Below are 70,335 nucleotides of genomic sequence, written 5' to 3' on the forward strand. Positions count from 1 at the left end.
CCGCACTTAGACCATCAGCCCCGTGCGGGCAGGGACGTGTCTTGTTCTCACCAGCTCCCTCACCGTCAGCGAGCACACGCGACGTGCTCAAAAATGATCTGTTGAACTGAGCTGAAAACTTTCTCTTGACTCCACACCACTTCACTCTCTAGCTTCCAGACAATCCTCGAAACTTTTCTAATTATCTAAACTTAATTGTCCAAACTTCTGTGAAAGGGGCGTCTTTGCTGACTATCTCTCGCCCTCAGGCCCTGCAGTTGGGGTTCTGCTCTGTCTCACCCCAGAAACTGCTCTCGCCGAGGGCTCCGATAACCTCCTAATTACCAACTGCAGTGGGTGTTTTTCCATCCCTGGCTTATTGGAATTCTCCGCAGGGTTTGATATTGTTGATCACTCTCGCCTTCTTGAAACGCTTGGCTCTCTTGGTTTCCATGACAACACCGTCTCCTTGTTTCTAACCCGTCTCTATGACGACTTAGCCTTCCCAGTCTCATTAATCAGAAGCTCTGACTCAACCACCCTTGAAATGTTAGGGTCCTGAAGACTCGATATTGCTGAAGATGTCAATTCTCTCTAAATTAATGGACAAATTCAATGCCTTCCGAATCAAAATCCCACCGGGATTTTTAAGTGGAATTTAATAAGCTGATTCTAAAGGTCATATGGAAGAGGAGATGGGCAAGAACAGCCAAGATAATTTTGAGAAAGAAAAACAAGCGGTGGGAGCATAGTAGGAGTCAAAGGACTGGATTTGCCCTACTAGGTAGCATCTGACGAAGCAACAATGATTCAATAGCATGGTCAGGAATAGACACACTGACCTGCACAACTCAGAGTTCAGGATCAAATCTATGTCCAAAGGGAACCTGCCATATTCTAGGAAGGGCATTTCAAATGAAGAGCATCGGTCGCCAGGAGCACGAAGGGCCCCATATCTCAGTCCTTTGAAAGGGGCCCGCTGGGGCAGCCTTCCCGAGGCTGGACCATTTTCTTTCCTTGCCAGCCCATCCCCTACCCTACCTTCAAAACTTGCCCAATGCAGGTACCAGTCTCTTAAAACCTGCCTCTTTTTTCTTGCTTTTCCTACTATGAAAGTAATACATGATCTTGGTTGGCGAGGATATTGTGTACTGTTCATTATACTATTCCGGTTCTCCTGTGTTCTTTTGAAATATGCTCCCATAACACAGTGATATACCTGAACATTACAGAAAATTTGGATCATAACTAAAGAATGAGGAACAAAAAGTCTTGACAAGAATCCAAGCACCCACCACCGTGCTATGTGAAAATGCACGTGAAGAGTGCATTTCTTTGTAGTCTTTTTTTTAATGCATTTGTTTACGGTAAATACTTCTTTTATATATATAATTTTGTGCCGCCCCTTTACGTTGATTATATGCTAAGCATTTCCCCGTGTTAGTCAACATTCTTTGTAATTATTACATTTAATGGCTGTCTAATAATCCACCTAAATGAATGAAACATAATTTGGTGAGCCATTCTCCTAGGGCTGGAGATTCTGAGAGTTTCTTCTCTTTTCTTTTTCTCTTCTTTGCTTTTATAAACTAAACCACAGTGCACATCTTTCTGCACCAGTCTTGGGGGATTGTTTTATATCATTTCCTTGGGACAAGCTTCCTAGAAATGGAATTCCCAAGTCAAACAGCGTGAGGCTTTCGAGGCTCTTCACGCATCTTAAGCAAATTGCCTTCCAGAAAGGTTTTGCTACTTCCCAGGCCTACCAGCTGTGTAGGAGAGGTGCGCCGCCAGGACAGAGCCAGCACTGCAGGACTCGTTCTGTAGTGCTCCTTCAATGGGCCTGGAGTGCTGCTAGCTCTCCACCCGAATTTACATTATTTACATTTATTGTATTATGACTAAGTTCAACATTTGCAACTGAATTTGCCTTTTGAACTTCATCTTTTATAAATGGACTCTTACCGGGCGCCTGAGTGGCTCAGTCGTTAAGCGTCTGCCTTCGGCTCAGGTCATGATCCCAGGGTCCTGGGATCGAGTCCCACATCGGGCTCCTTGCTCGGCAGGAAGCCTGCTTCTCCCTCTCCCACTCCCCCTGCTTGTGTTCCTGCTCTCCCTATCTCTCTGTCTGTCAAATAAATAAATAAAAAAATCTTAAAAAAAAAAAAATAAATAAATGGACTCTTACCGCCTTTGATTGCCCCAACATTTCACTGGGAAAATTCTTACTGCCTCTGTGAATGTTTAATTTATGAGAACTTTCAACCCAGAAAAGCTTTACATTTCCTATAGTCAATTATGTTTGTATTTTCCATCATAATTCTCTCTATTGCTGTGAAGGCCACAATGGCCTCCCTTAATCACACTTTGAATAATGAATCATTTCCATTTTTTTTTCTAGCTAGTAATACTTTTTTTTTTTTTACATTTAACTCTTTAAATCACCTGGCATTGATTTTGGTGTTCGTATAAAGGGAGATAAAAATTGCTTTTTGTTTCCCAGGTAAAAATCATTTTCTAGCCCCACTTAATGAAATCAATCCTTAATAAAATCCTTCCACTCCCCATTAGTTCATGATGTCTCTGCTCTCAGAAGCCACAGTGGGAGATATCCAGGGATCTGCATCTGGGCTTTCTATTCTATTCCATTGAGATGTCTTTCTTTAAAAACAAAGACAAAAACCTGTTATTTTGTTTATATTATGCTGCAATATCTGTCAGGGTTAGAGCCCTGGGCAGCTCTCCTTCACATCAGCTCGGTTGCCCAAACGTCTGACGCCCACATCGAACTTCCTTGTGGGCATCTCACCTTGGGTTTCCCATGGCCCCACTTTTTCACACATGTACCCATTTTTCTAGCAGGGCTCTTTTAGGGGAGAGCTCTTCAAAACAGAGGAAAAAAGACAACTCCAAAGAACTTATGGCAGGGGCCCCGAGGGAAAAGAACAGAATGTTGAGGAAGGGATGGGCTGGGGCGCTGCTCTGGACAAGGGGCTGGGGAGGGCCTCTCTGAGGGGACATGTAAGCTCAAAAGGCTGAGAGGAGGGAGTTGGGCGAGAGCCTTCCTGGGATGAGGAACAAGAGAAGCCAAGGCTCTAGGAGAGGAACAAGCTGGTGCATCTGAGGAACTGAAAGAATTGGCTGGCGACCAGAGGCCAGTGGTTGGAGCATGTCAGGGGGCCTGACAGATGGCCAGGCAGACCAGGTGGACTGTGAGAAAGAGACAGGATTTTGTTCTAAGGACCATGGGAAAGCACGGAAGGCTGCTGGGATACACGATACTGACGTGATCCTACTTGGGTTGTAAGAAGTCTGCTTTTCCTGCTGTGTGACAAGCAAAGGGCTGAGAGGGGGAGAATCCTGCCAGGCCACTGCCAAAAGAAGATGGAAGGCGGCTGGAACCAGGTGATGGCAGTGGCTGTGGGAAGGATCAGACTGGGGACGACTCTGGAGACTGAGCTGCCAGGATTCGCTGGGACTGGGCAGGAGGGGAGGGCGGGGAAGTGTCAAGGACAACTCTCAAAGGCCAGGTTTGGGAAACCCGTTGGAGGTTGGACTTTTGTAGAAAAGCGGAAGACAAGGGAGGAGAGAAGTTCTGGGGAGAAGTGAGCATTCTGATTGGCTGTGGCAAATTTGGGGTGTTGTCCTGAAAGTCTTCCTGGTAGAGCTGTTGGCTGGGTGGTTAGGCGTGCCAGTCCAGAGAGGCAGGCGGGGCACAAAATTGGAGTCATTAGTGACCTCCCAGGGAGAGAACATAGAGGGAGATGGAAAGCGCCCACGCATGAGTGTTGAGGGAACCCAACACTTAGATGGTGGGGGGAGGAGGCTGAGGAGGAGTGGCCAGTGAGGGCAGACGTTAACTGGGAGATCCCGTGTCACCGTAGTGTCATGGAGGCAAGGAGAGGCGAGGTCAGGAGGGAGTGTCAGCTGTCTTAGAGGCTGCCGTGAGGCTGAGTGAGTTCGAGAAGGGTGTCTTCCAGGTTGGGCGATGGCGGTCACTGAAAAGGATGGTGGTGGTGGATGGGGGGACCGAGGCCCCGCCAGTGGGCTGTGTTGCCTCCTGTGAAGAGCTGGACCCCCGTTGGAAGGAGTCCTAACCCTTCCTCCTGCGCCGCCCTCCGAGCACATCTCCTGGTCCCTGGCCATTGAACTCACCTGGTGACTCTTTAATACCCTAGCCTTCCATCCCACCTACCCCCAACAGCCCCTTTTACCTGTAACCTCACACCGTCAGAGTTCCCATGTCTTTGTGCTAAAAAGAACATTTTCTGAACCTCCATTTCACACATTTGATTTCAAGCAGAAAATAATTATTCTGCCTCTACCTCGCTCGCTGCCTGTTGCTAGGTGCCAAAAGGTACAAAACCCAAGGAAGACATGGCCCCAGACACGAGGCATAACGAAACCACTGCTAATTAGAGCTGTAGTCGGTACCCAGAGGGCAGAGCAAAAGCCTCCAGAAGAACATGGAGATCAGCTTACCTCGTAAAATGTACATGATTTAATTTTGCCCCTTTCCACCAACACGGCTAATCCTTTCACCTCTACACTTAATCCCACCGCTCAGGGGCCCCTTGCATGACCTGTCGCTGCTCTTCAAACTCGGCTCCCATAGCCCTCCTCCCTCCAAATGTTAGCGGCTAAGACACAGCACCTTCCTGGGCCCTACTGTCCCCCCCAGCTCCCCCTTTTGCTTTCTCAGCCAGACTCCGGATCATCCCCCACCTGGGTGGGCTTCTGGTCCCTCCCCCAAAGTTTCTGTGGCAAATGTCCCCAAGACCAGGTCCGGGGGATGTCCTCACCTCCCCTAACCTCTGTGCATCTGGCCCACCAGTGGCCACCCTGACCTGTGGGCTTCTGAGATCCCCTCTTTCCTTGCCTTCCCCTCTTTTTCAGGTCTCTGGACTTCTCTTTCACTGTGCACCTTTCCCCTCAATTTCTTGCATCCCTAAAGCTATACCTGCCTCCTGGGGCTAATTCCCCAAACTTGGACAGTCCAGTCCAAGCCGCCTTTGAGCTCTAGACCAACATGCCTGTCTTTCTCCTTAATGACTGCTCTATCATTTACAGTCCTGAACTCTACTCCGAGCTCCAGAGCCCGATGGCCAACCGTCTACCAATATCTGATATCTCAACAACATGACCCAAATGAAACTCCTGGTCTGTTTTCTTCTTGATTATCTCTCTTTATTAAAATGCTTATTCTTTCTTCCCCAAATTTGTCCTCATCTGGTGTTTCCTATTTTGAGGAGGTGATACCACCGCTCTGGTGGGAGACACTTGACAGTCACCCTAGAATCTCCTCTTCACCCACCACATCCCATCGTAAGGCTTAATGCCTCCATTCGCAGCAGCAAATGCTCAGTCCAAGCCACCACCTCTCGCTGCCCTTATCTGCTGACTGGTCTCTCCAAATCTACTCTTCCCTCCAGTCATCCAACTCCCACTGAGCAGCCCAAGTGGCCGTTCCACAATACAAATCTTTTTTTATGCCCACCTCCTATTAACACCACTCAATGGTCTTAAAGAAAGATCAACTTGGATTTCTCCAGCCTCTTGACACACCATGCCCTCCTCCCCCCGACAGTCATTCTCCTTGGTTCTTGCTAACAGAAGCCACTCTCCATGTGACATAGATTGATCTATGTTAATCACAATGTCTACTTCTCTCAACAGTGACTGGTTTATGAGTGGGTATTTGTTGCAAAGCTGACCAAGGAGAGGTGGTGGTGATGGGGTCTTCTGGGAAAAGTTTCTTAGTCTTTAAAAAGAAGCATAAGGAAGAACCATTTTCTTTCATCCTTCTATGGACATCAGTATGATGAACACAATGTCTGGAGTGGCTGCAACTATCTCGTGACCATGGGAATAGAAATGCACGTACTGGGAGATGGACAGAACCTGGGTCCTTGATTTCATTAGAGCTGCCTCCCTTGGAACTTCTCATTATGCATGGCAATAAATCTCTTATTGTTGGGGCACCTGGGTGGCTCAGCTGTTAAGTGTCTGCCTTCGGCTCAGGTCGTGATCTCAGGGTCCTGGGATCGAGCTCCACATCGGGCTCCCTGCTCGGTGGGAAGCCTGCTTCTCCCGTTCCCACTCCCCCTGCTTGTGTTCCTTCTCTCGCTGTGTCTCTGTCAAATAAATAAATAAAATCTTAAAAAAAAAAAAAAGAAAAGAAAAGAAATAGGTCACCGGATTCAGAAAGAATTAGCTTAGTCATTTAAAAAAAAAAAAATCTCTTATTGTTTAAATGTTTTTCAGTTGAGTTTCCTTTCACTTGTTTCAAAATCATTCTTTCTAATAAGCACCACAGCCATGATGGTCTTCTGGTTTCTGGAATGCACCACCCTCCCACCATGGAGCTTAGCGCATGCTGTTTCCTTATGTGCAATGCTCTCCTCATTCCTAATGAACTTCCATTCCTCGGATCAAATGTTACTTCTCTGATCTAGGAAGATTTCTCCATGGCACCTATCAGAGTTTGAAATTATGGAGATCTTTATATGCCTGATTAATATCTGGCTCCCTCGAGGGATTGGCAGCATATGCAGGCCGAGACCAGCTCTGTCCTTACTCAGCATTGTGCACCCTCCTACATGTGTGTCCCAGCACTTAGACTGATCAAATTCACCAAATCATTCAGGGCCCTGGTAGGAGAGAGAGTGGTGTGCTCAAAAGGATTTAACTGAAACTAGTATAGTGAGAGGATTATTCACAGAGCAGGGCTCAGTGTTCCAGCGATGATAAAGAACCCACAGAGGAGCAACAGTTGGAAACCATCACCACTTCTAGGCCTGAAGAGATGAGAAGAGGGTGTGGGTTTTCAGAACACATAGAGAAAGCAGTGACTTTAAGAAAGGGACCCTACCTGTGACTATAAGTAAAGGAAGGCAGTCACTGCCAACCCACAGCCCATAGGAAGTCAGCCAGGGCAAACTTCCCCCCTCCCTCCACTCTCCCTAATCGTTCTTCCATTGGCCAAAATCAAGGAGAAGCCAGAGGGAGCAAGGAGCCTGGGGGGGAGGGGTGCGGTATAGAGGTCAGCCACCCCAAGCACAGAACAAGATGGAGAAAGAGAAAGGCTTGAAGAGCCAATGAGGAATATCCAGAACAGTCACCAAGTGACCTCCTAGCTACTTCAATGCAACTTTTCCCTTTCTTATCAGTCTCAAGCACCCTGCAGAACTTGCCAGTGTAGACCACCTTCCCTCCAAGTTTTCAGGATTGGGAAGGGCATACAAGGGAGTCTTTCCAGGTCTTGCCCTCTTCTCTTGAGACATTTCCAATCATACCCACTTGTTTCCTTTCAGCAGGGCTCAGAGGATGGATCCCAGCTCACAAATCATTCCTCTTTTCATCGTTTCCTCTTCGCTGGCATCCTCTTTCAGGACGAGAAAATTCTAGGGTCTCTTGTTTTGAAAAATCCTCCTGTGATCACCCACAGTCTTCTTGTTGCCACCCAACTCCTGCCCTAGCCATCCAGCCTTCTCTAAGGGCAGCGGGGGTGGGGGTGTCTGTATGTCCTCTACCCATTCCCTCCATTGCCCCCTGTAAACTAGCTGTTACCCCTCACTCTTCCTGCCAAGGTTCACAATAGCCTCCACCTGCTAAATGCAAGGGAGTTTGCTTCTTGTTTTTCTGAGACTTGGGCCATATAGCAGGTTGATTAGTTTCTCCCCGAAACTCTTTACTACCTTGGGTGCCATGGCAACCCCTCTCTTAGTTGTTGCATCTCCCAGGTCCTTCCTTCTCTTTCTCCTTTGTTGCCCACCCACACCTCTGGGGCCCCTCAAATGTTACTATAGCTCACAATTCTGCCCCTGCTCCCTCACTTATTCTCTCCCTACCCTCTTTCCCTGGCAATCTCATGGGTTCCTGAGGTTCCCATTACCCTCTGTCCCTGGGTTGGCCCTTCCAGTTGAATTTCTTCTTGAGCCTCAGATTTTGGGATCCAGCTGCCTGATGGGCCCCACCTGGCTGTGCCCCCAGCCCTCAGCCCTGAGACTGAACCCATTGTTACCCCCCTCAAACTGGCCCACATATCATGTTCCCCATTCCAAGAACCTTTCTACAATCACCCCCTAAGACACATAGAAGTCACCCTTCACTCTACCCTTGCTCTCACCCCTATAGCCAACAATCATCCTGCATTTCTGACTTTATTTTCTAAAGGTTTCTGGGTTCCATCCACCCCCCACCACCACTGTCATGGTTCCAGGTCAAGCCTCATCTTATCTGGACCATGACCACAGTCTCTTAATTCGTCTCCCTACCTAGAGACTGTCACTTTCCAAATCTAGGCTTCACGCTGGCTACCACAGTGATTGTCCCAAACCACAAATCTGAAATGTCACTGGTATAAAGACATTCAGTGGTACCCACTGACTGCAGGATGATGTCCAGACTCCTTGATGTGGGGGGCACCCAAGGCCCTGCAGGGCCTGATCTCTGTCCACTTCCTGTCTCACTCTTCCCATCCCCTCCTGATCTCATATCCCAGGAATACCAGATGCCCAGCTAGATGCCATGCGAGATCCCTTCTCACTTGCGGGGCTTTGCTTGTGCTGCTTCCTTTGCTTGGAATGTCCTTCCTGTCCCTTCTACCTTGCTCATCTTTAAGAAGTCGGACCAGTGGTCACCTCCACTGGAAAGCTCTGTGTATATCTATGTTCCATTATTGCACTTACCATACTGTATTATAATGGTCCGTTTAAGTGTTGTGTAGTAGGATAATCTTTTATATACTCTTCAATGTGCTTCCCTCCCATTTCCTTGCCTGTCACTGTTTTGCATAAGAAATGACCCCAAACTCTAGTGGCTCAGAAAATACAATTTATTATTTCTCATGGTTCTGGGAGTTGACAGGGCTCAGCTGGGTGGTTCTTGCTTGAAGTCTCCCCACAGGTGCAGTCGGATGGCAGCCAGACTTGAGTCATCAAGGCTCAGTGGCGCTTGCTTGTTCACACAGCTGGCTACCCATGGGGAGTACAGCTGAGGCTGCTGACCGGAGTGTCCCCACGTGGATTCACCACATGGGCTGGACTTCTCACAGTGTGGCAGTTGGGTGGCAAAAAGAAGTGTCTCAAGACCAAGTATTTCAAGAGTCCTGTGCAGAAGCTACACAGTTTCTGATGACCTGGTCTCACAAGTCTCAGAACATCCCTTCTGCTACATTCCATTGGCCAACAAAGCCAGCTAAAGCCAGCCCAAGTTCACGGGCAGGAAAAGTGGACTCCATCTCTTGATGTGAGGAATAGTATGTGTATATAGGGAAGGCGGGAAATGATGGTGGCAATGGTCACTTTCTCCTGATACAGTCGGAGCTTTGAGGGAGGACTGGGGTTGTTATGGCATGAATGCAACAAGACAGTCAAGGGCTTCAGATATCTCTTGAAACCTACCGCAGAGACAGGGCATTTGGTTGAGGCTGCTGACTTTTTGTAAAGAGAAAAGAACCCGAGGGACTCAGAACTTGAAATTGATGTCATGAACAGCAAATAGGGAAGAATGCAGAAGCTGTCTTTCTGCCTGAAAAGAAAAAAGTTTGGCCAGCTAGTGAGGAGAGGAATCATATGGAAACATCACTATTAGTAGATACTAGATCTCCCAAAAGAAGTAAAAGAGTAGAAGGGCTTGTTGCCTGGATCTTCATGATGTTGCCCAGAAGACCACCCCCTCCCCCACAGCTTGGGCTGGAGAAGTTGAGAGTCCTGAGGGTGTCCCCCTGGGTCCCGTGTGTCCCCATTAGCAAGGTATGGATGGTGGTAAGTGGGAGAGTGGAACTGGCAGACTGGGACATGCTTTGTGGTCAGGACAAGGACTCAGGGGGATGTCTTGGCTCAGTGAATGGCAGTGGATAGATCCTGGTCATCCAGGATCAGATGTATCCCCTGGTGCCAGGGCAAAATAGGAGACCCCCGAACAAAGACTACCCTCAGGGAGAAAGGAAGGAGTCATGGGAAGCAGAAAAGCTGGAAGTAGACCAAGAATTTTTTTAAGAGAGACTTAGGCCAAGCCCAGAAGTGATCGCATTTACCTTGAACTAAGTTTAAGTTTTTGCTGCTGATCAGAAAGGGGCGGGGGTGGTAGAGCGAACTTGAGTCCTGGAGAAATAAAGCTATGCTTTGGCCAGGCTCTGTTTGTGGCGGTTTCTGGGTCAGCAACCTGGGGCCCCCTTCAACCTCTCATTCTCTCTCATCTCTCATGCTTGGTTGGCACCATGCTCCCTAGTTCTACCTCCACATCCTCTCTTGAATCCACCTGCTCTCCAGCCACACGTTAGCTCAGGCCTGCAACATTTCTCAGGGACAACTGTGATGGCCTCTTAGGTACCCTCCCTCCCTCTAGGCTTATGGGGCCTTGTCTGCAGACAGCGGAGGGATAACAGGATACATCCATTGTTTTCTTTACCTAGACCAGCACCATCTCTCCTGGTTAGTCACTCTGTACTCCAACCTTTTTTTTTTTAATTTAATTTTATTATGTTATGTTAGTCACCATACATTACATCATTAGTTTTTGATGTAGTGTTCCATGATTCATTGTTTGCGTAGAACACCCAGTGCTCCTTGTAATACGTGCCCTCCTTAATACCCATCACCGGCTCACCCATCCCCCCACCTCCCTCCCCTCTAGAACCCTCAGTTTGTTTCTCAGAGTCCATAGTCTCTCATGGTTCGTCTCCCCCTCCGATTTCCCCCCCTTTATTTTCCCCTTCCTACTTTTTTTTTTTTTAAATCATATAATGTATTGTTTCAGAGGTACAGGTCTGTGATTCATCAGTCTTACACAATTCACAGCGCTCACCATAGCACATACCCTCCCCAGTGTCCATCACCCAGCCACCCCATCCCTCCCACACCTCTCCACTCCAGCAACCCTCAGTTTGTTTCCTGAGATTAAGAGTCTCTTATGGTTTGTCTCCCTCTCTGGTTTCATCTTGTTTCATTTTTTCCTCCCTTCCCCAGTGATCCTCTGTCTTGTTTCTCAAATTCCTTTTATCAGTGAGATCATATGATACTTGTCTTTCTCTGATTGACTTATTTTGCTTAGCATAATACCCTGTAGTTCCATCCACGTCGTTGCAAATGGCAAGATTTCATTTTTTTTGATGGCTGCATAATATTCCATTGTATATATATACCACATCTTCTTTATCCATTCATCTGTTGATGGACATCTTGGCTCTTTCCATAGTTCCAACCTATTTTGAATGGGATTCACCTTATTGGCCATCACTGATTAGCCAGGGGTGATTGAACCGCTGACTTAGGCTGGGCCAATCTGAGCCTGTCCCCAGATTTTTTAACTTGGGAACAGAGAGTTCCTAACACTTATGGAGCACTCACTCCATGCCAGGCCCCAGTGAAGCCCTTCACAGACACCATCTCCTTTGAGGTCCAAGCAGGACCCTCATAACACTCTGGTGTTAATAAGGCTGGTGCTGTTATTATGAATGTGGGTGTCCGCAGACGAGGGTGCTGAGGACAGAGCAACTGGACAAAAGAATGAGTAGCCAGAAGCACTGACTCAAGCGAGGCCTCTTTTTTTTTTTTTTAAGATTTTATTTATTTATCTGACAGAGAGCAACACAGCAAGAGAGGGAACACAAGCAGGGGCAGAGGGAGAGGGAGGAGCAGGCTTCCCGCAGAGCAGGGAGCCCGATGCGGGACTCGATCCCTGGATTCTGGGATCAGGACCTGAGCCAAAGGCAGACGCTTAATGACTGAGCCACCCAGGCGCCCTCAAGTGCGGTCTCTCTCTCTTTTTTTTTTTTTTTTAAGATTTTATTTATTTGCGAGAGAGAGAATGAGAGACAGAGAGCATGAGAGGGAGGAGGGTCAGAGGGAGAAGCAGACTCCCTGCTGAGCAGGGAGCCCGATGCAGGACTCGATTCCAGGACTCCAGGATCATGACCTGAGCCGAAGGCAGTTGCTTAACCAACTGAGCCACCCAGGCGCCCTCAAGTGTGGTCTCTTAACCAAACTCCTGCCCTTCCCCCTGAGTCTTTTTGGTCACGACCTGAAGGAAGTGAGACGTGCGTAGCCATGAGTGCCAGTATGTGGAAGAAGCAGGCCCAAGAGAGGGAGGCTGGTAGGCCATGAGATGGGGTGGCCCGGAGACAAGAGGGAGGGTCTGATGGCCAAGTCCCTGGCTCCAGGGGACCTAGAGGCCCAGCCTGGCCTGTGGTTTGGTTATAAAAGTCAACTGAGTTCTCATTCTGCCTGAGCGGGTTTGAGCTGAGCTTCCCTGCCTGGCACAGAAGAAACATGACTACATGAGAATGGGCTCACACCCATCTCTCTGCGTCAGCGTGTCCCTGGTTCCTCATTACCCTTTGGATGAAAGCTCAAACTCCTCAGCATGACGCCCTGTGTGTGCTGGCCGGCCTGACGTGTCACTGCTCTCCTGCGCCACATGTGCCCCGGGCCTGTAGCAGTCCTTGCAGGGCCAGGTGAGAGGTCTTTGTCTAGGATTTCATCTCCGAGCTCCTTCCTTTCCCTGCCTCAAAATTCACCTCTCTCATGTGCCGTCTCTTAAAAACCTGGGTCTTGGACTTTTTTTTAACTACAGAAATAATTTGAGGACATCTTAGAAAGTTGCTACATACCTAAGGTAACCAGAGGGAACCACTAGTTACATTTTAACATACTTATCAGACTTGTTCAAAAAAATCATTTTTTATTTCTTTCCATGTAATACATACACATAGTTAAAAAAAAAATCCGAGAGAATGGCAGGACTTTGATGAAGAGCAGCCTTCTCCACCTTCTCCCCACCCCTAAACTCCCATCCCAGAGTATGTGATCTGCTCCTTGAGGTCATTTCCCCAACTCTAAAGAGCTCTTAGATCTCTTGTAATAGGAAGGACGCTTTCATCGGCATCTAACAGAACACCTAAAAGTGGCTTAAAGAGTAAGAACATTTATTTATTTCAGAGAATGAAAAGCCCAGACAGAAATCAGTGGTTCTAGGACCAGTCTCTGAGTCAGGAGACAGCTGCATCTCCTGGCCTTCCCCTCCTGGTCACATGATGACTGCCAGAGCTCCACACATCATATTTTCTTTCTTTCTCTTTTTCTTTCTCTTTTTCTTTCTTTCTTTCTTTCTTTCTTTCTTTCTTTCTTTCTTTCTTTCTTTCTTTCTTTCTTTCTTTCTTTCTCTTTCTTTCTTTCTCTTTTTCTTTCTTTTTCTTTTTCTTTCTTCTTCCTTCCTTTCTTTTCTTTCTCTCTCTCTCTTTCCTTTCTTTCTTCTTTCTTTCTCTCTCTTTCTTTCAAGACGGGGAGGAGGGAGGGAGAGAAAGAGAGAGAGAGGAGGAGCAGAGGGAGAGAGAAAAATCTCAAGCAGGCCCCCCACCCAGCATGGAGCCCGATGTGGGGCTCAACCTCACGACCCTGAGATCATGACCTGAGCTGAAATCAAGAGTTGGATGTTCAAGTGACTGAGCCACCCAGGTGCCCCTCCATGCATCACATTTTCACCCAACATCTCCTAGGCAGAAAGGAAGGGGCAGAGCCAAGAAAGTTCTCCAGGTGCATCACCTTAATCAGAAAACAAAGTACTTCCTTGAAGCTGCCTGAAGATGTTTCCTTATAAGACCCTAGACAAACCTGGGTTACAAGAGTTCTCTGAACAGCATCTGCTACCTCCTATTTCTAGTTCATGAGATCCACTGATGTCCCACATGGCACAGTAGGCTTTAGGACACTTGGAAAGTACTCCCTTCCATCCCTGCTTCTCCCAACACAGTTTTAAAGTACCTCTACTGGTTATCTTTTCAATTTTTAAGAAATCCACTTGCCCCTCACGCTTTGTTCCATTGCAAGCCCACAGAAGCTCTTGCCTCCCCCCATCACCCCGTCAGCCCCACTCACTGCCCCCCTCCCAGTGCTTTCTCCCGACTTCTATATCTTTCCTTTCACATTGTGACAGGTGATAACACTGACATTTTATTCTGTAACCATAATAAAATCCAGGTCAATACAAAAATTGAGTATCAATGAAAACTGGAAGGGAAAAGACAAAATTCTCATTATTTGAGACAACTCTAACATATATTTCCTGTGCGTACCTATCTATGAATTTAGAAGTTTTCAGAAAGTCTAGCAAAGTGCACAGTGAACCCATTACAGCGATTACCTCTGGGGAGGAGAGAGGAAATGGGAAGGCAGTGGGTGACCAAAAGGGACTTCAGCATCATCTGCAATGTTCTATTTTTCAAAAAGGGGAATGTATTCATGTTTCGCTTGTGTCATTAAACTTTAATTTGAAAAAATTCCCATTCATTTTCAGCCAATTATGCCGGCTCTGTGTGTTTGGCAGTGGCCGCGTGTTTGTGTCCAGGGAGGAAGAACGTTTACTTTGTGTGTGTCTGTGAATGAAGTACAGTGATTAGGAAGTAGATTTTTTAAAAATGTAGCAAGCAAAAGCAAAACAAAAAAGGGAGTGCAGAGAGAACTCGTTCACAACAATAAAAATACAGGAATAAACCCATTAGGAAATGGGTAGGTTCTTGATGGAGAAAAGTATTTAACTGAAGAGACACAAGGCGATCAGAATAAATGTACTCCCAGATGAAAAGGCTCAGTATTGTATTGATGTCAATTTTCACCAAATTAATCTTGAAATTCACAGAACTTGACAAGCAGTTTTAAAAATTCGTGTGGGGGAGTTAATGTGCAGTAATAGTTCGCTTAGATAATTGAAAAGGAAGCACAATGCAATGGAGCATTTTACTTAAGAGATATCAAAAGGTAGCATAAAGCTCTAGCAGATAAAATAGTCTGGTACAGACAGGAATATACAGACCAGTGGAACAGAACAGGGGCCTCACACCAGCCTAGACACCATAACTCAGGGTGTGAGGGAGCTTTACTTCGGATCAGCGGAGAAAGGATGAGCTCGTCCGTCTCCTGCATGGCAATAGTCAGTGGTACGTTCAGGGAGAGGTTAGATCGTACCTCATTTCAACCATAAAAATGTATTGCAGATGTATGAAAGACCCAAATAAAGGCAAATTTATTAGAAAAGAGTACACAATATATTTAAATGTAGGAGTGAGAAAGGCATAAATGTGATGTATACATAAAAGGAATAAAGGAGGGCGCCTGGGGGGCTCAGTTGGTTAAGCAACTGCCTTCGGCTCAGGTCATGATCCTGGAGTCCCAGGATCGAGTCCCGCATCGGGCTCCCTGCTCAGCAGGGTGTCTGCTTCTCTCTCTGACCCTCCTCCCTCTCATGCTCTCTCTCTCTCTCTCTCAATAAATAAATTTTAAAAAAATCTTAAAAAAAAGGAATAAAGGAAAAGACTGATACATTTGATTAGGTCAAAATTGATAACTTCTGTCTAAAAGAGCCTGCAAAGAGTTAAAGGCAACAGACGAGCTGGAAGAAAATATTCGCCATGTATATACAAGAGATTAATATCTGGATTATATTAGGAAATTCCACAAATCAATATGATAAAGAGAAACCATCTAATTTTTTTAATGAGCAAAAATAAACAGATAATTCAGAAAAGGGAAAATATAAACAGCAGTGCCCAGGAAAATCTCACTTGCAAACAGGTATACAGAAATATAAAAAATGCTTCCATTTTTTGCCCATTAGATTGGCAAATATTTAAAACAGCTGCTTATGGTATGGGATTTGAGTCCTCTCCTATCCTCTTACTGCAAGTTTAAATGGTACAGAAATTATGGAGGACACTTTGGTAGTATCAGTTAAAACTAAAAATGTGGACACCTTGAGACCCCAAATTCCATTCTCAATCCTAGAGAAAAATTACAGAGCTAGCATGTGCAAGGCTGTTTTCTGCAGCGCTGCTTATGATGGAGGAAAGAAAAGAAAGCAACCACATTTGTTCCCAGATCTTAGAGGAGAGAGAATGTGGTATAATCAGAGGAATGAATACAATACAGCTATTAAAAGGAACCGGCAAGAGCCATTGCATCAATTTGAGTATATCCTAAAAATATATGATTGAGTGAAAAAATGCAGCTTACAGTAAAATCCTTATAAAGTGGGATGATTCATTCAAAATATCTACATCAGTACTATGTATTTCTATGAAAGGAGACCCATAAAGTTGTGGAGGGGGTAGGAAACTAGGCTTTCAGAGGGTGACCAAAGGAAACTTTAGCTGTATTCATATTCTACTTTTAAGAAGAATGTATTCATGCTTTGCATGTTTAATTAAAGTATAATTTGAAAAGATTCTCACTTGTTTTTAGCCAATTATGCCAGCTCTGTGTGTTTTGCTATGTTCATATGTTTGTGCCCAGGGAGGAAGAACGTTTACTGTGTGTGTGTGTCTGCAAACCAAGCACAGTGATTAGTAGATGGGTTGAAATGGAATAAGGAGAAACAGGGCCAAACAAATAAAGGGAGAGGAGATTCCATTCTCAGGTGACCGCCAAACCTAAACTAAATCCAAGAATCAATTTATCAAGAACTATGCGAGACTTCGACCAGAGGAAAATGTAAAACTTCCCCGGAAGACCTAAGAGATGACCAGAGCTGAGAGAGGTGCATGTAGCCCCGTGCACTGGTAGGAAGACTCAGCATGCCCAAGATGCCAGATTTCTTCTAACTTATCCAGAAACTCATAATCCCAATTCAATTTTTCCTGAAGCTTGGCAGGTTTTAACCTTCATGTTGTGGTACCTTGGTTTTAACATTCATGTGGTGGGACCAATATGCAAGGATGACCAAGGCAATTTTGCAAAAACAACAAAGAGGGTGGGATTTGTCCCGCCAGTTGGCAAAGCATATTATCAAGCTTGGGAGTAGACAAATAGATTAGTGGACCAGAAAGAGCTCCGACATAGACCCATACTGGAATCTAGTGTCAGATGAAGGTAGCATTTTTTTTTTTAAAGATTTTATTTATTCATAAGAGACAGAGAGAGAGAGAGGCAGAGGGAGAAGCAGGCTCCCCGCTGAGCAGAAAGCCTGATGTGGGACTCGATCCCAGGACCCTGGGATCATGACCTGAGCCGAAGGCAGACGCTTAACCATCTGAGCCACCCAGGCACCCTGAAGGTAGCAATTTTAAATCAGTGGAGGAATGACAGATTTTCCAGTAAATGGACTGAAAAACACTGGTTATCAGGTTTGAAATTTATTAAAGTTAAACACCAATATCACACTAAAAATAAACTTCATATACAACAAAGACTTAAATGTGAAAATTGCAAAATAATGTAAAATATACATGCAAGAGAGAAAACTATAAAAGCTTTAGAAAAAAAGAGGAAAAATGGTTGTGATCTTAGTGTAAAGAGGGTCTTCTTAAGGCAAGATTATAAATTTGACATAGCAATAAAAAGTTGTGTAATAAGAGATACACTGCAGTTAAAAGACAAAGGTCAGAATGGTAGAGAATTCTACATAATGCATATGGCAGACAGGGAAGTACTATCAAGAGTACATAAGAATCCCCATAAATCAGTATGAAAAGGACACCCAGAAGAAAGATGGACAAGTGGGGGGGCACGTACAATACCTCCAACGTGATACAACATAAACGGCCAGGAGAGCCATGAGGAGACTACAGCAGGACCAGTTACTCAGGAAAACACAAATTAAACCAAGAAGAAACCATTTTTTCACCCATTAGATCTGGAAACTTTACAAGCTGGCAATGGTCTGGAGAAACAAGGATTTACATTCACTGGTGGAGGGAGTTTAAGTTGTCATAGCCACTCCAGAAGCCAACTTGGGCCATGTCTATTAAAACTATAACAGTGGACACCATAGAGGCCAGAGTTCCACTCTCAGTACCTACTCTACAGAAACATTTCGGGATGAAGCAAGTATCAAGATGTTCCCAACAGCATTCTTTTTTTTTTTTTTTTAAGATTTTATTTATTTATTTGAGAGAGAGACTGCACTCAAGAGAGCACAAGCGGGGGTGGAGGGGAGGCAGGCCGAGGGAGAAGCAGGCTCCCCGCTGAGCAGGGAGCCCGACGTGGGGCTCAATCCCAGGACCCTGGGCTCATGATCCGAGCAGAAGGAAGTTAACCAACTGAGCCGCCCAGGCGCCCCTCCCATCAGTATTCTTCATAATAGGGGGGAAAGCCTGTCAGGGTCTTGGACGCTAGAATAGGGGAAACATGGTCCAGTCATGTGAAGGAGTATCACGTAGCTGTGAAAAGGACGAACAAGAGCTGGTATGTCAACAACATGGGTAGATCTCAATAATGTAATACTGTAACGAAATGAATGTAATGAAAAAGGAAATGTATGAAATGAAGGTAATGAAAAATGCAGGATACAGTATAATCCCTACGATGTGGTATAATTAATTCAAAATGCCTCCATTAATACTACATATTTACTATGGAAGGCAACATATAAAACTGGGAACAGTAGTCACTTCCATGGAGGGGGGAGGGACCAGGATATCAGGTGGCCAAAGGAAACGTTAGCTGTATTCGTATTGTTCTACTTTTAAAAAGGAGACTGTATTCATGCTTTGCGTGTTTAATTAAAGTATAATTTGAAAAGATTCTCACTTGTTTTCAGCCAATTATGCCAGCTCTGTGTGTTTGGCTATGTTCATATTTGTGCCCAGGGAGGAAGAACATTTACTTTGTGTGTGTGTCTGCAAACCAAGCACAGTGATTAGTAGATGGGTTGAAATGGAATAAGGAGAAACAGGAGCCAAACAAATAAAGGGAGAGGAGATTCCATTCTCAGGTGACCGCCAAACCTAAACTAAATCCAAGAATCAATTTATCAAGAACTATGTGAGACTTTGACCAGAGGAAAATGTAAAACTTCCTCGGAAGATCTAAGAGATGACCAGAGCCGAGAGAGGTGCACGTAGCCCCGTGTACTGGTAGGAAGACTCAGCATGCCCGAGATGCCAGTTTTCTTCTAACTTATCCAGAAACTCCAAGTAATCCCAATTCAATTTTTCCTGAAACTTGGCAGGCTGGTTTAAAATTCATGTGGTGGGACCAATATGCAAGGATGACCAAGGCAATTTTGCAAAAACAACAAAGAGGGTGGGATTTGTCCTGCCAGTCGGCAAAGCATATTATCAAGCTTGGGAGTAGACAAATAGATTAGTGGACCAGAAAGAGCTCTGACATAGACCCACATTGGAATTTAGTGTCAGGTAAGGTACCAATTTTAAATCAGTGGAGAAATGATATATTATTACAAGTGGTATGGGGACAATTACCTGTCTATTTGGGGATGGGTGATTTAAAATCAGATCCTAAGATTCATGCACATGGAATTTATTTCTTGTATAAAGGCTTAAATATATATGTATATGTAAACTATAGATTTTAGAGAAGGAAATGCTTATGACCTTCATATAGCAAAGGTTTTCATAAATAAGACTGTAAAAAAGATGTAACAGATTGATAAATTTGATTATTATATCAAATTTAAAATTTCTCTAGGACAAAAGATACCATATAATTAAATGACAAGAATCACAATGCAGAAAACACTTGCAATATACATAACAAAGTATAAGTATTCAAAATACATAAAGAACTCCTAAAAATCAATAGCAAAAAGACAAAACAAAAAACAACCTTAAAAAATAGGCAAAGGATATGGACAAGCAATCCAGAGGAGGAAATATAAATGGACAGTAAACACATGAAGACTTCAGTCTTGTAGGTAATTCAGAAAAATTCAAACTAAAACAAAATACTATTTTTCACTCATCAGACTGGTTAAAAATGTAAAACTTGGAAATGGTCTGGGGAAATGGATGCTTATACGCTGCTGGCAGGAGATTACATTAGTAAGGCACTTTGGAGAACATTTTAGCAGTTTCTATTAGAATTAAAGATGTATATACCCTGTGACCCATCAATTCCATTTTTGACTATCTGTCCCAGAGAAACACTTGTACATGTGTAAAACGGGCAATGTACAAGGATGCTGTTGGAGGTGCGTCTCAATGGAATGGCACTGGAAACATTCTAGCAGTCAGTGAATGGGAAACAAGGAAATCACACGGGGTGTAATGGGTTATGGCCACCAGTCTCGAGCTGCAACAAGCTACACCAGGAGTCTTGTAGGGTACACTAAGCTGAGAGCAACACCTCCAGTGTGTACACACCATGTCTGTGCAGACAAACACACACAAAAAGAGAACAGAAGATGTGTTTCAATGGGCATAAGAAAACATTTTAAACAAACAGCAAAAAGCCAAAGAGCAGCAGCTACCCTACCTCTAAAGGAGGGGAGGGGCCTGAGGCAGAGATGGGGCGGGGCGGGGGAATCCAGCAGAGACTTTATCTGTAACACTCTAATTTTATTTAAAGGAAAATGTGTTCATGTATTACTTGTATAATTAAAATTTAATTCAAAAATTCTAATTCGTTTCTAGCCAATTAGCTCTGCTTTACATGTGTGCTGTGTTCTCATTTATGTGCCCAGGGACAAAGCACATTTACTCGGAGTGTGTCTGTGAATGAAGCATGGTGATTAGTAAATTGACTAAAATTTGGAAAGCCAAAAGAGAAAAGGAAAACTTCTTCCACTTGCAAAAGCAACAAAACTGATAAGGTACTCAGGAATAAACCTATTAAGATATGTGAAAAACCTTTATGGCAAAAGTGGCTGAGTTTTATTAAAAGGCATTAAAAATCAAACCCAAGAGATAAGGCCCTGATTAAATGGAGACAGATACCATGTTCACAGATGAGAAGAACTGGTAACCTAGAGGTGTTCCTCTTCCCTTCAATGCAATCCCACTCAAAACTCCAATAAAATTTTTTTCATGGAACTTTGATAAGCTGATTCTAAAATGTATATGAAAAAGTAAATGGGCAATATGACCAAAGTAATTTTTAAAAAGAACAAAAGGCCAGGGAGGGAGGGGTACTTACCTTATCAGGCAATAAGAGAAAGCTCTGCTCATTAAAGTCTGGTATTGGCTCAGAAGTAGACAAATAGATCAACAGATCTGAATAGAGTCTAGACATAGGGAACTGGGAGAAAAGATGGTGTTGGGACAATAAATGGTGCTTAGCAAGCTGGTTATCCATCTGGAAAAAGATCAGATCAGATCTCTGGGTCACACCATGCGCAAAAAATACATTTCAGATGGGTTAAAGACTTAAATTTTTTAAAATACAGAAGTTTGAGACGCAAATAGAGAATGTACATATCATTCATGCGGTGGGGAGGCTCAAACAAGAGCACCACCCGCTCTCGTGTGGTAGCACCCGAGATTTCATCGCTGCGGCTGGATTTGGTGCTTTAATATCCGGGAGGTCCGGAGTTGGACTGCGCCTCCACCCTTCTGCGCATGCCCGCGGAGCATCTCCTCCTCCACCTCCCGGACCCCCTCTCTTTCTCTTTCTCCAGCTCAGCCTGGTCCTGGGAAGGACTGTTAGACTAGATGCACTGAGGTCTGAACCTAGCTCCCGCCACTTGTGCTCTGCGTCAGCAAGGCTCTTCCTCCTCTGGCTTCTGTTTCCTCCTCGATGACACTGGGTCACGCTTTATCTCGTGGGGGGGACGTGAAGTTCACTTGGGATGATGAATGTGAACATGCACAAATGGTATGGAGCTTACAAGGATGAGGGGAGCTGGCTCCTCCACTCACCCAAACCCCTCCCACTCGTGACTTAATAATGCCCCAGTTCTTTCCTGCATTGTAACTTCTGGAGAATTGTCATAGATTCTTTTTGGTCAGAAAGTTCGAGTGTTGATTTCAGATATTTGATTCCAAGGCAGAAAATACCGATTCAGCACCCAAAGAGCTTACCGCCTGTCAGCTAGGTGCTGAGAAACACAAAAAATAAGACACAATCCTGGCCACGAGACAGGATAAAACTGATCTAATTAGCACTGAAGTCAGTACACAGGTCAGATAAAAGCTCCCCAAAGAACATGGAGATCGAGTCACTCCCTAAAAGGTAAATAATTTAATTTTGCCCCATTCAGTCCGATACACATTATTGCCCCAAATGAATTTATCCACCTCTACACTTGATCCCAGTCCCTTTGGGAGCTCATTTCACACTAATTGTCTCCACCCTTAATCGCTTCATCACTCAGGCTTGCTTCCCTCAGAATATTCATATGCCAGCATTGCTCTTTCCTTTAATATTAAAATGAAAAGGCCTTAGACTTTGCTTCCTCTTCCTTAATTGACCTCCACCCAAGCTGCCTCACTCAAGGTCCCCAAAAGGTCTCAGAGCACAGGCCCTGGTGGGTGCCAATCAGCAGGGCCACCATGGTGATTGAGCAGTTGCACACCGGAGGGGTCCGTGGATCAGCCCCGTCCTCTCTGACATCTCTGCACATACTCACTGCTAACCACGTCATCTTTCTGCTGAAAGACTCTCTGGCCCTTTCTCTTCAGTGCCCTAGGAGGATTCTTCTTTCCTTTTAGGCTCCCAAGTGTTGGTACTTCTCGGGCTCTGTTTCAGGCCTCCTCTTCCTCAGCCACCCTTCATAGCCTCAGAATGTTCCAGAACCCAGACACTACTCTAATTCACATTTCGGATCCCTCAGGAGCTCTGAGTTCATCTCTGTAATTTCTCACTCTGTGCTCTGGGTATATATGTATTCAGCCACTTCCTCCCCATCTCCACTTGGATGTCTCAGCTGTGTAGCACCAGACTTCGGGTCTGCCTCATAGACCCCGTCCCTTTCTAGGACTTTCCAGTTCTGAGAACGGCACTGCCACCTCACCAGTAAGGCAAGCCAGAAATGCAGGGGTCATTCAGAATCCCTCCTCCTCTCCCTGCCCTACTTCATTCCATCAGCACCAAGACTAACCAGACTATGTTGACTGTGTCCAAATCTTGTCTACCATGACCACAAACACTTCTTAACTGGTCTCCCTAAGTCTCCCTGTGCTTCTTCTGATTTCTCCATAGCACAGCCAGTCTCAGATGAGAGTGACATATCAGAGCAGATCTCAGCCCTGCTCCCCTTGCTCCAGGATGTGCACTGGAGCTCAGCCCTGGCCTCCAAGGGCCCGCTCAGCCAGCATTGCCTGCCTTTCTGGTCTCACCTCCTCTCCTTTTGCACAGGCTGTTCCCTCTGCCCGGAATGCTTTTGCCCAATTTTCTCTGTCCAATTAACTCCTTCCCCTTCTTAACAACTTTGTTCAAGTGTCGCCTCCACAGGGAAGCCTCCTGGAGTCAGCCTAGGACAGGCCCCCTTGTTGGACACCCTCTAGCACTTAGTTTCTCTCCTTCGGAGTGCCTATCCATGTTGTATATTGGTGCGTGCCATTATTTCATTTCCTGTCTTTCTCTCTCCTACCTTGCAAGCTCCATGGGAACAGGGATTCTGCCTATTTCAATTAATTTACCCAAGTATCCATGCTGCTAGGCACACTGCCAGGCACATAATAGGCACTAAATTAGAACATGTAGAATGAATAAATTTTGTCACTCAACAATGCTTATTGCATTTGGAAGCTGATGTCTGCCTATAAACCTGCTCACATCTTTCCTATGTTCAAACTCCCCACCCCTAATCCTTCACCTCTCCAAGTCTTCCTTCCAGACTCCTCAAAGGACTCCTAGTGACAGATTCACCTCCCTGGTGAATCTCACATCTGAATGTTAGTTCAGTTTATGCCCCATTACTCCCCCAAAATGCTCTTATTAAGGTCACCAAAAACTTACTAATCATGAAATCCAAAGAATTCTGTCTTTATTGGAATTCTCTGCTGCATTTGACAATGTTGATTACTTTCTCCTTGGAATGCCTCACTACTTTGGTTGCCCTGGCAACCCCTCTCCTAGTTGTTTGTCCACATCTCTGAGGTCCTTCCTTCTCTTTCCTTTGTCACCTGCTCACACCTTGACTGGTTCCTCACATGTCACTGTAACTCGTGATTCTATCCTAGGCCCTGTCCCATTCTCTCTCTGGCCATCTCACTCATTCTCAGGCTTCCCATTACTCTCTGAGTGGCCATGGCCCTGGGCCAGTACTTCCAGTCCAATCTCTTCCTGAGCCCCAGACCCTGGATCCAAGTGCCTGCTGGGCTCCACCTGGCTATGACCCTGACCCCTTGGCTGTATCTGAGTCCACCATCCGGCTCCTCACACTGGCCCCCATGCTGTGTTCCTCATATACAGGGGCCTTCCTCCCACCTACCCAGGGCCCACCCAGACACATACGAATCACCCTCATCTTCACCCTCTCTTACCTGATAGTGAATCATACACCAATTATTTCTGGGTTTTAGCTACTACAAGTTTCTGATCTATTTCTGTCCATTTCCACTGGTCTAGTTCAGGCCCCTCCTTCCCTCATCTGGACCATGGCTTCCTATCAGATCTCTCTGCTTCTGGGCTGGTTACTTCTTGTACTGGATGTCTAGGGGTTTGGGCTTTCTAGCGTCCCTCATTCTTCCTAATGCCCCTTGTTACCTGTATGGAAATGTCCTGTTCTCTATTTTATGTGGCTGTGGTGGGACCTGGGCTGCTCTTGCACACAAAAGCCACAGATGTGCCTCCTCCAGCCCCTGCTTTTCACCACCTGGGTCCTGTCAGGGTGGCACTAGGCCCGAGCTCAGCCAGTTAGACCAAGGCTCTCTCTTGATTTTGACTTCTGTTCAAATATGGAAGAAAGAGAATTATTCCATGTCTATGAGATACCACCACTATGTGCTGGTGGGCTGTGAACGTAGCATTCAAGATGGTGCCCAGTTTCCATCCACTTCACTGCCCTTCACTCTCTCCTTCCAGCCTGTCCTGACTTCCTAAGTGAAATGGGGCTAATGGTAGCTGTGTGTCTCACCAGGGGCAGGAGGATGGGGTTGTGATGACCAAAGGAGACAAATGTAATGATCCACCATGTAAACTATGAAGAGCTGTGCCCACAGAGGAGTACAGCTTGCATTTCCTGGGAGGCAGACAGCCTCACATCCACAACAGCCTCAACCTTGAATTGTATTTCCTTGTTCACTGATTCGCTGGGAATGGTCACAAAATCTTTGTGATAAAACAGAATTCTGAACCTCCATTTCACACATTTGATTTCAAGCAGAAAATAATTATTCTGCCTCTACCTCGCTCGCTGCCTGTTGCCAGGTGCCGAAAGGTACAAAACCCAAGGAAGACATGGTCCCAGACACGAGGCACGACAAAACCACTGCTAATTAGAGCTGTAGTCGGTACCCAGAGGGCAGAGCAAAAGCCTCCAGAAGAACATGGAGATCAGCTTACCTCGTAAAATGTACATGATTTAATTTTGCCCCTTTCCACCAACACGGCTAATCCTTTCACCTCTACACTTAATCCCACCGCTCAGGGGCCCCTTGCATGACCTGTCGCTGCTCTTCAAACTCGGCTCCCATAGCCCTCCTCCCTCCAAATGTCAGCAGCTAAGACACAGCACCTTCCTGGGCCCTGCTGTCCCCCCCAGCTCCCCCTTTTGCTTTCTCAGCCAGACTCCGGATCATCCCCCACCTGGGTGGGCTTCTAGTCCCTCCCCCAAAGTTGCTGTGGCAAATGTCCCCAAGACCAGGTCCGGGGGATGTCCTCACCTCCCCTGACCTCTGTGCATCTGGCCCACCAGTGGCCACCCTGACCTGTGGAAACTCTCACCTCCCTGGGCTTCTGGGACCCCCACTTTTCTGGTCTTCTCCTCTAGCCCCTCCTGCTCAGTCTCCTTGGCAGATCCTCTGCCTGCATCCATTCCTAAAGTGTCAGCCACAGCTCAGTATCTGGCCCTGCTCTGTGAACTCTGCACCTTCTCCTTAAGCTCATCCCTAGTTCTCCATCTATCCCTGTCAGGACATGCCCACACTTCCTCTGTGGGTTCCCAACTGGCATATATACTTTCCTACTTGACAGTAGCTCTAGTCAAGGTCACCAATGGACCTTTTTCCTCCCTACTGACCTTGTCCTTTGATCTCACCTCTGATTTCTACAGACAGGAGGCACATTAGGTGACAGCCCTTTCAACCTCTCTTCTGTCTTATCTACCCTTATTTCCTCTCAGCCCAGCGCTGAGATTCTCCTTGACCCAAATCATAACTCTAGCACTTCTCCCCAGTATCCCAGACTCCTCAGGACAGGTGGCCATGCTGTTGGCTTTTCCTTCCCCTTTCATTTTATTCATTTTATTCCGCTCTCCTTGCGGGGCTTCTGCTGCATTTCTCACAGGAAACTGCTCCGGTGAGGATCTAGGGGCCCCCAGTCCCTCCATGCAGTGAGGCCTCAGTCCTTTTCTACCTAGCTTTTCTCCTTTTTCTGCTGAGTGTTCCCTCCTGGAAATACCCCACATCCCTGGGTTGGCATGCCAACACAGGCCCCAGGTGCTTCTTCCACCTTTTTCTGACTTTTTGCCTTTGTGGGTTCTTCTTTCTCTCTGCCCACCCCTTACATGGGGAAGATGTTCTCTGCCTGGATTCTTTTCTTAGCTGCCATTTCTCCAAGGGCCAGCTCACCAAAGCCCATGGCTACAATCGCAATCAGTTATAAACCAAATCTTTCGTTCAAATCTCCTTCTGGATCCAAACCCTCTGCCTAGCTCCTTATAGGCCACCTCCACCTGGACGCCCACCTTGCACTCAACCTGTCCAAAATTGAGCTTAACAATCCTCCTCCAGCCCCTGAGTCTGTCCTTTCTCTTAGGTATTCTCCCATCCACACAGTCACCCAAGACAGAAACAGGGAAGGCATCCTTGACTCTTTCTTTAACCCAGCCATCAGTCAGTCAGCAGGTTTTTCTAATTTTCCCTTCTCTCCATCCTCTTGGCCCCTGCCCTAATTCAGGACTTGCCCTCTCTACTTGGACCAAGGCGATCATCTCATTAGCCCTTGCCCCTCCAAATGTCTCCAAGTAACCAGAATAATCACCCTAAAATACAAATCTTACCACAGCACCTGCCTGCTCAAAATGCTTCAAAGGCCCCCTCTTGTCAAGAGGAAAAAGACCCAACTCTTGAATTAGACAGACATGGCACTATGTGATCTGGTCCCACCTTCTGCATCCCCTGCTTCTTACTTCATGCTCTGGCAACCCTGAACTGTCTACAAGCTCATCCATGATGCTAACTTCTGTCTCTGCCCTCTGCCTGAGTAACTCCCGCTCATCCAGGCAGCTCTTCTAGGAACCCCCCAGATACTCCCATAAAGCCTTACACTTGTACCACCCATCCCAGCTGCTCCATGCTTTGTCCATGTCCCAAGCACATCTCTGGCCTTCTTACTACACATCATTTTAGTATCTGTGTGTCTTACTTCTTTGACCATATGCCCAAGATATGCCATAGCTTATTCATCTTCATATTTTAACACCTAGCACCATGCCTGACACAAAGAAGACAATAAATGTATAAATACATAGGCCACTTGCCCTTTCTTGAAACTTTCAGTTCTCTCTTCTCTTTGACTATCATACTACTTTTCAAAAAGTTTATGCCAATTCACAGTCCCCTTAGTGCTGAATAATAGTGCATGGCCCACTGTATCCTCATCAGCATCGGGTATTCTTAAACTCCCCCCCCTTAATTTGTTGGGGGGAAAACTTGTATTTCTTTTTTTTTTTTTTTGTCTTTTGAGAGAGAGAGAGCATGTGAGCAAGGGAGTGGGAGAGGGAGGGAGAATCTTAAGCAGGCTCTGCACGCAGCACGAAGCCTGAAGCAGGGCTCAATTCCATGATCCTGAGATCATAACCTGAGCCAAAACCAAGAGTTGGAGGCTTAACCAACTGAACCACCTAGGTGCCCCTCCTCATGTTTTTTATTGGTGATCTTCAGTTATTAGTGGATTATTTTTTCAAAAAATTTTTAGTCAGTTCTATTTCCTCTTCTGTAAAGTCGGTTTAGGTGAATTATACACTTCTCTGTTGCATTTTTACCGTTAAGGTTTTGCTTGTGTTCTTATTACACATTATGGATCTGCAAATAGTTTACCCATTGCTTTTTGGTTCTGTTTGTGATATTGTTTGATTCTGGAAATACTTAGTTTTGATGTAGTCAGATTGGTTGGTCTTTGCCTTCTTGATGTCATTTTGTTGCTTTTTACCTTAGTGGGGTTCCCCATTCAGACGCTTGTTAATTATCCAATTCCTTTCTTCCCTGGTTTTTTTGTTGTTGTTGTTTTTTTAAGATTTTATTTATTTATTTGAGACAGAGAGAATGAGAGACAGAGAGCATGAGAGGGAGGAGGGTCAGAGGGAGAAGCAGACTCCCTGCCGAGCAGGGAGCCCAATGTGGGACTCGATCCCGGGACTCCAGGATCATGACCTGAGCCGAAGGCAGTCGCTTAACCAACTGAGCCACCCAGGCGCCCCTCTTCCCTGGTTTTTAATGGGCTTGTATCTCCTTTCTGACCTTTTAAAATAGGATTTGAACTTGGATGTGTGCTCTGAGGTGACACTGGAAATGGATTAATATTTTTCTTTCAATGGTCAGAGCCCCAATTTTGGATAAGTCTTCCTGTCATGGCTCTGGCTCTGGGATAAGCCATTCCTGGCTGGTTATGGCGTCAGAGCCACAATGTTCTCACAGAACATGGATGGGGGGCTGGAAAGCTATGGGAAGGTATGGGAAGGTAGGTATCCAGGCACAGACAATGAAATACAGAGACGACTTCAAGGAATGAGAGCAGAAAACCTTTCTGGAAGCCCCGCCAGGACAGTGTGTGAAAAGACGTTTCAACTGTTTTGCCAATATGAATGGCTGAATCTAGCTGGCACCCACCAGTCATGGAGGCTTCTGATCCTGCAAACAACCATTACTCAGGGATCACAAGAGAAGGGAGAGCCCAACCCTGCCCCTCACCTGCATCAACCTACCTGCACAGACTCTGCCAGGACATGTCACCAGCAGCGGAAAAATCTCCCAGCCAGTTCTGCCAGGCTCATCTTCTGGGGGCTGCAGCCATCACCACGATTCTTTCATGCTCCAAGATATGGACTTGACAGCGGATCCTGGAGTCACCATGCCCCCTCTCCAGTGACTGCCCTAGGCACCAGGGCATCTGAGGGCGATGCTAGAGCTGGAAAGAACTTGAGATCATCTAGTCCAACTGCCTCATTTTACAAATGGGGAAACTGAGGCTCAGGGAAGACAGGTGACTCATAGCCACCTGTTGCCAGAGGGAGGATGCCAGACTGTGGAACCTTTTATAAGGTTCTTCTCACACATCTGAGAAATAGTAGTCTCTGTGATATCTGTGTGTGAAATATTAGTCTGGAGGCTGGAAAATATTGTCACTTCAGAGTTGCTAAGAAGAGATTGGGAGGCAAACTGAATTTTCTTACTTGTAGGAAGGACTGGGTCACCTAAGTCCTTAGGAAGTCCAAGAGATTGACTGAGTAGGGCCATCCCTCCATCCATCCCCCTGGCCAGCCAATCCACAGGTTCCCTGCCAGGTCTGGTTAGGCCTGTGCCTGGCCAAGGGACAAAGACCGAGCACCCACGCTCAAGGGTTACACAGGGCGTTGATGGCCAAGCTAAGAAGTTGGGAGCACAGGCAACAGGGAGCCACTGCCGGGCTTTGTCTGTCTTCCTCCCTCAAAGACCTTCCCGAGTGTGCCCTGACTCTAAGATTCTGCACCCAATAGATTTGAAGTTTATTCTTTAATGCAAAAAATCCTTTCATTAAACACTTGCTTATTGTAACATACTTTCTTTCACTCTCTAAGAAGTAACAAGGGTAATGAAATAACAAGGGTGAAGTTAACCCTTGGCTTTGGAAATGTTAAAGACTTCCAGTCCAGTCCCCTCCCGGGCATCCCCATGGGGAAACAGAGGCCTGGAAAAGAGTGAGCAGAGGACAGCAAAGTCATATGGGAAATGAGGTGGGTGGGGATCAGGCCCCCTTAGAGGGCTGCAACCACCAGTGTGGGGCAGGGAATTGCCTGAGGGTTTAGCTTTGGAAGAAGTGGTGAGCCGGCCAAGTGTAGATTCCCAGCTGCCCAGGAAAAGAGGTGAGAGGCCAGATATGGCACTGTAATGGGACTCCCGGGGTGCCGCCCTCTCACTGAGCTGAGCTCAAGGATGGCATGGTCTGGTTCTGCATCAGCTTCTCAGAGCTTGGCACAGGGCCTGGCAAATGCTCCTGGCATGAACGAATGAGCAGGAGAGTTGGATGATCAGATCGCATCCCTAAGAGGCTTGAGCCCAGGGGCTGGAGGCGGAGGGCCACAGAAGAGAGGGAATATTTGTGAAGACTCTATCTTGAGCCAGGCTACGGTGGATATTATAATATCCATTTTCTAGGTGAGGAAACAGGCTCTGGGAGGTATGGTCACAAAGGCGGGGGCATAGGACCCAGGGCTCCCTGAAGCCTCTCCTCTCAAGGTTTGTTGGTCCTACACTGTTCCCCAAGTCAACTCCCACCGTTTGAGTCCCAGTACCCCAAAGGAGACCAAGGACTTCTGTACAAAGCCTTCAGCTGTTTCTTGGCCAGGTTTCTCCCTTCCCCAAACCCACTGTATAATCAGTTTTTCTCAAGCTACTGACTTCTCTCTCTGAAGCTTGGCAGACCAAACTGCCCCTCTTCTGGCTTTTGGGAAGACACTGGGGAGGCAGGTGCTGGGCGGAGGTTGGACCAGCCCCTCTGAGTTAGGATCACCTTCCACCACTTGCTGAGGAGAGCACTTCTTAGTTCTTCCCTCTTTTCAGAGTGGTGACCCTTTCACTCATTATGGGGTGGGTGGGGGGTGAGGGGCAAGTTTTGCACTGGCTGTGGGGGATTGGGATTGGACACTGGTGACAACCCTTCTCTGGCCTCCTTTTCTGCAGCGGTTCAATGGGAGGCAGCCTTCCTTCCATCACCTTTCTCCATCCTCCAGCCTCCCCAGCTCCTGCCCTCCCCTCCCCACCCACTGGTATGCCTGAGATCTCCTTCTCCCCGTTCCCAGGGAGCTGGACAGGGCAATGGCCTTCTTGACAGCCCTGTAGCTTTCACTGCTCACATGCTAGCTGCCCCATTCCTTGCTGAAAGAATCCCACCTTAAAAATGCTGTTCTGATTGGGTTATCCCCTATTCCCACCAGATCCTCGTTTGTGATGGTTCCAGTCAGCTGGAAACTGAAGAGTTCTCAGGATTGTTTTGGGGCCCACCACCAGGATGTCAGCCTTGGGCCCCTCAGTATCTCCCAGCAGAGTCCTCAAAGCTTTGAACAGCCTGACCTCTATTGCCAAAAGCCGTCTGGGCTGATTCTAAGACAGCCAGATACTGGTGGCCCTTCATTTTACTTTCAGTCCCATTTCTTTATCTTCAAGAACAGAGATGCTTGATGAGATGCTGAGAAATAACATCTCATGTATTATTTCACTGCTCAAACATTTATATTTGTCCTCAGGTCTCAGCCTGAACACCAATCCTCCCCCGGCCTGCATCAGATCCCCTTTTAGACTCCTATTATAGCATCTGCCACAATTCATAGTTTCATACATATCGGTGGGACTGTCTGCCCAAGGTCATGCCCTTTCCCACTAGCCTGGATGACTCCCTAATGGCAGGGATATCCACCTCGTGTGGCCCCCAGGCCTAGCCCCTACACAGATTCTGGTAAGTACCCCCTGACTGAATAACAGTGCCGGTTCCCTTGAGGGGTGGGAGGAACCCAGTCACTATGAAGAGGAAGGGACGAAGTTCAGGAAGGCTTCCTGACAGAGGCATATCTGGGTTCACACGGTACACTGACTAAAGCAGAAAGCATTAGCAGAAAGCAGCCTGCAGAAAGCAGGCTGTCCTGCAGGGGCACTGCCACCTTCCCAGAGCTCAGTCACCTTCCTCAAGTGTATCCAGGAGCACCTGAAGATCCCAGGAAGGACTCCCAGTATTTAGAGCTAGGAACTGTTTGCTCCAAAGACCACATTTTACCTATAAGGAAACAGGTCCAGAGCAGGGTACAGACCAGTTCTGACAGAAGCCCAGCCCAAGGCTTCATGGGGTCTTGGGGTTAGCAGGTACCCCATGAGCAACCGTCTCATACTGGGAGCCACAGGATCCAGAGGGATTGCAGAGCGTGATTTTCTAAGGCCCGGTGCCCCTGCTCTTTTCCAGAAGAGGTATCTACTTTTCATTTTCCTGAAAGGCGTTTCAGGAAGAGGAGGCAGGGTCAAGGTGGAAAGCCGCACCGCACTGCGGGGCAGACAGAATGCTGATTTGGCAGTCACCTTGGAGTGGGCTGGGGGCTCCCTGCTGGAAAGGGCCACACATCTTTCAGAAGGAGGCCTGTTTGTAACACTTAAGCAGGCTTGATCTACGACAGAAAGCTGCTTTCTGAGGGAGAGCAAAATAATAATCTTGGCTTCATTTATCATCCAGGTGCCTCCACAGGAGAGTGGGGCCACAAAAGCCTTTTTTGTTTGCTTGTTTTTGGAATTTGCAATTGTCTATTTTCTTAAGTCTTCCCCACTAGGCTAGAATCATGCGCTCCTGGAGGGTCAGGCCTGGGTCTTGCCCCTGAAATCCCCAGCAAGCCTCGTACAGGGGCTCAATGTTTGCTGAATAAACGCTCCTTTCCACGGGTAGGACTTTTCAGCTTGTCAAGACTTTGCTGAACCACGAAATATATCTAGAAACCCAGAAAAGAAGAATTCAGAGGTAAAAGCACAAAAGGATCAGGCAGAAAATACTCAGCAGATATAATCAATACAAGTTCAGTTCTTTGAAAATACCTTTAAAATGGATAACTCTTTGGCAAGTTTTGGTCAAGGAAAGAGAAAGCATGGACAAGCAACAATGCTAGGAATGAGAAAAGGGACAAACTGACAATGGGGAGATTTAAAAGGGGCAGGAGAAAATAACACAAAACTTTACAGCAGTAAGTTAAAAATCTAGATAAGACATGTGACCTTCTATGAAATCACCAAAGCCCTTTTGCAACTGTTATGTCCAGAAACCCTTATAACAGCACTGTGCTTTGGACAGCAGTGTTCCAGTTAGGTTTTCTGGAAGGAAAAGAGAGTGAGAGGTGGACACCCAGCCCAGGTCCCTGACAAGCTACCTGCTTTGTCTCAAAGGTCACAGCCACAGGAGCACGTGCCCGTCAATGACAGGGACCCGCCACACTCTCACACTTCCAGCCATCACCTTAAGACCCCTGGTTGGAGGCCAGTCTTATTTATTTTTCCACTTGAAATGCCATAAGGGGTTTCACTTTATTTTTACTTCAAAAGCAGCACCATAAAAATCCTTGATGATTAGAGCTCCAGCTGTCCCAAGTTGTTTGTCAAGGGATCGGTTACTCAACTCTCCTATGGAGGGAAACAGTTTCAGGCGAGAGGCCATGGGAGCTGAGAAACACAAATGTCTCATCTCTAAAAACTTTCAGACTCCCTCCTGTTCACCGCCTGGCCTGCCCCCTCCTCCCCTCCCCCAACCCCACCATCTGCTCTCCAGAGAGCAGATCAAATTTTCAGGCTAAGGTACTCTGGCGCCAAGGACTCAGCCCCTCCATGCTACCCCCTGCCCCCCACCAACTCAGAAATCCAACACCACAACCCAAATGGACTGCAGCCACATAAAACCACAAAGTAAAGTTTATAAAGCTTTATTAAACATTTCAAACAGCTGTGCAACGAACACACCGAAAATAAAAGCTCCAGAATAGCAGTCCAAATGTTCCACAAGTGTGGCCTCACGGTCCCATTCCCTAGATGGACTGCCTCCAGTTCTGTCCTCTGCCTGGCCCACCGCCCTTCCCACTCAGGCAAGAGAAAGATGGATGACTGAGACTGGACGGACAACCATGCTGGTCCCCAGTGGGCAGGGGCCAGGAGAAAGTCTCATTTGCCAACACTTGTTACTGAAGCGCAGAAAAAGCAAAAAGCAAGTGACAGTCACAAAGTCTTCCTGTGTATTCTTCATAATGTACAGTCTATATGCGCAGGACTGAAGGAACTCCTGGCACAAGGACGATGGCCACCGCTCCCCTCTGTCTTGTCTGAACCACCACGGAGTCCAGTGTGCTGGTCACCCTGCAATCCCCATGCTAAATAAAAACTGTAGCAGCACCTACTATAGCTAGCTATTGCTAAACCTCAAAATCAGAACACGTTCGATAAAGCTTCTTTAAAAGGAATATACACATATATTTGTATACACACACACACACACACACTCACGGCACACCAAAAATATCCAAACACCTATCAAGGGGATCATGGCTGTTATGAAACACACGAGTACTCTTCCATTCACTCTGGGGACTGCTACATCTACATGAACACACCACACCTCAATCCTGCAGAGCATGCACGGGAGACACAGTGAGGCCCCCCTCCTGGGGACAATTGAGAAAGGCAGGAGGAAGGGCAAAGAAAGTGAGGCTGGGCTGGTAAGCATGAGCCCAGACACTCAGGTGAAAGAGCAACAGATATCTGTTACTTCTTTCTTAAAAATGAAGTGGAAAAAATACTGCAGATTTGTGGACAACAAACAGTCAAGACACGTTTCTGTCTGGGCTGCTGACCAGGGAAAGAAGGATGAAAAAGCGAGGCTCTCGGGCGTCAGCAATCTCTTTAAATTCGAGATAAGTGCAAAAATGAGCCCTGTCTTAGACAGGTGCTCCCCCAAAAAGGAAAGGGGTAGGAGAGAACTAAAGGGAAACCAGGACAGGGACGGAGGGGATGGTAACATTCTGGGATGGGAAGAGACCCTGACAAGGAAGGGTCACAGAGGTGACAAGACTGGCATTTCATCTGCCCAGGTCATGCTGGGACGGTGGACTAGGATGGGCGCAGACTCCTCGCAGGAATGAGGCGAGGGGAGTGACCATCCTGCCAGCCTGTGGGGGGGGGGGGACCGAGATGGGGACAGAACACACACAATCACAAGACCACCCACAACTACAGGACTCTACAATAAAAGCACCGGTCAGTGCCATTATTCACATTATAAGGATAAAACATCACAGGCCAAGAAAGGCGCCGTCAGGAATGTGGCACCCGCGGGGCTGCGGGATTTGAAACTCCAATGCTTTATGACCTATGTCAATGCCTCCCCTCCCATCTTCTGCTTCCTTGGAAAGCTAACTGGGCAGGCCGTTAGGTGCCCACAACGCCGGGGTCGTGCGCCGATTCCGGAAGCGGGGAATCAGAGCAGTGGTACAGGAAACAGTTTCCCCAGCAGCTATAGCAGATGAGGAACAGGGCTGCCAGGAAAACCAAGGCACAGATTGTGCAAGGCTTCCGCTCCAGGAGGAAGCTGAGCAGGTAGAAGCCCATGAACATGGAGTGGCTGAACCACAGGGCGGGGTTGAGGGGCTTGGGGATGAGGAGGACGGGCAGCAGCCACTGGAGGCAATACATGATCTCTGCTGGGCAGGGCCTTCACCAAGGCCACCGGGCACCGCTGCAGGAACCGACCTAATGGGAGCCAGGGGGCGCAGGCAGCTGCCCTCCGCTTTCTTCAACCCTCACTCTCCAGGAGCTGAGCCGCTGTGCTCTCTGGCTGTCAGCCCGGGATCACCAAGGCAGCACGGATCCTGAAGAGAAAAGTCAACACAACAGACAAACAGACAAAAAACAGACAGACAGACAAAAAACAAAAAAAAAAACAGGAACAGAATGTATACTTATTTGGGAAAATGGATCATGGTTAACAACAGCAAATGTGAATGCCCTTTCCTCCCTGCCCACCCATGGAAGTCTACTCCTTTCCACATCACCATTTCAGGAAGCTCTTGGGGTATCTCCCCGGGGCTTATCAGGGAATTGAGCCAGAGGGCTCTTCGGGCAGGTCTGGCACAGTGGACTGGCTTTGCCTGGGCCCTGCCCAGCAGAGATCATGTATCGCCTCCTGGGGCTGCAGCCCGTCCTCAAGGGGCCCAGACCTCACAATACCGCCCTGTGGTTGCTCCCGGATGGCCATGGGCTCCGTGCTGTGCCCCCACAAAATAAGAACAGGGTTTGGTTCTGTATCTAGTATCTGTCACAGCAGGTGCTCAGGGGAGAGTTAATGCACCTCACTGCCAACTGGAGCTCGCAGGCAGTGGGTCCTTGCACGCTCTGCGGGGCGGCGGTGGCAGCACTACCAAATATTTTCTTTTAAGATGGCAGCCCAGCATCATTTTGCCAAAACCAGCCAACTTCTTCAAAAGTCAATGTAGAAAAAAAAAATCACCATGCTACTTCATCCAAACTGGCCTCACTTGGATCACTTACACTTTCCATCTGCTGCTGGCGCTGTACAGAACCTGACCTCTGTGAGCTTTTAATCAAAATTAATTTCTATCCACATAGGGGCAAATGCCATTTGGCCCCTGTGCTAGGAAGCTTGCTGGAGAGGTGCTCTCCAGTGGCGGGCCACCAGTGCGCTGGGGCTGAGCTCGCAGACCGCGCTCCGGTCTTTCCCGCTGTGCCTGGAAATGGACCTGCGGCAGCCACAACCCTCTGGTGGCGGTAGCAAAACCCCATTCCAAGCTCCAGCTGCCCAGTGCAACGGGCACAAAGAACCTCGCTGGCTGCATTAAGACCTACCAGGGCCTGGGGGGAGGGGAGCAGGAGAGAGAGGTTGAAAAGACCTGTCCAGCAGAAATGATCCTGGAGCATTTTTCGACCACTTCTCGGAAAGCTCATCCCATCCTTTCCACGCACACAAAGGCGCCAATCCCTCCCGCATTCCTCCCACAGGGTAGATACCCGGTGACTACCACTTTTGCGCCTAGAGCTCAGTGCCCTGGCTCTGTTCCTTTCAATCGTCACCGTGGTAGTAACCGTAAGAAGCGGGATGCAAAGAATCAGAGAAAAGTTCCGTGCTCAGGGACTCTCGGGAAGCAGAGGACACGGGCTTACAGCACATCAAATACCAGAGTAAGAGTACTGACCAGGGGCCTATGAAGCCAAGGCTCCGGGAAGGGACACTTTTTTTTTTTTTTGCTCTGCGGGGCAGATGATCCCTAAGTTGGTTTTCCTGGTTTTCCACCCGTGCCCAAGGTGGGGGCCTGGTGTGCCACTGGACACTGGGCTTGGATTTGCAGGCCACAGCTCCGAGGAGTTCCGTGCCAAAAGGCGTGCACCCCCTACTCCAGCCCTTTGCTCTACTCAAGAGTTGCAGTTCCCCTCCATTTTACACTAAAATTCAAAAGCGGGCACAGCGGAATCTTCTGGAAAGGGGCTAAGATGGAACTCAGGAGGCGGGGGTCGGTGTGGAAAGAGCAGATTGATTATTTTTTCCTCTGCTGGCGAATAAGGAGCGCCCCCGGCCACCCCTCCTCAATGGACACCCCCAAACGCGCATGCGCACTTGGGTGGCGGGCGGATACTTAAGGCGCGGCCACCGCGGCTGCGGCAGTGCGCCCAACAGCGGACTCCGAGAGATCGGCGGACTTTGCCGAACCACGCTCGCTCTCAACCACTCAACCACCGCTCTTGGAACCATGGCGGCAGTGGCGGCAGCCTCAGCTGAGCTGCTCATCATCGGCTGGTACATTTTCCGCGTGCTGCTGCAGGTAAGTGTGCCCAGGGTCCGGGTGGGCGAGGGGTCCCAATGCGCGCCCCCTTAACCGGCAGGCCCACGTCGCAATTGTCGCCTCCCGGCCCCTTCCTATCCTATTGCCGCGATCCCTGCTTGCCTGAGTGCCGCGGTCGGCACCGCGTGCCCCCGCGCGTTCCCTGCGCCCTCCTCCTCGCGCAGACCCTTCCCAGTGCGCCCGCGCCCGGCCGGGAACAAAGAGTTGGGGCGCGGCGGGCGCCAGCCGCTGACGATCGCCGAGGCTCTTAGCGACCAACGCGGTAAGAAAAACCCGCTACACCCCAGGCTCTACCCCAGGAGGGAGGCGGGGCACTTCTGTTTTGCGAAGAGACTTTACGCTCGCATAGCAAAATTTTCTGCCTTAAAAAATTGCGCATTGCGGGGAAATTTCTTTAAAACAATATATATATAGCGCTTGCGAAGGTGGAACCAAAAATAAGTTAGAAAAAGACACTTCTCAGGAAAAAAAAAAAGCACTTCATAAAAACCCACAACGAATTAGAGAAAAGTAATTTGCGGGGAAAAAATGAATTAGAGAAAATGCGCATTGCAGGAAAAATAAATCAGGCAAAAGCACTTGGCAGAAAAAAATGCATTAGATAAAAGGCGCATTGCAGAAAAAATTAGACAAAGGAGCTAACAGAAAAAAAATGAATCGGATAAAAAGCGCTTTGAAGCAAACAATTAGAAAAGGTTCTTTGCAGGAAAAATGGGAGAAAAAAAGCGCTTCCAATTTTGACAATTCGCTTTGTTAAAAAAAAAAAATCAAATAGAGGCAGAGTGCTTTGTAAAAATAAATCAGAAGAAAGCACTTTGCCCATGAGATCATTTACCCTAAAAGCACCCCTTGCAGGAAGACTTCCCTGCTAAAGGAATCCTTTGCCAAAGGAATCGCATATTTCCTTCAAGGTGTTCCTGGAATGCTGCATTTACTGGGTAGGATTCGCTTTTCGAAATCCTCCAGGGACACAGCCCATTGCGAGAAGTGAGGTATACCTAAGTTGTGGGTCCAATCAGCTTGCTGCCATGCAGCCTTCAGCACAGTTGGAAAAGCTCCAGCTGCCCTGACTCGTGGACAAGCTGCGCCCGCGCCTGCCTCTCTTAAGTCCGACCGGCAGGCGGGGCAGGGGGTGGGGTGGGGGCGGGCACGGCAGCGCTGCAGACTGGCTGCGGGTGCCTGCCTCTAAGGGCAGGTCCCGGGTCTCTCGCTGCAGGTGTTCAGGTACTCCCTGCAGAAGCTGGCGTACACGGTGTCGAGGACCGGGCGGCAGGTGCTGGGAGAGCGCCGGCAGCGAGCCCCCAACTGAGGCCCCAGCCCCCAGCCCTGGGCGGCCTTGTCACCAGGTGCTCCTGTGCTTCTCGGCCAGCATGGGAGCCAGTGCCGCGCAGGAATGGGGGGTCCCCTGTGCTCTCTCGCCAGAGGAGCATTTGCCAAGGTCAGTGAGGGGCCGGTAGGCCCCGGGAGAAGCAGCACCGACAATGATGACAATACCAGATCCCTTCCAAACCCCTTTGCACCCCTCCGACTGTTGGGCGGGGTAGAGGGAAGAGGGGGGGTGGGGGGAGCATACCCCCGAGATCTGGGCACAGGCAATGCATTCTGATCTGGAACAAGTCGGGACAGTGCCATCCCAGCCCCGCAGCCACGGCCATGCCAACAGGCCCCACCACAGAGATCCAGACAACCGCACCAGCCAGCAGAATGGACATTCCAGCATCACCAGCCGAAGCCCTGAACCCCGATGCAGCAGACAAGGCGCCAGCTGCGTGCCTCTGTGGCGGGACTTGAGGGCGAGAGTGAGGGAGGAGGGGTAAGAAACAGAGTGGGGCCCGCTCACTGTCCCTCGCCAACACGTGCATTCCAGCCTTGCTGCCTTTGCTCCCTCAATCCCCTTCCCCCCACCACTGCCTCCTGAGTCAACCCAAAGAAATGTGTCACTCAATTTGGACCTATTCAACCAGTAAATGATCCCATCTTCACTAAAACACCTTCTCCAAGCCCCCAGCCCCTCACTGATCTTGCTTTCCCTGGTCTCACGCAGTTGTGGTCAATATTGTGGTAATCGCTAATTGTACTGATTGTATAAGTGTGCATTAGTTGTGTCTCCCCAGCTAGATTGTAAGCTCCTGGAGGACAGGGACCACCTCTACAAAAAAAATAAAAAAACCAGTACCTCCCCCATCTCGCACCGTGTCCCAGGACCCTGCGGGGTGGTGGAGGTGCACCAAAAAGCTGTCTCTTGTGACTTCTTTCACGGCTTCAACACATACTCCTTAAGACTGGGCTGCTGCACCGTTGTTGGGGCAGGGGAACAAAGGGGAAATAAGCTGGGACGCTCACACACCCAGTTCCATCTTCACTTAGCACTATTCTGAGAGATAAAGGAACACTTCCCCACCCCAAAAAGAAACGTCTACATCTTTTGTGGTCTCAGAATAAAGGACCCCTTACCCTCCCCAGAGGGGTGGATGCCTTCACTTGTCCTGGAATAAGGGACCTTGGCAGGAAAGATGAGAGAAGGCAAGAAAGGTGGGAATAACCCTCAAGATGGGGTACTAGAGACCAAGGAAGTGATTCAGGGCTTCAGAACACAAAGCTTTAGCTCCATCTAGGAACCCCAAGGAAATGAGCACTGGGCAGGGTGGGCACTGGCTGATAATGAGTATCGGATAAGAGGTGTGGTGTGGTGCCTCCTCTGCCCAGCTTATCCCTCCAGGCCCTATAACCCCTACCAGGACCACTACAAGGGCATTCTGCCCTGCCTTAGTACTCTCCAGGTCTCCTCCCCGACACCTGGGAACCTCTCTCTAGCTCTCCCCATTAGTGGGTTCTCCACTTCTGGCATTAGCCTCAATATTCTTAGGGGTGCTTACCAGGTCCCTGGCCCTGGGCTCTCTCCTGCCATGTCAGGGTAGGTGGGCGGGTGGGCTGGCTGTTCAGCTCCTGACTTCTTTCTCCCCTCTTTCACTCTTGAGTCAGGACTCCTTTCACATGGTTAGCTGACTGCCTCACCAAATGGCCCTGCCGCCTGTTCAGCCTCGTCTCTGGCGTAATGTGTCCCTGTCACTACACACCTGTTCCTGGGTCAACACCAAGGGAGGATTTGGAGGGCCATAAATCTCTCTGCCACTTCCTCAAATCCCTTAGTCACAGTTGCTGCAAACACTTCTGGAGCACAAAGCACCTTGCCCCCTGAGCCTGATATTTCCCCTCCTCTAAGCAACCCCTGAAGTTTCTAAACCCCACTGCCGGCACCTCCAGAGGTACCTATATCTTTAGCACGGCATCAGAGAATTATGGGGGGAGAGGGTACAGACCTCAGTTCTGGTACTGGGCTTTGTCATCAATCAGCCCAGGGAAACTGGCTAGGTCATCTCCTACCCCCCACCTTCAGTTCCCCTCTATAAAAGCGCTGCTAAGATCCCAGTGAACTCCAGGATACTAGAAACATTCTGCCATCAAAGTGGCCATCAGGACCCATGGGAACTGGGGTGAGGATGTGTAATCAGAGACTCCCATCTTCCTTAGGCTGGGTGGCTCCAGCTTCTACTTTAGCCTGAAGGTGAGGTGGGTCTCCTCTTGCCCCAGGGTGACTCATCAGCAGGCAATGCCCACACCTCCCTTCTGAAGCCATTTCTTGGCAGGCCTCAAGACTGGGAGTTGCTGTGGTTTTCCACACTAAGCCCACAGAACCGTGAACGTTTCAACATGTGTTCTCAATGAAGACTGCCTCACCTCAGAGCCTTCAAGGGGTATGCCCACAGTCCCACTGTCCCACATGCTCTAACCTCAGCCCAGTTATAAGGTAGCTGAGTTCAGATAGACAGGTATGGAAGGGTCTGGCTGTTCTGGACAGAGCATGCTCCCCTTAGCCTCCTGTACCCCCTTTAAAAGGCAGGAGGCTGCTGGCAGCCCCAGGGCTTTCCAGATAATCTTGGCAAAGCCCATCTGCGGGGCTTCTCCATCCATCCATCCATCCAAGTGGCATGGTGAGATGACAGACTTCCAGGCAAGGGCTGTCCTGGTGGCCTGCATCCACATGGGTGGGTTTGAGTGTGCAGTGTCCACTCCCCCACTTTCATCCCTCATCCCCAAACCCTCATGTTCTGGCAGCAAACAACCCACTGGAGAAGGCAGAAGGAATGCGTCCACTTTCTATTCCTGTGTGGTGCCTAGAAGTCTGGTCCAAACACACCTTGTTTATAAAAATTTTTCCAGAAGCAGTGCCATTAAAACATTTTATTCTGATAGAGAGCAATGGCAGAAGTTAAAAATGACTAGAATTTTATTGCAGGCCCTTAGTCCACAAGCCTCCCTTTTTCCTAAACTGTCTCTACCACCCCCAAAAGGCTTTGCCCCTGTAAAACCAAGGATATAGCAGATGAGTTGTGCGGGGATTGGAATGGCCTTGGAAAGGCAAGACTTTTGGCACTAATGCTCCAAGAAGGAGGTCAGTGTCTCAGCCTAACCAGTTAAGCTCCAAGGGGGGGTGGGGGGGTAGGTACCATGACTTTCAGAGGTGTGGGGTGCCATGTGACACTGCTATCTCTATCTGTGGAGTATTTGGATTGTGACTGAAGGAAGAGGTGGGGGGCCAAGCTTCTTAAGCTTCAGCTGCAGGACAGCAACAGCTTATTACACCTGCATTGGATGAGGGAGCAGGTTTGCTGTGAGCCATGTGCTACATATCTATTTTCAAACTTGTATCTACTCAGGAGCCAGCACCCTAAAGTGAGATTCTGAATTTGCAGTTAGTTTTACCCCCAGAGATTTAAAAGTGCACAAACCGCACACAACACACAAAACATTAGTCTAACAACAGTCTCGTTTTCCCTGGTGATCTCTGACTTCCTCTATATGCCCCAGAGACATGTCACCATCTTCTCTGGGAATGATCCTGTTCACCCTCCCCTCCACCCCTTCTCCCTCCCAACAGGGCCCATACCCCAGCAGGATCCAGATTCCTGAGCATTCCCAGAACAGGAAGTCAAAAAGGCAGGCAACACATGGTCCTTGGTATAGCACACAGTGACAGGCTTGAAATGGAATGCATATGTTTCAAAGATAAGAGAACAACAAAAAAAGACAGCCAAACCCAGACTTCCAGATTCCTCTTTGAAACAACATATTACAGATAAAAGGTTAAACTGTTTTTGGCAGCAATTCTAACAAGACCAATTACAGATCCGGAATTGATCTGGTCACAGGAAACTGACCAGGGCTCTGAATCTTTTAACAGATTTGCTTGAGGTTAGTCTCTGATTTAAAACAAACAAATAAACAAGATCTAACACTTGGCATTAGCACTTAAGCTGGAACTTTTTTTTTTTTTTTTGTCCTGGCTTTGGTGTTGCTGTCCAGAAGGCTGAGGGGATGGTTGGACCATGTCAGGCAGGGCAAACAGAAGCTGTTCCCAACACACCAGCTCCCTGAAAGGGATAAAACACGATCCGAACCTATAAACAGAAAGATCATTTCCTCCCTAGGACAGACCCCAGTCTGTCCCAACATTTAGCGTTGAAAAGGGACACGGAGGCCTGGAAGGAACATACAGAAGGTTTGGAAGGGGTAAGGATAAAGAACTGTTCCCCATCCCCCATTCTTCTTTCTAGGCCATTGGTGTGCCAGGCATTCCGTTCCTTCAGCTGGCCTTGAAGGCCACTCCCCATATATACTGGAGGGAAGGAAACGGGTGTCCAGACTTGATGTAAAGTTACGAGAGAGTAAGAAACACTCGCGACTCAAAGCAGAGCGTCAACCTATGACCCCATCACCTTAGACACCAAAGCGGGTGCCTGGGGCGGGAGACCCCCTTTCGCCCCTCTCACCCACGCCCCTTCTGATTTTAAAAAATGCGACTGAAGTAGCGGGGACAGAGTAACAGGACTCTCAGAAGCTGGGCCCCCTGCCATGGGCCCCTGGGCCGAAGAGGTGGCAGTCGCGCCCCTCAGCCCCGCGCTCCCCGACTCAGCCTGTCCCGGCCCGGGAACAGACAGGCGAGCACTGACCTTGGAGGCCAGAACGAGACCCAGGGGTCCGGTGACTCGCCCTCGGGCCGCGGAAGGGCCCCCAAGGCCCAGGCTGGGGCCACACAGGGCAATCACGTGACACCGGACAGGGGTGGCCCCCTGGGTGCGCGGAAGGAAAACCCCAGAAAGGGACCGGGCACGCCTTAAGGTGACCCCGAAGGGACAACATGGCGGCGCCGCCACACTGAGGGCCTCTCATCCCGTCCCCAGGGGGCCGACGCCACGGTACCTGCGAGCCCTGCCATGGCGCCGCCGCCACTGTCGCCTTCGCTGCCGCAGCCTGCCTCCACCTCAGCTCGCCACCGACGCCGCAGGAAGCCGGGGAGACGCCCCCTTCGTCTTCTAGGGGAGCAGACCGAGGACCCCTCCTGGCATTGGGCTGCCCCCAGAAGACGCCTGATCATAAACCCCAGATTAGGGTCGTCTTTGCCAGATATCCCCTCAATGTTCGCCTCAGATGCGCCCTCGAAAATTTTCTATGTGTCTGTGAGGAACTGAGGGGGCTCTCAAGTCCTCAAGCCCGAAGAATTTTTAATCAGGCGCATATCGGGTAGTCCCGAATCACGGCCTCATGGTCCCCTCATGCATATGCAGCAGATTGTGATCCTTACTCATGGAGCGCCGAGGGGGCGTACCTTAGTCTTCGTAGGTGAGCTCTTGATTCCGGTTCCCTGCGTGGATCCCCTGTGTCATCCGTGGCAAACCTCGTGGCTCAAAGTCCACCCTCTCCCTGGCCCTTTCACAAAGGGGCCAAAGTTCAGGAGCGGAGAAATCGGGTTCAGAACTTAGGACCTGACTCCTCCCCTTTCCCTGTACCTTGGGCAACTTGCCCACCCCGACTCTCAGCTTCCCTAGGTCTGATGAAATGCTTACCTCATAGAGTTGTTATGGGGATTGAACGAGTCAGGAATCGTTTATTAGCCCATTAAGCGCATTCCTTGAGCGCTTACTACCTGTAAGTGCAGCGCTAAAGGCAGGAGGGTGGAGTGGAGGGTGGCAAGCCTCTGCCAGTCTAGTGGGGGGAAAGCGAAGGGGCGGAGGAACGAGAGTCAGCAAATAATGACTGTTAATATTAATCAAATCAATATATAATTATGCAGCATGGGAAGTGTAGTGGGAGAACGTAAGGAGGGTTATGAAAAATGAATGGGGTCCTAACATGGGGTAAGGGGTGAGGGTGGATACTCCTTGAGAAGCTGACATTTAGATTGAGAAACTAAGGACAATTAGGAGTTGTGCAGGGCAAGAGTGAGTGGGGAAATGTTATAGCAGAAAGAACCACTTGTCCCAGATGAGGTGGGAAGGAGCAGGGTGGGGGTGAGCAAGGAGTAGTGCAGGTAGCGCTACCAAATGAATTTGGATTTTATCTTGAGAGTAATAAGCCATTTTCATCAGAGGAATGATAACAAATTTGGATTTCTGAAAGGCTACCCTGGTTGCATGGCTTGGAGGACACTTGGGAACAGGTGTGGGGGGACCAGTTAGAAGGTTATTGCAGCTTTCTAGCTACAAAGTGATGATGACTCGGGGTGGTGGTTTGGGGAGGTGGAGAAATAAAGGATGAAAGAGTGGATGTGGATGTGTGCTAAGGTAATGGCAAGAACATCTAGGTTTTTGTCTTGAGCCCTTCACTAAAGTGGTAAAGCTTGAAGAAGGATCAAATTGAGGGGGAAGATACAGAGTTTGGCTTTGAGAAGGCAAGTTTGAAATGCCTGGGCAAAGTCTAGGTGGAGAGGGTCAATAGGCATTTTTATATCAGACAAGCTCAGAAGAGAGGTCTGGGCCGGAGATTCGTGTCTGGGTAGCATCGGCACACAGTGATGGATGAAATCATGGTGCTGGATGAGATCCCAAGGGAGGGAAGGTAGATTTAAAAGAAATGTAGACAGAGGAGGAGCTAAGAAAGGAGGCTGAGAAGCAGGGAACAGAGGGATAGGAGGAAGACCAGGTGAGCATGGGATCCCAGAGAGAAGGTTTCAAGAAGGAGAAAGTGCTTAGTGGAGCTGACTGCTGTAGAGGACAGAAATGGCACCCCTGGGTTTGGTTACAAGGGGGGGCTTATGGACTGTATCCTTTGTGTTGTAAGTCCACAAAACCCACAAAAACTCCCAAATCAATTAGCTTAAAAAATAAGTAGGCTGCCACCCAATGGCAGATTAATCGAGTGGCTTGACAGTGTCATCAGGCACATTCTATCTCCCAGGTTTATTTCATCTCTGCTCTGCTGTCCTTATGATGGTTTCACGCTCATGGTCATAAGATGGCCACCCCAGTTCCTAGAGTCACAGTCATGTCAAGATGGCCATTCCTCCCCCAGCTAAGAAACAAGCTGGATGTGGCCTCTCTCCGTCTTGCTGCTTGTGGGCTGAGGGGTCAATGCATCCATGCCAGATACACCCGATATCTAACACTGGAAGAAAAGAGGAGTCTCAGAGTGGAGGCAAGGACATGAAGCAACTGAAATTCTTGCATATAGCTGATGAGAGTGGGAATTGGTACAGCCATTTCTGAAAACCTGCAGTTTCTTCTAAACTGAACAAACACCTAAGCTGTGACCTAGAATTTCCACTGCTAGGTATTCATTCCAAGAGAAATGAGTGCCTATGTCTACAAAAATACTCATGCAAGAATTTTCATAGCAGATTTATTTATAGCTTAAACTGCAAATAGCTCAATGTCCATTAATAAGAACTGATAGGGGTGCCTGAGTGGCTCAGTCAGTTAAGCGTCTGCCTTCGGCTCAGGTCATGATCCAGGGTCCTGGGATCGAGCCCCGCATTGAGCTCCTTGCTCAGTGGGGGTCTGCTTCTCCCTCTCCTTTTGTGCTCTCTCCATTAAATAAATTTTTAAAAACCCAGAGAACTGATAAATTATGGCACATTCATCCGACAGAATACTATGTTATAGATCTAAAAGTATAATATACTGACATGTGATATATGGATTAATGTCACGTACAGTATGTGGACTAAAAGAATCCAGAAAAAAATTAGTATATTATATGATTCCATTCATATATAAAGTTCAAGGGCAGGCAACACTGATCTGTGGTGATAGAAATCAGAATAGTAGTTACTTGGGTTGGTGGGAGGGGACTAGAGATGGGAAAGGAGCAAGAGGGACTTTTTTGGGATGCTGGAAAAGGTCTATATCTTAATTTGCTTGGTGATTACACTGGCACAAATTCATCGAGCTATACCTTAAGATTAGGGGACTTTACCTTATGTATGTTATACCCCAAGAAAAATAAGATATAATAGAGGAAGGTGTCCTGACAGTCCATGGTATGTGATTTGTGCTGCTGAGCAAGAATCAGAAGGTACTTTTTAGAGAGATTCTGCCTTTCAGTAGCCTTCATGCCAGGTCTGGGCATTGATAAAGACCTCTGCGGCCGACCCTCTTCCCCTTGGGGCCCCAGAAAACTGGAGAAGGTGAGGCAGGGCTTCTCACTCACATGGGGCTGGCTCCTGCCCAGCTGGCTTGCTTCCTCTGTACCCACAGGACAGCTCTCCCTCCAAACTCAGTTCCAGATGGTAGAAATGACACCAAAACTGGGCTCTAACTTGAGGGACCTGGAAGGTCTTTCTGCCCTAAAATTTTGCTCAATAGACCTCAACTTCCTGCCAACACCTCTCCAACTTGCCCTGCTCCACTAGACACCTGAACTCACCCATGACTCCTGCTCTCTCCTGCTTCACACTCCCCAAGCCTTGTCCATCCTTTTTGAATCCTTCTATCAGGACTTTTCTGTCTCTACCTCCAAAGCCTTGGTCCAGACCATCATCCACTCACCCCTGGACCCTGAACCAGCCTCTCACTAGTCTCCCTGCCCCACATCTCACTCAAAGCCATCATCCTCCACACAGAAGCCAGGATGATCTTCTGAAATGACCCTGGTGGCTCAGTCGTTAGGCGTCTGCCTTTGGCTCAGGTCATGATCCCAGGGTCCTGGGATCGAGCCCCGCGTCGGGCTCTCTGATCAACAGGAAGCCTGCTTCTTCCTCTCCAACTCCCCCTGCTTGTATTCCAGCTCTTGCTATCTCTCTCTCTGTCAAAGAAATAAGTAAAATCTTAAAATAAAATAAAATGACCCTGTCATTCTTCCTCTTTGAGAGGGTGTCCCCTCTCCTCTGTTTTCACCTGTCAAGTGCCCGAGATCAAATGCTGCCTCCCCCATGAAGGCTACATTCATCTGGCAAACACTTATCGAGTACCTAACATGTGCTAGGCACTATGCTAGGAATGGAGGACAGAGGAGGAAGTAGACAAAAGCCATCTGTAGAAAGTCTTGGGAGATGGTCAGTAAAGCAGAGCCAGTGTGTGCATACTTCCTGTCTTTTAACTCTCACTAGACTGTGAGCTCCTTGAGGGCAGGGCTAATTGGGGGGAGTCATTTCTTAGCTTCAGAGCCTAGTACAGGGCTGGACAGGGAGGAGGAGGCAGGCACTGTGGAATGAATGAGTGGGTGGACCAGGTGGGATCCAGGTCCATGGAAATCTGTTGGCACTGGATAGCAAACTTGGGGTTAAATGATAAAGAATCAGCAAAAGGTTATGTTTTATAGAGCAATGTTTTGTGAAACCACAGTACCTACTTTCCTATGTCATCACTCCATTTAACAATTAGTTTTTCCAAAAATCAACATTATTTCTTTATGAAGTCTTAGATTCCAGAAATGTAACCTGCAATGGAACAACAGTGATTTGCTTTTGTTTTTGTTTTTTTTTTTAAGATTTTATTTATTTAGGTGGCGCCTGGGTGGCTCAGTCGTTAAGCGTCTGCTTTCGGCTCCGGTCATGATCCCAGGGTCCTGGGATCGAGCCCCGCATCGGGCCCCCTGCTCTGCGGGAAGCCTGCTTCTCCCTCTCCTACTCTCCCCTGCTTGTGTTCCCTCTCTCGCTGTGTATCTCTCTCTGTCAAATAAATAAAATCTTAAAAAAAAAAAGATTTTATTTATTTATATGACAGAGAGAGACACAGCGACCGGAGCCGAAAGCAGACGCTTAACGCTTAACGACTGAGCCACCCAGGAGCCCCCAACAGTGATTTGTTAACTCATCAAAGAAGCTATGTGGTATCAAAAGATTGAAAATGTAATAAGACACATTATCACCAAGATGACCAAAGAAGTAAGCTCTGGGATGGCACAGACTGCAGCCAGACTGCCAGGTTTTTTTTGTTTTGTTTTAAAGATTTTATTTATTTATTTGAGAGAGAGAGCGCTCATGAGAGGAGAGGGGGGAGGGTCAGAGGGAGAAGCAGACTCCCCGCGGAGCAGGGAGCCCGACGCGGGCAGACTGCCAGGTTTTTAATCCCACTGCGTTTTCTAGCTGTGTGTCCTTGAGCAACTTACTTACCCTCCCTGTGCCTCAGTTTTCCCACCCATAAAATGAGGAAAACATTAGAATCTACCCCTTATGGTTGTTTCTGCCAATTCAGTGAGTTCTTGTTGTAAAATGCTTACAATGCTGCCTGTCAAATAATTAACACTCATGGTTACCTATTAGTTCAAGTGGTTAATACCGGCTGGGGTCAGGATGAACTGTGGGAACCTTGGTGGGAAGTTTGCCATCCTTAAGGGGGCAGGACCAGTGGATTCAAATCCTGGACCTGCTTTCATGACCTTAAGCGGTCCCTGCTGCTTTTGTCCCAGTTTCTCCAACTCTAAGGTCTTTTTGTTCCAGACTTAGGGCTTCTACACTTGGGAAACTAGTGCTGTTATTTTAGCCAGGTCTGTGGCGACATCTAGTGGTAATTTGGGGGAAATGCCCAATGTTCTTGCTTTCAACCCATTAACGATAGGAACAATAACGGTGTATTAACCTCTTCCTATGTGCCAGAAACTGAGTGTTACATGAACTTAATCTTCAGTGTAATTCTATAAAGAACAGATTGTATTATATTTATTTTAAAGATGAGAAGAAGATTCAGGGAGATGAAATCAATTGCCTAAGGCTACACAGTTATGGGTGACAGAGCTAGATTTGATTCCAGGCCACAGGGACCTGGAGGCTGCATTTTTAAACGCTCTGTGTCAGGCCCGTGGATGAATCCTGGGAAAATATGAAAAATTCATATTCCTGCCTCTATAGAATATAACTATAATCCATAAATATTTTAGGGGGAATAAATGAGGCTTAAGCGCTGGTGCTTGGATAAGCTATAAAATGTCTCCCTAGTATCCCTTGGAGAATTCAGAACCTAAAGAGCTTTTCCTTCTCAAGAGACCAAGTTCATCCCAGAAGATTATGGGATCCTGCCTTGCACTAGCTATGAAGCCTAGATTACAGAATCCCACCTGCCATTCATTCATTCTTTCATTCATTTATTCCTCCCTATAGCAAACACTTATTGAGTACCTAGTATGAGCCAAGCTTCACTCTAGGCTCTAGGGATACAGCAGTGAGCAAGAAAGAGAGTCCCTGATTTCGATGAACTCACAGTCCAATGACAAAGGAGCCAGACATAGAACACAGGTTATAAGCATGTCACTGTAGGATGGAGGAGAATCATAAACAAGGGGCTACGTTAGTCTGGGGGTGCCCCAGGAGGTCTTCCTGAAGGTGAGAACATTTAACTTGAACCCTGAGGATGAAGACGGAGTTTTCTGGATCATGAATATGGGTGACAATGTTAGAGGCAAAGGGAATAGAATTTGAGACAGCCCAGAGGTGAGAGGTCAGGACTGTTCCACAGACTAGAAGCAGGTAAGTGTGGCTGGATCTCTGAGGGTGAGAGGGGAGTGACCTGGGTCATGGTCATATCACACAGGGTCTTAAAGGCCAAGGAGAGGAGTTCAAATTATCCTAAAACAATGGAGAGCCCCTGGGGGCTTCAAGCAGAAGATTTGCATCTTTAAAAGATCACTCACTCTAGGTGCTAAAGTAAAGGGACTGGAGAGCTAGAGGGGAGGTGGGGAGACAAGGGAGGGTGGGGAGCAAGGTAAGGGTCTGGGTGGTAGTGGCTTGGCCCAGGGTAGGGACAGTGGTGATACAGGGAGGAGGGCTAATTTGTGATGTATTTTGGAGACAGGGCTGTGAGCACTTGATGATTACTTAAATGTGAAGGGGTTAGAAAAAGAACTGAGGATGATTCCTGGGATTTTGGTTTTAAACACAGATGGATTTACTGAAATGGGTAAGACTGAGGGAAGAGAAGACTTGGGGAGACTATTTTGAGTTCAAATCTACCCCCAGAGGGTAGAGATTCTTTTTTCCTTCTTTTTGGCTCAGGGTAAGCCAGGAGATTACCCCTGACATGGGGATGGGAGGAATAATGGGTACCAGAGTGTTGCTGAGAGACTCTGCTGGGCTCTAGAACCCTGGCACTGTGTAGATTAGTGCCACTGCCTTGTTCTGAAGAATCAACAACAACAAAACCAAACCAAACCAAAAAAAAAAAAAAGGAAGTAAGATTTCTGGGCAATCCTTAGTTGCACAAAAGGATACTCTTGACTTTTCTTTGGAGAAACCAGATGGGCCCACATATACTTTAGCACAGGAACTTCTTTCTGGCCAATGAGTCCATTGAGGTGGGAGTTTATTTAAGAGACTTGGGTTGATGCAGACTGTAACCCAAAACTCCTGCCTAAAGTACAAAGTGTATATTCCTTTGGTGGAAAGCAATAGAATTTCGGCTAATTTAAGTAAAAAGGAAATGTATCAGCAGGAATTTTGGGCTCAGAAAATTGAGAGGCACTTAAAGAAGGAAGCTTGGAAAGTGCAGGAAACCAAGAGACTCCCTTCCCCAGGGCCTTTGCACATGCTGTTCCCGCTGCTAGACCATCTCGCTTGCCTTTCGTCACCAGGCCCATTCAGACTCCTTCTTAAGGTCTTAGTTTTACTGTTGCTTTCTCAGGAGCTCTCCCTGATTTTTCAGATGAAGTCGAGTATCTGTGATAGATGCTGTCCCAATACCAAGTGCTTTTCCTTTGTAGCCCTTAATATAATTGTGATTAAAGAATTATTCATTTGGTCAGCATCTGTCTTCCCAAGTAGACCTTGAGCTCCATGACAGCAGGGACTAAGTCTGCCTTGGTCCCTGTTGTACTTCCAGAACCTAGGACAGGGGGTTATAGGCAGGATATACTGCAGGGACAAACCGATCCAAAACCTCAGTGGCTGATGAGCACAGAAGTTTATTTTTGTTCATGCTACATGTTGTTTTTCTCTGGGACCCAGTGGTGTGGAACAGCCTCAGTCTGGCAGGGGCTAGGTCTCACTCATTTGTGTATCAAGCCCCTAGCTGAGGACCAGACAAAAGGTTGGTGCAACTTGAACTTGATTGAGCAGAATGGTGCCGAGGTCCTGGCAGCAAATGGTGGTTGTCCTAGGACTCAGCTGAGGGGGAACTCCACAGACTTTTCCTTTAGGATCTTGGTAATGCATCACACATGTCGCTTAAATCCTTCCAGTAGTAAAGCTGAGTTGTAGAGAGTTGAAACAATTTGCTTAAAGAAACAGCTAGGAAGCAGCATGGAGCATAGAAGAGTAGCCAGGGACATAGGCTCTGGAACCAGACAGACCTGGGTTCACATCCTGCCTCTGTGGCAATAAAATATCAGCACAAACAATGACAGGAATGCATTATTTCTCAATGAATAAGGTAAGAATCCATGATGGGGAGTCTGCTTCTCCCTCTCCCTTGACCCCTCCCCTCCCCCATGCTCTCGCTCTCTTGCACATGCTCTCTCTCTCAAATAAACTCTTTTTTTTTTTAAAAAAAAGGAAGTTGTGTAATCAGAAAGCAAGGCAAAGCATTTCTTCTCCCTATGCCTCAGTGTCCTCATCTGTAAAATGGGGCTGGTAAATCTGACCTCTTAGCGTGGCAGAAGATGCATGAAAAATATTTAGTATCAAGCCGGCACATAGTAAATGCTTGATAAATGCTGGCTTAAAAAGTTGGTGGAGGAAGGACAGCAGTAAGGTGGTGGCATGGGAGGTCCTCCGCGTGTACCCCCTTCAGCAACAATAACTTGCAGCTGTCCACAGATAAAAGCACCTTTGCAGAAACTTCGGGATCAAGGTAGGAGTCTGCGAAGCCCCAGTAATGGCAAATTGTAAAAATACTGCTTTATAATTACATATGAGCAGGATGGCTGTGAGAGAGAAATCCACAAGAATTCTGCCTGCAGGTCACTTCACAAGAGTCTTAAGTGGCCATTCCACCTTCAAGACACCAAAATTGGAAATTATCGACGTAGATAGTGAACTGGAATTCCCATCAGTGGACTCCTCAAAGGAAAGGTCTTGGACCTATATCAAAAGATTGGAGAGTGAATATACACTTATATGTTTTAAGTTAAAATAGAAACACTTAAGCTCTGCATGTGACATTTTAAGACCTTTTCTTTAATTAACAGACTAACCTCCAGCCCATATCACGTCTTTGCATGAATCAGAAAAAGTCACCCCTTCCGCTGGGTGGATTCGGCTCCACAGTGAGGGAGGCAAGGGCTGGATGTCAGTCTGTCCTCGGCTGAGTACTCCTGTGCAGTCTGCAACCTGCTTGGCGGACGAATCCCATAAACGAATCTCCAGTCCCAAAGACAAATAGTTAAAAGGGCTGTGTGGGTGGTTGCATCACCCACCAAGTCTGAGGGACACATCACACCCAACAGAAAGGTCCCTGTCGGAATGCCACCTCCCCCATCTTCCCTGAGCCCTACTCTAATTCCATGATCACCTTGACCTCCTCTTTCCATCTGTCACCTCCTATTAATGAGGCTGGAGACCGGCGCGGTGGCGGGGGGGGGCGGGGAACAAGGAGGAGGGTAGAGGGGATCTCAAGGATTATCAGGGCTGCAGTCTGGAAGAAGCTGATTTTTCAGGCAGGCAAATGGCTAATGACACCCCATGGCCCCCCACACCTTACTTTTACTCCACCTGTGGTTCTCAGAAGTGGGGGAAAGGGCATTCTAGGTGGTGCAGGGAAGGTCTGCACCATGAAGGGAGACAAGGACAGGGGCTGTGGTGTCCTCCTTGTCTAATCATTTGAGTCTGCCCCCACACACCTAGCAGGAGCTGCCCTGCCCCCACAGCCCCTCCATGGGGGCTACAGACTAGTAGGGGCATGGATCCTGAGGCCAGGCCCAGGAGGTCAGAATGGTTCCAAGGCCCGGAGTGCTGGGTGGCCCAGCCTTCAGCCACGGCTCAGAGCGGGAAGCTGGAGCCTCCATACCCCCTGACCTGGAATCGGCCCTCGGTGCACCAACCTAGCAGACCTCAGCTGCTTCGAGGACATCTCTAGGGTCCCTCAAGGCATTCTATGTGAACTTGGGCAAATCACTCTATCTCTTAGAGCCTCAGGTTCCCCGGTTTATGGGTACAATCACAGTAACTTCCCTCCTAGCATGGTCGTGACACCTCAGTGTGTTTGTGCAGACACAGCAATCAGCACAGTGCGTGACATAAGCAACAAGCCCTTGGGAAGCAGTAGCTATCCCGTGACCTCTGGGATCCCACACAAGTGCCTGTTTCCTAGGAGGGAGACGGCCATTCCCACACAGTCTGTCAACCCGAAGACAAATGCTGAGAATCTTTTCTGTGGTCTCAATAGCCTGGTCATAAACTCAGTTGAAGAACTCACTGAAAGTATTTTTGCACACGATGAAAAGACACTTAAAAATTGAATGAAAAGGGGCGCCTGGGTGGCTCAGTCAGTTAAACGTCTGCCTTCGGCTCAGGTCATGATCCCAGAGTCCTGGGATCGAGCCCCACATTGGGCTCCCTGCTCGGCGGGAAGCCTGCTTCTCCCTCTCCCACTCCCCCTGCTTGTGTTCCCTCTCTTGCTGTCTCTCTCTCTGTCAAATAAATAAATAAAATATTCTTTAAAAATTGAATTAAAAGATCATTGTGAGTATTTTCCCAAGCTGGAAGGCAGCTGTGAGTGGATAAGAACCGTTTCCCCACCACCTCCCAGACATTGATAAATAACTTGACACACTCAGTGGAAGAATAGATTCTGGAGATTGTTTCAGATGGCTTCCAGAAACAAAAGTTTGTCGTACAAAAGTAATGACATCGGTTTGTTTTTTTTTTTAAGATTTTATTTATTTATTTGACAGAGAGAGACACAGCGAGAGAGGGAACACAAGCAGGGGGAGTGGGAGAGGGAGAAGCAGGCTTCCTGCTGAGCAGGGAGCCCAATGTGGGGCTCGATCCCAGGACCCTGGGACCATGACCTGAGCCAAAGGCAGACGCTTAACGACTGAGCCACCCAGGTGCCCCAGTAATGACATCATTTTGATAAGGAATTAATTTTCACTGTCCAACCTTACTGGAGAGGGGGTTCGTGTCACTCTTTTGAACTCCACAAATATGCCTAACTGATTTTTGGTAAAGATGTAAAAGCAATTCAGTAAAGGAAAGATAACCTTTTCAATACACAGTTTGGAACCATTCTGCATCCATGGGCAAAGGAAGGAAGGAAGCAAGGAAAGAAGGAAGGAAGGTAGAAAAGAAAAAAGAACATCAACCAAAATCTCACATAACTCAAAATGGATCACAAACTTAAATATAAAATGTAAAAGTATAAAACTCTCAGCAAAAAAAAAAAAAAAGAAAGAAAGGAAAGGAAAGGAAAAAGAACTCTTCAAGGTCTGAAGCTAGGTAGAGTTCTTAGGTTTGATAGCAAATCACAGTTCATAAAAGGAAAAATTGACCTCATCAATTTTGACCTCATCATGAATTTTGCTCCATGAAAGACTATGTGCAAGGATAAAAAGACAAAGTATAGACTGAGGGAAAATACTTAAGAGACTAGTATCTAGGATATATAAAGAACTCTCAAAACTCAAAAATTAAAAAAATTCACTTAGAAACTAGACAAAAGGTAGGGCACTTGGGTGGGTCATTTGGTTAAGCGTCTTCCTTCTGCTCAGGTCATGATCCCAGGATCCTGGGATCAAGCTCCCTGCTCAGCGGGGAGTCTGCTTCTCCCTTTCCTTCTGCCCTTCCCCCCAACTCGTGTTCTGCTCGCTCTGCTTTCTCTCTCTCTCAAATAAATAACTAAAGAATCTTAAAAAAATAAGAAACTAGACAAAAGGCATGAACTGACATTTCGGTGAAAAGGATATACAAATGGCAAAGAAGTACATGGGAAGATGTTCAACATCATTAGCCATTAGGGAAATGCAAATTAAAGCCACAACGAAAAAACACTATACACCTATCTCAAAGCCTAAAATTAAAAAAAATAGTGACAACACCAAATGCTGGTGAGGATGTGGAGAAACTGGATCACTCACATTGCTAATGGGAATGTATAATGGTACAATCACTCTGGTAAACATGTTTGGTAGGGTTTATTATTTTTTAAGATTTTGTTTTATTTTTTAAGTAATCTTTACACCCACCATGGGGCTTGAACTCATGACCCTGAGATCAAGAGTCACATGCTCTACTGATTGAGCCAGCCAGGCACCCCCATGTTTGGCAGTTAAAAAAACAAAACAAAGCAAAACACCAGACCTGTGCTATACCCAACAATTGCACTCTTGGGTATTTACCCTAGAGAAATGAAAATTTATGTTCACAGAAAAATCTATACCTAACAGCTTTATTAGTAACAGCCCCGAACTGGAACTAATCCAGACATCCTTCAATGGGTTACTGTTAAACAAATGGAATTCCATACCATGGAATACTATTTGGCAATAAAAAAGAACTAACTGTGGATACATGCAACTTGGATGAATCTCTAGTGAAAAAAGCCAAGTGAAAAAAGCCAATCCCTAAAGGTTACATATTATATAATTTTACTTATAAAAATTTTTTGAAATGACAAAACTATAGACATTGAGAAACAGATCATTGGTTGCCAGGAATTAAGGGTGAGGTGTGGTGATGGAGGGGTAAGAGTGGGTGTGTCTTTATTTTATTTTATTTTTATTTTAAAGATTTTATTTGTTTATTTGACAGAGAGAGAGACAGAGCACACAAGCAGGGGGAGTGGCAGGCAGAGGGAGAAGCAGGCTCCCCACTGAGCAAGGAGCCCGATGCGGGGCTCAATCCCAGGATGCTGGAATCATGACCTGAGCCAAAGGCAGACACTTAACCAACTGACTGAGCCACCCAGGCGTCCCGTTGTGGATATGTTTTTAAAAGAACAATGCAAGTGATTCTTGCAATGATGGAACTGTTCTGCATCTTGACTGTGGTGGTGGACACGGATACACTAACCTACATGTGTGATAAAATTGCAAAGCCCCCCACCCCAACACACACACATAAGAGTAATGCAAAACTAGGGAAATCTGAAAAGATCAATGGATTGTATCCATGTCAATATCCTGGTTGTGATATTTTACTATAGTTTACTATAGTTTTGGGAGAAAACTGGGTAACAGGACCGTGGGATCTCTCTGCATTCAACTGCATGTGAATCTATGATTGTCTCAACATAAAATAATTAAAAAGTAAATCAGGCGACATTATTTTATTTTCACAATTATTTATTACTGGGACATAAATGAACAAATCTTAATTATACACATTCAAATGATCACCAACCAAATCAAGACATGGAAAGTGTTCAGCACCCCGGAAAGCTTTCCCCTACCCTACTCCATCTATACCCATCTCCTCAAGGAGGTGACAACTATTCTGAATCTTGTCACCCATAGATTCCTTTTGCTTGTTGTAGAACTTTAATGATTCGAATCACATCAAATGTAAACCCTTGTGTGACATTTTTCGCTTGCAATAGTGTTTTTGAGATTCATGGATGTGACTAAATGTAGCAACAGTTCATACCTTTGTTGCTGAGCAGTATTTCACTGTATAGATACACCACTCTTTGTTTATCAAGTCAACTTGTCGATGGACTTTTGAATTCTTTCCAGTGTGGGGCTATTACGAAGAAAGCTGCTATGAACATTTTTGCACAAGTCATTTCATGGACATTTGTTTCTATTTCTCTTGGGTAAATATCTGGAATGAGAGTGGCTGGATCATGTGGTTTAACTTTATTAGAAACTGCCAAAATGTTTTCCAAACTGGCATCATTTGACATTCCCAACTGCTAGGTAGGAGAACTCCTGTTGTTCCTCATCTTTCCTAAAATTTGGTATGGTCAACTTTTTATACTTTAACCATTCCGGTGGGTATGTAGTAGTAATTAATTTGAATAACAAAAAGTATTAGATAAATTAGAATGATAAATAGTACACAGACATACCAAAATAAATAAATAAATAAAATCTCAAAGGTCCAGAAGTTTGACATCTTAAGGAGCCCAGCTCAAAGTAATTCCTGTGTGGCCAATCCCAATTTCCATCCAACCTGTTCCCAAATGGTCCCCCCCACTCTGCTCGCTACACCCCCGGGCCCCAGCCCAGTGCCAATACCAGCCTCCTCCCTGCCCCCCCACCTCCAACCTTACCCCCGACCCTGACCCTCCCCTGCTCTGAGCCCTGGAGATCAAGCCCACATACCTGGAGCTGGCATCTGAGCCCCCCTCACCTGCCCCAGCCTCATTTTCCATTATTGAAGGTCTGTCTGGCACTTTGTGAGAAGCTTCCAAGAAGCAGGGCTACCCTCTCCTGGTCGCAGCATCTTGTCTCTCCCTGGAGACAGAAAGTAAATTAGAGGCTGCTGGGCGCTGGGTGTGGGTGGGGGAAGTGAGATAAGGAATGACTGAGGGGTACAGGGCTTCTTTCGGGGGATGATGAAAACGTTCTGGAATTAGAGACGATGTGATGGTGATGGTTGCGCAATTTTGCGAATATATTAAAAACCACTGAATTGTACACTTGATGGGGGTGAACTTTATGGTGTGTGAGTTATCTCTCCATAAAGTGCTGATACAAACATTTAAGCAGGCCCTCCCTCTCAGGTGCGGACTCCACACTTGCACAACCCTGAGAGGGAGGACTTCTGTATGCGGGTCCTGGCCCCTGTGGAAGATGGAATGTAGCCTCTAACATTCTGACCCTCACTGAGCGAGGGGTACCCCTGGCCTTTAACTCTCCTGGCTTGTCCCCTGCATCCAGCCAAGCTTGGTGCCACGGACAGGTGACTCCCACAGGCACAGAGACACAGTTAGCCCTCAGGGGGTATGGGTCTGATGGCCGGCAACGTCAACATCGGCCACACCCCGGCGTATCCGCCATGACTGACCCTGCAAACTCTCCCCACCGTCCTCCCCCTAACCACATTGCCCTGGCCACCCTGGCCTCCGTTTTCTTCAAAGAACACCCCACTTTCCCACTTCAGGTCCATGGCTCAGAGTGTTTCCTCTGCTCCCAGTGCTGTCCCCAGCCTTTCTTCTGGCTGACTCCTTCCCATCCTTCAGGACTCAGTTCAAATGTCACCTCCTTACTTGAGGCTTCTCTTCTTGCCCCATCCAAATGGGTTCCCCGTTGTTCTGTCTTGAAGTACCCAGATGCTTTCTTAGTAGCACTTACCACAATTTGGAAATTATATAGTCATTTGTTTGTTTATGTACATAGTGTCTGTCTTCTCCAGCAGGCTATAGGATTGAGGAGAGAGGGTTTGGGTCTGCCTTGCTCACGGCTGTAGGTGCCGCACCTTTCACTGCGCCTGGCATTTAGAAGATACTCAGCAAATGTTTGTCAGAGGCTTGATGAAGAAGACCCACCCCACGCTGTGCTCCTCTGAGCAAGCACTCCCAGCCAAGTAGGGAGGGAGGTGTCTGGGCAGGCATCTATGTCACCAGATGGTCCTTACTATTAGAGGTAGGTGAGCAGAGGGGTGTGCAAAGCCAGAGAAAAGAGAAATTAATTCTGGGAGCTCAGAGAGGGGATAAAATCTAGACGGCAAATACCATTTGAGTTGGCTTTTGAAGGATGAATAGGAGCGTATCAGGAATATAAGGATATGGGAAGAAAATGTCAGGCAGAGGGAAGAGCATAGCTAAAAGTTTGGAAGCAGGTAAGCGCTGTGGGTTGGCATGCATTCGTGTGCGCATGCGCGCGTGTGTGTTTAGGGGAGTAGGATGTGAGCCTGGAGATGCAGGTGGAGCCCTGGCTATGTAAGGTTTCTGACACCCAGGTAAGGAGGCTGGATTGGCTCTGACCAGTGGCATTTCCTTTAGTGTGACATCGGTGTCACTGGAGGGGCTGGGGGGCTGCCTGGCTGATCTGAAGTGGGACATGAAGCTCATGATTTCACAAGGATTTTGAAATAGTATATGATTTTAATAGTTTCCTTTGAAGATAAAAATAGGTAAATCAAGCTCAAAATCATGGGAAGTCAACTCAAAGAAAAATATTAAGTAAATAAGAAATACAGGTAGATCTGGGGCAGAAGTTTGGGGGGCGGCCACAGCAAGGACGGAGCAAGGGAGGGGCCTGGTGAGGCCAGCACTTTGAAGGCTGCTCTGATGGGCCATCTGGATTGACTGGGGAATGGGAATTAGGGGCACAGGAGATCGGGGCCTAAAGAATCCACAGGCCTGGGGGTCTGAGTGGATACGGGGGTAGAGGGGGTCAGGAGTGGGGAGAAGCCCCGGTTTGGAGCTTGCAGGGACCAGGCTGCTTCTAACAGGGGGTGCCAAAGCCGGCCATGGTGGAGAGGCTGCACCTCTCTCTCTAAGATGCAGATTCTTATTTACTGTAATGAAACAAAATTTGCAGAACTCTATATGGCAGAAAGGTTCCTTCCCCGAGTCCCCAGTCAGATACTATAGCAGAGGTGGGGCCCTGCCCATACTCCCTACTCCACCTAGCCCCTCTCGGAGGTGGCCCACCAGTAGTAGCAACATCACTAACATCTTTCCGTGCGTGTCTGCCCTGGAGCATTCTCTGGCCAGGGCCGCTCAACCCACACGGAGCAGCCAGATGGGCCAAGGAGTTCATGCCCTCAGTCCGTGTCCCAGAGGGCCCCAGCTGGACTGAGCCTCCGCTGCCCGCGGCATAAACTCCTCCATCCGCAACCCTATACTGGCTTCCTTCCCTTCCCTGACTTGCTCCCACACTCTCAAATTGTGCTTCCCGGGGCCACCTCCCAAAGAAACCACTTGCACCTGCCTCTTTGCCTCAGGGTCTGCTTTCATGGGAACCCCAGAGGGAGACAGAAAAGCAAGAAGTACCAGAGTTACCCCTACTTCCTCAACATCGCCTGGAGCTGCGGGCTTTATTTGTCCAGTTGAAACCCAGAGCTGGAGGAAGTCTACCACTTATGGCAGTCTTCGTGGGCGTGACCAGAAAACCAGGATTGGGGGGAGGGAGGAACAAACCCCCTTTTTAATTGTTTTGATGAGGTCAGCAATTAGCAGCCCTGGGGTACTTGCCCGAATATATTTTGTTTCAGTTATTTGGGACATGGAGGGAGGGGCCTTCTGGCCTCAGGGCCTTTGCATTTGCGGGTCCTGCCCAGCCTGGGATGTTTCCCCATATCCCCAGCTCCAGCTCCTTTTCCTTCAGGTCTCGGCTCCGATATCATCCCCACAGAGAGGCATCTCTGACCACGTTATCCTAAATCCAGCCCTTTTCCTTTTCATTTTACTGGCTTTGGAGCTCTTGGCACTGTATCTTTTTGGAAATCAACTTTATTGAGGTATAATTTACATACAACAAAATACACTTGTTGAAAGTGAATTTGGACAAATACCTATATCCTGGTAACCACCACCAAATCAACATTTCCATCACCCCGAAAGTTTCGCTCACCCATCTGCTTTCAGTTACCATGGCCTAGCTGTTCCCTATCTAGAATTTCTCGTACATGGACTGATTTGCCAGGTACTCTTTCGTTTGATTGCTTTTGCGCAGCACAATGGTTCTGAGATTCACACACGTTGCTGCAAGTTATCAGTTGTTCACTTGGTTTTAACACCAAGCTGTGCTCCGTGCATAGATGTCCCTCCCGACCCGCAGTTGCTCTCCCGTTGATGGAGACCTGAGCAGCTTCCAGTTTTCACCTCTCAGGACTAAGGCTGCTATGAAGAGTCACGTGCAAGTCTTTGTGTGGACATATGGACATCTGTTTTCATGTCTCTTGGGGATGCCTACCAGTGGGATTGCTGGATTACCAACTGGCATCATCGTTCCTATGGGCTTTTCCTCTGTGGTCCATCTTCCCCACTAAGCTTCGTGAGGGCAGGGACTTGACTCACCAGTTGATCTGCACGGGGCCCAGCAAGCAAAGGGCATGTGGTAGGTGCTCAGCAAGTCTCCACTGAATGAATGAATAAAAAGCCAGCGAGCCTGATGTCCAAATGGAAGGGCTCCAAGCTGGAGAGCAGCCGGCCTTTCCGGGTCCTCCTTCCTAGCCGCAACTTGCAGCTGTGGTTCCCGGAGGCTCCTGACGCTCTCCGAATCCTGCGGAGGAACAGCACCCGCAGGAGAAGGCAGATCTCCAACCCTGCACCCAGAATTTCCCTAAGGGTTTCCTGTAATGCTGAGATGCAGCCAGGGAGTCTTGGCCTCATCTTCTCTCCCTTGGGACTCCGTCTGCCCTTTGCAGGTGGCACTTTTCCCAAGGCTGGGTGACTGGGTGCCTTTGGCTCGTGGGGTGTTTATGTGGGCTCCCCCCTTTCTCTTTCCTCCACACCACGAGGGACCTCCAGGACACTCGGATGGACACCCCCGCCCACACGTCCAAGCTCTGTGTCCACACCTTTCCACCAGCCTCACTGGTCTGGGTTCCTGAGATCATCGGAAGGGCCCGAGTGGTACCGTGTTCATGTTTTCGTGTGCGCCTGGAATGTCTGAAGCCGGCGGGTATTTGTGTCCCTCTCTGTGTGCCTCTGACCCTCTCGCCAGCTGCTGTCCCAGGCCCCTGGCCCTGCAGCCCCCCAGGACAGACGGCACCGGCTGCTGCCCTCCCGCCTCACTCCAGCAGGGGGCGCCGGCGCTCCGCGGAGAAGAGAGCCGCGACTGAGCTCGCCTGCTGTGGGCGGAGGGCCCGCTGCGACCCCAGAGACCAAGCTCCGCGGGTTCTGAGACTCTGGGAGCCTCAAGATCCTGCGGGTTGTTCAGAGAGGGAAACCGAGGCACCGAAAGGGGGAGGGAGGCTCCTCAGATCTCCTGAACACCAGTCCCAAATCCCAGCACACCACAGCCCCTCCAGCTTGAGTGTGAGGAACAGAAGGGCTCTTTGGGAAATAGGGTGGGAGTGCTGTCCTCTAACTGGGCTGCTCAAGCTTGCTCCAAGGCAGGGGGGTGGCCTCGACCTCTCAGTCCCCTCAGGGACCTTCTATTAGCGGTTGGGAAGTCTGTGAGCCCAGGGGTGAGGTCTGGAGGGCAAGGCAGGGGGGACTTGAGGCCTGTTTACTCCTCTGCAGAATGGGTATGTAGGGAACCAGCACCTCCAGGTCTCTCCCATTCTTTCTGCTTCATTCTCACTCAGCCTGGAGCCTTAAGAAGGGGCTGGGCCAGCGTCCTGGGGACTCCATCCCTTGCATGGACCAGACACAGCCACAGCCACTTCTAGAAGAGACCACAGCTCATTTTTGGACACTGCTCACTGGATGAGGGGATGGTCATCTGACCCAAGAGGATGCATTTTCATTACCTACACAGCCTGGCTCAACATGATGAATTGGGTCAATCAAATATCACCCTCCTTTTCTTCCAGAAATTTATATTGAGCACCCCGACTGTGCACCAGACTTGCTGCTGGGTCCCTGGGATAGAACCAGTAAGCAGAAAAATGAAGCCTTGCTCCCTGGGACCTCACCATCCGGAGAGGGGAGACAGACTGCCAAACAAGTAAACAACAAACAAACAATGACACATTGTGATAAATGCTGTGAAGGAAACCAAGAAAGAGCACAAGCAAAGAATAACTGAGGAGGGCGGCTGCTGGTAGTTGCAGCCATCAAGGGAGGGCCTCTAATGAGGCCACATTTAAACCAGGAGCTGAAAGATGAGCCGGAGCCAGCCATGCAAAGGCAAGGCAAGTGGAAAGGGTGAAATAGGGCAAGGAAAATGATCAGACTCATATTTTTAAAAGACCCTTCTGGCTGCTGGGTGGAGAATGGGCTGGGGCAGGGCACGAATGGGAACCAGAGACCAGAGAGGAAGCTGTTGTAATCATTCAGGGGAGAAATGCTGGTGGCTTAGACCGGGGTGGCCGCCGAGGAGGTGGTGGATTCCAGATTATTTTGAAGTAGGGTTGATGGGTCTTCTGTCGGATGAAAGGTAGGAGACAGGGAAGAACCCAGGATGATGCCTTAAAAAATGAGGTGGATGGGATGCCTGGGTGGCTCGGTCGTTAAGCATCTGCCTTGGGCTCAGTTCACGATCCCAGGGTCCTGGGATCGAGCCCCACATCGGGCTCCCTGCTCAGCGGGAAGCCCGCTTCTCCCTCTCCCACTCCCCCTGCTTGTATTCCCTCTCTTCCTGTCACTCTCTCTCTCTCTCTGTTGAAAAATAAATTTTAAAAATCTTAAAAAAAAAAATGAGGTGGATGGAAGGGGAAAGGTGGGTGGAAAGCAGGCTGAGAGGGTCACAGAGTTTAAGCACTGCTGGCAGAAACTTAGGGGTCCCAGAACGGAGTCCCCTGCCTTTGGGGGTGGCTTGTGGTTCTGAACTCAAGGTTCCTAAACTCCTGCCCGGCCTCACCCTGATCCCTACCCTGGAGCATGGGGAAGTAGGATTCCTGGGCCCCAAATCTACTCAAAAGCTCACAGGTGGTGCCAGTCTGCTGGTCTGGGCCCATCTGTGGGAGCCCCTGCCTCAGGGCTCAGAGCTCCTGTTCCCACGGGGACTCTGGTGACCTCTGTCTTCCTTTCCCAGGTGGCCAGACCCAGGGGAGGGAGGAGGTGGTGGCAGGAGAGTCAGGAGGGAGCCCCTGAGAGACAAATGACTAGAGGCTGCGGAGAGTCAGAGACGCCAAGGAATGCCAGGGAAGAACAAACCACTTTTTTATTTTGACCTTGATTTTAAATAGTCCACGCTACCCAGGAAGACATGGTTTTGCTTCCTGGGAAGTGGTTGGGGAACCAAGAGGAACTGGCAAGCCAAACAGGAGGCAGAGGCTGGGGTCCTTGCACCATGCACCTGCAGAGGTGAAGGCAGGGAAGGCTGAGGTCCCAAAGGCCACTAGGGCCCTGGGCTCACTCCAAGCTAAGTCTGCCAGCTATGGGCAGCCGCGGTCATTCTGGGCCTGTCCCACTCGTGGCTGTCAAATGGCCGAATTGTCCCTTGCCGTGGCAGGCTGGGGAGGTACATGGAACATTCCATCTCCCTGTCCCTCTTCATCTGCGATCATCCCTTACTTGGGTCTCAGCACAAGTGCCACTTCTCCAGGGAAGCCCTTCCTCACCCCTCCCAATAACTGGGTCGCATCCCCAATTGTGAGCACCCACTTGGCAGTTTCTCCGTATTCACATACGTGATCTGCTTTCACCCTGCAAGGCAGGCCTGTCGGTTCCTTTTACAGATGGAGACACTGAGGCTCAGAGAGTGTAAGCAGCTTGCCCAAGGTCACACAGCTAGCATACAGCCTTGAACTTCTGCGGCTGCAGCAGATCCAGGAGACGTTGCCCCCAGATCCTTTGTTAGAGCTGAGCACCACTTAACAAAGAAAAGCTCTGGATACCCAAAAGGATCAAATGAACCATCTCAAAGGACCAAATAAATATCAGTGCTAGGTCCAGGCATGAGGTAGGGATCATGCTTTACACGCCCCCCCCCGCCCCCCCCTCCTGGCGCCAGGACCCCAGAGGCCAACCTCAGCTGAACAGAGCCCTCCCCTTTCCCAACAGCTGTTTCTCTGTCCCTGAAAATGCCTCTGAAATGTCAATTGTGGGCCACCCTCCCTCCCTCCCCCTCTGCGAGTCATGTAGCAGCTCAAATATATTATACATATTAAAAGAATATATTCTCTGGCAGCCCTGAAGGGGATAATGAAACCTATATATATATATCTTTATATTTATACACAATGGATTGGCTTGAAATGCTCTGGATATCCCTCCAGCTGTGGCAATCCTTTGAAATATGACACTTGAACAACACCTCCCCCACTGGGGGCCGGCGGGAGACATTAAAGATTTAAAAAAACGGAAGGAAGGAAGGAGAGGAAGAAGAAAAAGGAGACAGCCGCTTTTGCCTTTGGCTGTACAGCAGCAAACTGTGTTTAAATATTAAAACCACCCATCACCCTGCCCAGCTGTCCACCCCCTTTGTGGCCTGGGTACGCACCCAGGTCTCCCGTGGTTCCGAATGTTTGGGGCTGCCAGGCGGATCTGACACCCTCTCAAGCCCAGTGAAGGGGGTGGGGATGGAGTGTGTGGGGGGGGTGCTCTGCTTCAGATTGCAGACTCTGGGCTGGTCTCAGCTTGGCTGGGAAGAAGGGCCTGATGTGGGTGTCCGGGGGTGGGGTGGGGAGTGGGGTGGGATCTGCTGGATCCCAGGCAGAAGATGTAGGTTTAGATCCTGACTCTGCCTCTTAGAGGCTGTGTGACCTTGACCTTGGGAAGACTCTTCCGTCTCTGGGCTGCTGTTTTCTCGTCCATACTATAAGATTTTTGGACTGGATCATGGGACTTTAGGGGTCCATGAAGGCTTAGAAATTACACACAGAATTGGTGGGGTCCCAGGGGTCATCAGGCTCATTAGAGTGACTAGGTTTTCTCTGAGGGTCCAGAACATTATTTCTGTCTCAACACTGGCACTTTAGGACGCCCCAACCAGGCAGGGCTTGATTGCATCTGTGTCCCAGCTCCTGCAGGGGAGGCGTTTTGAGATGTTTGTTAATGATCCGAGAGACACGGGAAAGTACAACTTGTTCCAACAGTAGAATTAAAGGTGATCAGAGGTGACATGGGTTGTCTTGCCAGGTGGTGAGCTCCCTGCCACTGAAGGAATTCACACAGAGGCCAGATGAACTCTTTCAGGGGAGACCGTGAGGGAGATGTCAGCATTTTGACAGGGTCTGGCTGTGAGGGGCCTTCCAACCCCAAATTCCTGTGATTTCAATTTTCTGTGATTGAAGGGTCTATAGAACTTCAACTGGAACAGGGGTGGAGGGGTGGGGGAGTGAGGGAGAGAGCCAGCAGGTTGGGGTTTTGTGTATACCGTGAGAATGTAAAATAGTTTTGCCTTCCGGGTACTTCTCGTGGGGGTGTGGGCATGGGCATCTTGCCACCTTGAGTGAAATTCTGTATTTTACTGCACCACAGCCCCTAAACGGACACCAAATACTTGATATTCTGCTCAACTGAAAAGGCAGAGATCGATCCATCCCTGGACTCACTGAGCAACAGATGTCTCCAGTGTGAGGTCTCTCTGAAGGATTCCCTGGGGATGGGCGGGGGGAGATTTTGACTGCATTGGGTTAGAATATTTGCTAACCTGCTAACTCTAGAATCAAATCCCCAAATAAGCTATGACTCCCCTAGTTGGGATGCTCCAAGACTAAGATCCAAGAGTCTAAGGTTCAGGATTCCAGAATCTGAAGTTTCTAGAACTTGACGTGTCTGGGAGTCAACTTGTCTAAGATTCTGTGAGCTAAGAAATTTTAAGAGAAAGGTCAAGATGAGCCTTGACCTTCCTATGGGGAATGTATTTTGGGGCTTGAGATGCTAAAGAGGTGGATATGAAATCCTTTTATTTGTTCTTACAATGAACCATCTATCCCCAGAAAAGAATTGTGTCCCACGTGGTCAGAAGTGAGGACATGCAGAAAGCAAAGTAATTTCGCTTTTTTAACTTAGGAAAAACCAAAATGTTTTATAGATCCAGATAGGACTGGGGCTGAGGCAGGGGTCTGATGAAGGGATGGAGTCAATTGCATGCCGATAAACCAGCTCTCCAGTAAAAGCCTGATTTGTAGCATTTGTCGGTTTCCATGGTGTAAATATTCCCACTGTGGCCAATGGCTGATCTCAACATAGTGTCTGGAGTCTGATGAAGCTTGCCTGCTTGTATGGGAGGGAAGCAGAGAGCCAGCTGCTTTTCAGACCTCCTCTAGGCCAGGGAAGCATCTCAGAGCTGAGGTGGGGATTCCTTGCTGGGGGGATGGGAAGGCGGCTGGGAGGTGGGGGCGGTGAGGAAGGGCAGAAACTGTTCTTTCATCAGAGACCACCCCTCAGCTAAGGTGAGACAAGTCCATTTCTTCACTCAGCTAGTCACTGAAGATTTATATAGAGATTTATGGAGATTTATCATTGCGCCTCTTTTATAGATGAGGAAATTAAGACCAAGAGAGACAAAGATTTTGTTTCTGGTTGCCAGCAACTGAAATGATAGTAGGTAATATGGATGGAGCCTTTGCTCCGAGCCAGGCCAGGGTGAAAGAGCTTGCCTTGGTGCTTAGGCCAGGGTCCCCAGAAGGTGACCTGGAGGTAAAGGCTCCCCCTGCCAGAGATTTACTAAGAAGGTGTGCCCAGGTAAGGGGACCAGTAAGGGAGCATCCTGATCCCCTGGGGACCTCTGGAGTGTAAAAAGTGCTTCAGAGTCCGTTTTACTTCGGAGCAACCGAACTGGGTTTTCCCACCCCTGCACCTGTCAGTCATTGGCTGTGGGCCACTCCAGGAGTACAGAGCCTCCCAGGCCCTTTGGGTGTGCTGTCTGAAGTCAAGCCTCTGAAAAGATCTGCTTATTAGCAACAAACCCATAGGAGGAGGGTATGGACACACAGAACAAGTTAAAGGGGTCTGGGCTGGGCATCAATAGGGTCCACTCTTTGAGTATTGGCTCAGTTATTCCCTATAACAACCTTAGGTGGTATGATCACCCCCACTTTGCAGAAGGGGAAAATGAGGCACAATTTGCCCAGCATCACACAGCTGGTGAGTGGCAGAGCTGGACAGAGCCCAGGCCAAGCTAAGGCCTGGACCCAGCTCCCATGATCTCTTCTGGGAGGAAAGGAAGATGGTGCCTGGTGGGGGGATGGGAAGGGTGGTGGGAAGTGGGGGGAGTGGCTGCAGGACAAGGGGAGCGAGAGAAGGGCTAAGAGCTCTCTTTGGACAGGGAGGAAGGTAAATGAAGGAGAGAGAGAGAAGGAGAGGAGAAAGAGAGGAAGGAGAGAGAAAGAGAAAGAATTGTAAAAGAAGTATGGGAGGGGGCTTGCAGAAAAGGGGCTCACACAGGGCCCTCTCCCCTCCCCCAAACATCCTAGGCCAGTTCTCAGAGTCCCAGTCTTTTTCTCCGTAAAATGGGGTGAGCAGAAGTACCTGTTTCTTCATGGTGCTATTGAGAGAGTTAGATAAGGAAGGGCCCATCAAGCGTTTGGCCCAGGGTGGCCCACTGTGAGGCCTGACAATCACAGCTGTTCTTTCTGGCTGGCCAAGAGACACCAGCTGGGGTGGCAGGTGTGAGCTCGGCCTCTGGCCTGGGAACGAGGCTGCGCTGGGGCCGAGTGTGCGTGGGGTGGGGGAATGAGCAGCGCCCCTGTGATAAGACCAACGCTGGGGGCCCTTCGCATTCACTGGTGTGTTTCATTCCCCACTTCACTGTGGGGGTTATTTACTTATCCCAGCCTTACAAATGGGGAAACTGGGGCTCAGAGCGGTGAAGTCACTTTTGTGTCACCGAGTCAGAGAGGAGCAAGCAGGATTCAATTTCAGGTCTCCCAGTTCCGAGTCCGGCGTGTATGTTTGCACATTTCTCTCCTCTTTCTGGGTGTGGGTAAAGAATACTTGACCATCATTCCTTCCTTCCTTTATCCATTCATTCGTTGCTTAATGCGCTTTAAGTGTCTCCCATACCATGCCCTATGCCTGGGGATGTGAAGGAGACCCAGACTGACACCGTTTCAAGGAGCTCCCAGTCTAATGGAGATGAGAGAAGAAAACAGCACACGCTCACAGAACTAGTCATTTCAACCCTACCCATTGCTTCCAAGGAGAGCTCAAAACAGAGAGCTGAGCTGGACCAGGGCTCAGGGAGGGCTTCCCAGAGAACTGGCGTTTGAGTTGAGTAGGAGTCAGTCAAGAGACAAAGAAGAGGGTGGGGAAAGGTATATGTTCAAGCCAGGCAGCAGCATGTGCTAAGGCCCTGGGGCTGGAGAAGTGTGGATCTCAAGAGGCTCTATGAGGAGGCTGGTGTGGCTGATGAGTTGGGAGAGGGGGTAGTGAATTGAGGTGGGGAAGTTGGCAGGTCTTTGCCCCAAGAGTCCTGGGGTGTGTTTGCAAATGTGTGGGTGTATCTGGTGTACACCCAGCAGGCTAGGGTGGCAGAGGGGCTGGAGGGTCCCGGGCAGCTGCCTGATGGGGCAGCCTTAGCATCCCCTCCCCACTCTTGGTAGCTGATTTCCTGACTGAGGAAAAGGGCTGGTGACTGCAGAGTCCATCCCACCATCACCACTGTCCTAGGGCGGGGTGGGGGGGGCGGATCTCAGGGTCTGGGGAGGTGTCTAGCTGGGGGGAACAAGGATGGTGAGTAAAGCTGGATGGGTCTAGAGGGGGCTGAGTGCACACGGAGGACAAAGCCACCTCCCTGGTCCTCTATTTCTGTATCTGTGAAATGGGCCTTGGTGAGTAGGCCCATAAGATGAAGTTGGCTGGACCCTCCAAACATCTGCTGGGTCAAACCCCACTGTATACCTGAGGCCCAGCAAGGGCAATGACCTGAGGAGTGTTGCCCAGCAAGTGAGGGACTGCTCAGAGGTCAGAGTTCGGACCTCCTCCGGCTGCCTGGTTCAGGGCCCTCTCAGCAATCCTGGAACATCAGCACGGGGCTCTTGTTCTCTGGGCATTATCCAACAGAATATTCCAGCCTGAAGGGACAGGACAGATAGGTGAAGCCTCCTGGTATCCTGGCAGATCCACAGGTATGCTTCCAAAGCCCGAAATGATGTAGGAGCCCCACCACTCCATCTCTCAGCCTGTCCATTCTGCAGAATTCCAGGGTTGAGAAAGTTTTTCCACCCCCCCCATCATTCTACTATTATCAAGTCAGTCATTTGGCTATGTGTGTCTTTCAGGTGTTCCTTTTAAAAAATGTAGGTCTTTGCAGGGAGTGTTCTACTTTCCATCTTGGTTGTCAAGTAAGATTAGGACCAGGGAGAGGCGC

The 70,335-nt window shown here is 48.3% G+C and overlaps 2 protein-coding genes and 1 long non-coding RNA gene across 8 annotated transcripts; 1 reads left to right on the forward strand and 2 right to left on the reverse strand.

Moving 5' to 3' along the window:
• Nucleotides 1-14,597: 14,597 nt before the first annotated feature.
• LOC135361809 (uncharacterized) lies at nt 14,598-33,247 on the reverse strand. The gene is made up of 2 exons (XR_010405838.1): nt 28,738-33,247; nt 14,598-21,005 (listed from the first exon to the last, which is right to left on the reverse strand). It is a non-coding gene; the product is annotated as an uncharacterized LOC135361809 (long non-coding RNA).
• Nucleotides 33,248-33,437: 190 nt separating this feature from the next.
• BLCAP (BLCAP apoptosis inducing factor) lies at nt 33,438-44,187 on the reverse strand. 4 transcript variants are annotated; one of them, XR_006792700.3, is made up of 3 exons: nt 44,042-44,056; nt 43,636-43,802; nt 33,438-35,388 (listed from the first exon to the last, which is right to left on the reverse strand). XR_006792700.3 is itself a non-coding variant. In XM_045885749.3 (2 exons), the coding sequence occupies exon 2, from the start codon at nt 35,210-35,212 to the stop codon at nt 34,949-34,951; it is 264 nt and encodes an 87-aa protein (XP_045741705.1). In that variant the 5' UTR covers nt 35,213-35,388; nt 44,042-44,187; the 3' UTR covers nt 33,438-34,948. The 4 variants fall into 4 exon arrangements, 3 of the variants coding, with proteins under 3 accessions (XP_045741705.1, XP_045741704.1, XP_064429224.1); XM_045885749.3 differs by lacking the exon at nt 43,636-43,802 and having other exon boundaries at nt 44,042-44,187; XM_045885748.3 differs by lacking the exon at nt 44,042-44,056 and having other exon boundaries at nt 43,636-43,964.
• Nucleotides 37,136-40,098, forward strand: NNAT (neuronatin). 3 transcript variants are annotated; one of them, XM_045885745.3, is made up of 3 exons: nt 37,200-37,353; nt 38,286-38,366; nt 38,591-40,097. In XM_045885745.3, the coding sequence occupies exons 1-3, from the start codon at nt 37,282-37,284 to the stop codon at nt 38,681-38,683; spliced, it is 246 nt and encodes an 81-aa protein (XP_045741701.1). In that variant the 5' UTR covers nt 37,200-37,281; the 3' UTR covers nt 38,684-40,097. The 3 variants fall into 3 exon arrangements, with proteins under 3 accessions (XP_045741702.1, XP_045741701.1, XP_045741703.2); XM_045885747.3 differs by having other exon boundaries at nt 37,207-37,353; nt 38,286-38,361; nt 38,591-40,098; XM_045885746.3 differs by lacking the exon at nt 38,286-38,366 and having other exon boundaries at nt 37,136-37,353.
• Nucleotides 44,188-70,335: the final 26,148 nt, after the last annotated feature.

The sequence above is a fragment of the Mirounga angustirostris genome, unplaced genomic scaffold (assembly GCF_029215605.1).
Source record: "Mirounga angustirostris isolate CCGP_5_RB_7025 unplaced genomic scaffold, mMirAng1.0.hap1 SCAF_10, whole genome shotgun sequence".
In the NCBI taxonomy this organism is placed as follows: Eukaryota; Metazoa; Chordata; class Mammalia; order Carnivora; family Phocidae; genus Mirounga; species Mirounga angustirostris.

Bases quoted from the DNA above. Each gene is read 5' to 3' on its own strand.
- NNAT (XM_045885747.3), top strand. From the start codon at position 37,282: ATGGCGGCAGTGGCGGCAGCCTCAGCTGAGCTGCTCATCATCGGCTGG. The intron at 37,354-38,285 runs GTAAGTGTGCCC...ATTTCCTTCAAG, and splicing joins TTTTCCGCGTGCTGCTGCAG to GTGTTCCTGGAATGCTGCAT. The intron at 38,362-38,590 runs GTGAGGTATACC...CTCTCGCTGCAG, and splicing joins GACACAGCCCATTGCGAGAA to GTGTTCAGGTACTCCCTGCA.
- BLCAP (XM_045885749.3), bottom strand. From the start codon at position 35,212: ATGTATTGCCTCCAGTGGCTGCTGCCCGTCCTCCTCATCCCCAAGCCC.